This window comes from Phodopus roborovskii, unplaced genomic scaffold, assembly GCF_943737965.1.
Source record: "Phodopus roborovskii unplaced genomic scaffold, PHOROB, whole genome shotgun sequence".
Taxonomy (NCBI): domain Eukaryota; kingdom Metazoa; phylum Chordata; class Mammalia; order Rodentia; family Cricetidae; genus Phodopus; species Phodopus roborovskii.
Window position 1 is genome coordinate 12,309,806 of NW_026126485.1, and position 72,089 is coordinate 12,381,894.

Genomic DNA, 72,089 nt, shown 5'->3' on the forward strand with positions numbered 1-72,089 from the left:
GGGATTGTCTTCTGTGAGAACATTTAAGTCAAATGCTGTTTCAAGGCTGTGGAGCTGCAGCTTGCTAGATCAAAAGGACAGGACACAGCTCAGGACTGTGATGTAGAACCGGAGAAGGGATCTGAGGTGTGATTTTGACAAGAGCAGATTTGGTGTAAAAGACTGGAAGATCTGAGAACATCTGGAATTGGAAGATCTGAAATACAGGGAGTTAATAATAACAGCAACAATAGGCAATCGTAATAAAAGTGATAATGTTTACAGACTACACAGTCTGTTGGTTTGGGGTGGAAGTTATCCTTCACAGCTCTGGCTGGGTTTTACCTCCCACCACCTATCTTGGTAAAATGTCCTAGTTTAGAGCTAAGAAGCAAGAGGCTAAACTAATATGGTACAGAGTCCATGATTAAGAGCTTGGCTGTCAGATGGACTTGGACTAACTCCAGATCTTTCCACTATTAGTTAAATGACCTCCCTGAGACTTCTTGTCCCCTGTGAAACCAATGCAGTAACAATATCATCCTTGACTCACTTCTTTGAGGCGATAGAATTGAGGTACCAGGATAAAAAGTACCAGTAAAAAAAGACAAAGCCAATGCGGGGAAGAGGCTTTTGTTATTTTTTTTTAAGGCAAAATGCACATAGTCCATGTCTGAACACTGTGGCAGGACAATGCTGTCATAATGACCTGATTCTATGGACCTCAGAAAACATTACAGACACTTGAAAAGCTGTGTGAACATATGGTGACAATGTGGGCAGTGGGTGGATTGTGCTTATGACAGGAGAAATCCCAGGAAGAGATACATGTTAAAAACAAATAGATAACTCTTCAAGCCTTCTGTCATTCCTGCCTGGGGTGACATTTTACTCTGAACACTGAAGTCCAATGGAATCACATAATGGTTCAAATGTTAGCGATACCTTCCTGTCAGCAGAGGAAGGGAAATGTGATTAAAAACTAGGCAGGGAGGTGGAGGCTGTGGTGATGGCTCAGCAGCTAATAATATGCACTGCTACTGCACAGGACCCACTTCAGCTGCCAGTAACCCATGGTGGGAGGCTCAGAAGTATCTGTAACTCCAGCTCCAACAGATCCAACACCTCTGCCCTCCATGGACATGTGTACTCACATGTACATACCCCCACCCCGTGTGAGGCTGTGTGTGTGTGTGTGTGTGTGTGTGTGTGTGTGTGTGTGTGTAACTTAAAAAGTAAAAATAACTCTTTAGCAGTCAATAAACAAAGCTGGAAATGCAGGTCAGTGGTAGAGTGCTCACCTAGCATGTGTAAAGCACTTGGGTTCTGCCCCCTGCTTTGAAAATTGAATATGATTATGGAATGGGACATCTTATTACATACCCAGGGGATATTGATGAGATACAATACATACTTGGGATTTGAAATTGGTGCCAATTTAAACATGTTAATTTTTTCCTGTTTCTTTATATTACAAACAATCTTGTTTTACATGTCAGTCACATTTCACTGTCCCTCCCTCCTCCCCTGCCCCACACTAACCCCCTATCTCATCCCCTTTCTGCTCCCAAGGGAGGGTGAGGCCTTTCATGGGAGAGCTTCAAAGTCTGTCACATCATTTGGAGAAGGGCCTAGGCCCTCCCCCATGTGTCTAAGCTGAGAGAGGATCCCTCTATGTGGAATGGGCTCCCAAAGTCCATTCATATACTAGGGATAAATACTGATCCACTACCAGAGGTTCTATAGACTGCCCAGTCCTCCTAACTAACACCCACGTTCACGGGGTCTGGGTCAGTCCTATTCTGGTTTCCCAGCTATCTGTCAGGGGGAGCTCCCCCTTGTTCAGGTCAGCTGATTCTGTGGGTTTCTCCAGCCTGGTCTTGGCCCCTTTGCTCATCACTCCTTCTCTGCAACTGGATTCCAGGAGTTCAACTCAGTGTTTAGATGTGGGTGTCTGCTTCTGCTTCCATCAGCTACTAGATGAAGGCTCTAGAATGGCATATAAGGTAGTCATCAATCTCATAGGGGAAGGTCATTTAGCGTAGCCTCTCCACTATTGCTTAGATTGTTAGTTGGGGCCATACTTGTAGATCTCTAGGGAACATTTCCCTAGTGCCAAATTTATCTTTAGACCTGTAATGGCTCCCTCTATTATGGTACCTCTTTTCTTGCTCTCCTGTATTTTTTCCTCTGACTCAATCTTCCTTCTCCTTCATGTCCTCATCTCCCCTCCTCTTCTCCCTTTATCTTTCTCTTAATTCCCTCTCCCCTAGATTGTTAATTTGGGCCATCCTTGTAGATCTTTGGACATTTTCCTAGTGCAAAATTTATCTTTAGACCTATAATGTTATGGTACCTCTTTTCTTGCTCTCCTGTATTTTTCTCCTGATTCAATCTTTCTGCTCCCTCATGTCCTCCTCTCCTCCCCTCTTCTCTCCTTCTCTTAATTTCCTCTCTGCTCCCTCCCATGCTCCCAATTTGCTCAGGAGATCTTGTCCCTTTCCTGTTCTATGGGGGACCATGTATGTCTCTCTTAGAGACTTCCTGGTTTCCTAGCTTCTCTGGTGATGTGGATTGTAGGCTGGTAATCCTTTGCTCCATGTCCAATATCCATATATGAGTGAGTACACACCATGTTTGTCCTTATTGTGACTGGGTTATTTCATTCATGATGGTTTCTTCTAGTTTCATTCATTTGCCTGCGAATTTCAAAATTCCATTGATATTTTTTTCCACCGAGTAGTACTCCATTGTGTAAATGTACCACATTTTTCTCTATCCAATCTTCAGTTGAGGGGCATCTATGTTGCTTCCAGATCCTGCTATGAACATAGCTGAACAGATTAGATGTCCTTGTTGTGTGAGTGTGCATCCTTTGGGTATATGCCTAAGAGTGGAATTGCTGGATCTTGAAGTAGACCGATTCCCATTTTCCTGAGGAAGCACCATACTGATTTCCAAAGGGGCTGCATGAGTTTGTACTACCACCAACAGTGAAGGAGTATTCCCCTTTCTCACATCCTCTCCAGCATAAACTGCCTTTGGTGGTTTTGATTTTAGCCATTTTGACAGAAGTAAGATGGTATCTCAGAGTTGTTTTGATTTGCATTTCCCTGATGGATAAGGATGTTGAGCACTTTAAGTGCCTTTCAGTCATTTTAGATTCCTCTATTGAGAATCCTCTATTTAGTTCTGTACACCATTTTTTAATTGGATTATTTGGTGTTTTGGTGAATAGCTTCTTGAGTTCTTTGCATATTTTGGAAATCAGCCCTCTGTCAGATATGAGGTTGGTGGATATCTTTTCACACATGTTGATTTTTTAAATATGAAATGATGCTTGGGCAGAGTTTTATTTCTCTCACTAGAGAATTTACCTTTAACTTTTCTATTCCCTCTTTAAAAAAAAAACTGTGTGTGTGTGTGTGTGTGTGTGTGTGTGTGTGCGCGCACACCATAATATGCATTTGAAGGCTAGAGGACAAATTGGGCCCTTCCTCTATCACATGGATCCCAAGGAAGAGCTATCTCACTGGTTCCCTAAATTTTCTATTCTTCAAATGAGTTCCAATCTTGGATTTAAACCAAAATAAAACAAACAAACAAACAAACAAAAAAATCATATTCTTCCCAGATTCTATTAATGGTGCATTTACTGTAGCTCCTTGTTTTCGAAGTTGCATTGCTGAGGCTGAAGTTGCACAGCAGAAATGTGACATTTAACTAAGACACGTGACTCCAAGATTTGGGTGCAGATTTTCATTATGTATAAAAACAGAAACTTAGTCATTAAAATTAAAGACCTTCCCGCAGTGGGGGTGTCTGTTTGTTTGAAGTTTTAATACAGTCATATAACATCAAAATAACTTGCTTACTTTAAACAACAAATATTTGAAAAGGGAAATAGGATTGAAAATCTAAATCAAGGTACAGATTGTTAAGAAAGCAATGTGCAGGGCATAAATCACTTGTTAAAAATTAGCTGTTTCATTACAGAAACTTGCTATCTAAAGCACTTGGGTGAATCCCCCTACAAAACAAATAAAAAATCAGTTAATGAGCAAGTTTCCTGACATATCCTTATTATAGTTTTTCACATCAGTCTTTCTTGAAGGACATGCTAGTAACCATAGCGTAAACTTCTGAACATGTTTCGCTTGCCCTCTGTGGAGCAGAGTTTAGGAAAGCAGCTATCTTGAACAGAACTGAAGCATATGTGTAGTTTAAAAAACATGAAAGTGTGAACTTGGCTAAGAGTCTTTTTTTTTTTTTTTTTTTTATTGTTACAGATGGGGACATTTCGCTACAGATGGCGACAGGGGGTCAGCCTATATCTTCGATGCTAGTATCCTTCATTTTTTTTAAAACCCAGAAGACATGTGCCATGACTTGTCACTTGTGCCTTTATCACCATTCTATTAGACATTCTTGAAGAGCTTTGGATTTGCAGAAAAGCTGCAATACCCCATCCTATATTCTCCAGGGTGACATCTTATGTTATTATAATCCATTCAGCAGGACCTTGTTAGGTGGCTGATTTACTGAGTCCAGACTTTAATTGCAGTTTTTCAGGTCTTTCCAGTGCTTTCTATTCCAAGGTCATCATACTGTGTTAAGCCATCCTGTGTCCTCTGCTTAGTACCTGGTTCTCAGATTCTGTGCTTCTGATGGCCTTGATCATTTGGGGGCATGGCTCATCAAATATTTTGTAGAATATCCTGAGCTTGGATTACTCTGATTTTTCCCCCTTATTTTAGTGGCAATGAGGCTCTGGGATGAGGGGATAGAGACCCTTCCTGTCAAGAGTATGTGCCATTAAAATGATTTGTCCCTGATGACCATTGCCATGAAGCATTGAGTGTCCCAGACCTGATGACCATTGCCATGAAGCATTGAGTGACCCAGAGACTTGCTTAATGGTTTAGTTGGCACTGATACAGGTCACCAGAACATTCCTTGTTTGAAAACTTTAATAACTGACTTCGGTCCTGACAAACAAAACATTTATGATGCAGTTGCTGAGGTGGTTTTGAGTTAGAAAGGTTATAAATTGGTGAGGGAAGGTGACAGAGAATGGGGGGGTTATAAAAACTTTTTATTTGTTTGTTTATTTGTTGTGGTGGGGGGCTATATGGGCCGTCTTCTTATAGAGGAGAGGATATCAGTTCTTAGGACCCACTGTGAGCAGTTCATAACCATGGGTAACAATAGATCTATGTGATCTGACACCCTCTTCTGGCCTCCATAAACATACGTGTACACATAGGCACACATAGATAGACACACATACTTAAAATGTGTATGTAATGCATATGTGTGCATACGTATATATGTGCACATGAGTGTGGGGAAGCATATGCACATGTCCATGTGTGTGCATGCCAGGTAGAGATCAGTGGTCAGTGTCTTTCTCAGTCTTTCTTCATTTGTTTTCTTGAGGCATGGTCTCTTACTGAATCTGGAGCTCACCAATAGTCTAGGCTGCTTAGCTAACAAACTCACAGGATCCTAATGTCTCTGCCTCTGAAGAATGGGGTTACAGGCTTTTAATGCCACACTAGCTTTCAATGTGGGCAACAGAGATCTAGACTCAGGTTCTCACACTTGCACGGTAAGCACTTTACCCACTGAGTGGTCACTCCAGTTCACAATGAGATTTTTCCTCACCAATCATTTTCCTACATACATTGTCATTTTCATTTAATTATTGCCCATTTGACTGATAAAATAAAATATGCAAAACCAAAAAAAAAAAAGAAAGATTTCTTTGACAAGACCTATTGAGTTGCTATGGTTTGACTGTGTGATTCTAGGCCAAATGTCTCTCTGTGATACAGGATCCCACCCATAAGGGGAACAGACCAGGTGAATGCTCTATCCAGAACATTCAGATGATCTATCTAGAACATTCTGTTATTCCATTTCTGCATTTAAGCAATAGATGTTCAGGGTCAGACTCTGTATTGGCCACCAGGAGTAAAGCCATAAAAAATGCACAAAGCCTTGCAGCAAATTTTAATGAGTATTTTTTTTAAATGCATAATTTTTAATTTGTTTTACGTACAAGCCGGTTTCCCCTTCCTCTTCTCCTCTTCGCTCTGCCATCACCTCCCTTCTATCCCCCCACCACTCCTCCTCTATCTCCAATCAGATGGTTTAAGGCTCCCATGGGAATCAACAAAGTATGGTATATTAAGTTGAGGTTGAACTAAGCTCCTCCCTCCTGCATCAAGGTTGAACAAGTCATCCTTCCATAGGGAATAGGTCCCAAAGAGCCAGTTCATGTACCAGGGGCAGGTCCTGGTCCCACCACTAGGGGACCCATGAACAAACCGAGCTACACAACTGTCGCCCAGATGCAGAGGGCCTAGGTTGGTCCCATGCCAACTCCTTAGCTGTCTTCCCAGAGTGTTTAAATCACAACCAACCCAGAGAGTATGACAGTAGTCAGAAAACTGAGGTCCTGAACACAGCAGCAGCTTACAGCTTACAACACCAGCTTTCACTAATGCACCTGATTCCTCCAGCCTTTCTTTCACTTGCAACTTGATTCACATTACAGTACCATTTAATTTCATCTGCCCATTTTCATAGGGATTTATTTTTATTAATGTTTGTGTAATGTCCATGTAGGTGTCCATAGAGGCCAGAAGAGGATGTCAGATCTCTTGGAGCTGGAGTTACAGGGTGTGAGAACAGAATCTGGGTACTACAGAAGAATGGTGAGCATTCTTAACTGCTGAGTCCTCTGTCCAAGGCCTCAATTTGCCCATTTAAATATTTACATGGATGATGCAAGATAACCTCCTGCAGAAATTATATGAAATTCATATACCTGCTTCTTTTCCCCAAATAGAAGAAGCAGAGTGTCGTATTTTCTATTCTTACAAACAGACCAATAAGTCTTTTGCCATTTTCCCACCTACAAACATTTGTATATCACTTGAAAGAATTTATAAAAGTTGGCAGAAGGGTGATGATCAATATATTAACACTCTATGCCCAAACTGGAAATGTCATTTCAATAAGATTGAATAAGAAAAATGAATAGATGTCATAAGATAATAAACTGTGTGTTTGTAGCCAAGAATTTAATGATTGTCATTTGTAAAGACTGCAGTACATTAAAACAGTTGGCTTTTAGTGAGTTACCAAATATGAATCATGTGCCACTGGCTCTTTTTAAAAAATAAATTTCTCAGAATGTGGTGTTTGCTTGTTTTTAGGAATGAGTATGGAACCCAGGACTTGGTAAGCAAGTACTCTAGCACTCAACCATAATTATAAAGAACCAGCATTTTACTGTTTCCTAAGCTAACCTAGAATTTTCTCGGTAGCCTAAGTCAACTTTAAGCTTGCACTGTTCCTGTCTTCACCTCCTGGGATTATAGAAAATCATGATGACTAGCTATTTGGGGGAAGTCTGGTATGAATTCTAAACATATTTTTTCCATGGTATTCCTGTACAGCACTTGTTCTGTATGATCTGGAGAATGATCCATGATTGCCACACTCCTGGTTTTGAATGAGTGAGTTTGTTAAATACAGATCAAGCTAAAGCTGCAGGGCACACATCATGCATCAGATAAACAGCAGAACACCTCCCCCCAAATCAGACATGCAAAAACACCAGGCAGAGACAACTGGAGTAGCTAACAGAGAGAGCCCCCCGTCAAAAAAAAAGGATGGTATCATTAAACCAGGCATCTGCAAACATCCTATAGATTCCACTAGGGATGTTGAAGCAGCTGGCTATAGTTCCCAGAAGACAGCCCCAGGCATAGCATAGTGTCCCCTTAGGCGAGGCTTCCAAGTGAAAGAACATATAGCAGCAGAAAGGTAGTATGAAGCTGGACACATCTGGAAGATATGACCAGGGAGGCTTTGAAAGCTTCATGGAGACCTCTGATCGGGAGGTTTAGAGGCTTCATTCCACAGGGAGCTTCTGTCATCTCTTCCATAGTAGACATTTTTGTATCGTGGGATGAACAATAGCAATCTCCACTGGAAATAATTGACTTTGTAGCTGTTCTCAGGGGCACAGTGTTCTTATTTTTGGGCTGTTTTCTTCTTCCCTCACCCCTCGCAAAGCCAGGAGGACCAGCCTGTTCCCACAAAGGGATCTATGAGGACACCTGAAACAAACATGCCAGAGCCCTCCTCATGCCTTGTCTAGTCTCAACAACCTCAAACCTCATAGGATAATTTGTAAGTTGGAGAAGCCCATATTCTCTCAGCCGAAATTCATGGCAGGGTTGGAGATATTTTCAAGTCAAAGTTGGTAGCTTTCTTTACCTTCCATGGATGGCAATTGAACCCAAGTCCTCACACATGCACATACTACAGCTCTCTACCACTGAGCACATCCTCCGCTATCAACACTTCCTTTGTAGTCTCTGGGAAGGAAAGTAAATTGTGGGGATTTACTCATTCCTTTTAAGTAAAATAATCTCAATATTTCTTTGCTCTGAGGATTGAAGTAAATGGTTTATATGTGAAAAGCATTTTGTAAATAATGAAACATGACACAAACATTTTAAGTTTTCCAAGTACTTCTTGGGAAGAGTAGCCACTTGCCGATGAAGTGCGTATCCTTCTCTGGCACTACAAGTCTATGACCTGTGGGTCATCTTGTTTTTCTGGTTGCTTTTTCAAAAAAATTATATCCAACAAAGGCGTTAGAAATTGCTACAATTAATAAATCAGAACAGAGGTTTGTAAAGAAATCATTGAGTGTCTTCTTAATAAAATTCCATCTCCAGAAGAATACTGTCTTATACCATATTCAGTTATGAGCTTTTCCATGTTGCCACTACTCCCTCCCCCCTGCTCTCCCTCCCTCCCCTCAGCCCTCCTCTCTATCTCTCTTCGTTCTGTCCTCTCTCCTCCTTTCTCCCTCCTTCCCTTTATTCTCACTTTCCTTCTTTCCTTTCTTTATAGCATTCCTTTTTCCTTCTTTCTCTCCCCCTCCCTCATTCCTTTTTCTCCTTTAATTTTCAACATAAATTGAATACAGCACAACATAGGGTACTTAAACCAACTTTTCACTTAATAAGATAATTGGCATCTTTAAAAATAGAAACATAGAGTTTGGCAATGAACCTTCTGTTTCTATTGTGTGGAACAATTTGAGGAGTATTGGTATTAGTTCTTCCTTGAATTTCTGGTAGAATTCTACACTGAAGCCATCTGGCCCTGGGCTTTTTTTGGTTGGAAGGCTTTCGATGACTACTTCCATTTCATTGTGGGTTATAGGTCTATTTAAGTGGTTTGTCTGTTCTTGATTTAATTTTGTTAAGTAATAGTTATGCAGAAATTTGTCCATTTCCTTTGAATGTTCAATTTTTGTAGAATACAGGTTTTCAAAGTATGACCTGAAAATTGGATTTCCTCTGTGTCTGTTGTTATGTTCCCCCTTTCATTTCTGATTTTGTTAATGTGCATGCACTCTCTGCTTTTTCATTAGTTTGGATAAAGGTTTGTCTATCTTGTTGATTTTCTCAAAAAACCAACTCTTTGTTGCATTGATTTTTTTGTATTGTTTTCCTGGTTTCTATTTTGTTGATTTCAGCCCTCAAATTGATTATTTCCTAGCAGCTATTCCTCTGGGGTGAGGAGGAAGGGACAAGACCCCCGGAGCATATGGGAAGTGGGGGGCAGTGAATGAAAAGAGAAGTAGGAGAAACAGAAGGGGAGGAAGATTGACTCAGGGTAGGAATAGAAGACAGAAGAGAAAGAGAGAGAGAGAGAGAGAGAGAGAGAGAGAGAGAGAGAGAGAGGGAGGGAGGGAGAGAGAGAGAGAGAACATAAAAGAGGGAGCCATTACTGGTTTGAAGAGAAAACTGAACTTAAAGAAAGGTCTAGAGACCTACAAGAGTGCCGCCAACTAACAATTTCAGCAACTGTGGAAAGACTACCATAAATGCCCTTCCTGGATAGTGAAATCAACAACTAACTTATCCACCATCATGGAGCCCTCATCTAGTACCTGTTGGAAACAGAAGCAAACACCCATACCTAAACACTGAGTCGAACTAGAATCCAGATGCAGAGGGAGAGGACAAGACCAGGTTGCAGAAACACATAAAGACAGCTGACCTGAACAAGGAGGAGCTAACGGGCCCCCAGACTGATAGCTGGAAATCCAGCATGGGACTGACTCAGGCCTCCCCTGAATATGGGTCTCAGCCAGAAGGACTGAGCAGTCTAAGGGACCTCAGAGAGTGGAACCAGGATGTATTCCTGGTGCACAAAAGGACCTTGCGGACATATCCCCCATGGAGGGGATACTACCTTAACCTAGAGACAGGAGAGAAGTCCCACTGCCTACTTCAAATGACCCTACTTTACATGACCCCACCTGGATGGCATTGCCCTACATGTGAAATTGGGGTGGGGGATGGGAGGGAAGGTAGTCAGGGTGCATGTGAGGGGGCAAAGAAGGTAAGAGGGAGAGAGGGTGGGAGGGAGGGAGAGGGAACTGGGATCGGCATGTAAAATAAAAAATAAATAATAAAGAAAGTAGAAACATAAAGGGGTGGTTCATTGAAGTCCACTCTTTTCCATGGGTGCATTAATTAATTTTCATCAGTGTGACCAAATATCGGGAGAACCACAATGTAAGGAAAGAGACTTGTTCTGCCCCAGGGTTGCAGAGTGCTTTCTCCATGATGGCAGGATGGTGTGTTGGAACAGAATAATACATGTCATGAAATGAGCAATAGTGACTGTTGTGAAGCTTTCTCATTAGCCTTCTTTTATATTATGTGGGTTCCTAGCCAATGAGATGGTTCACCTCACATTCTTGGGTCTTCCCCTACTAGCAAATTAGTTAATTCATTTCACTGAAAACAATATCATAGACATGCAAAGGTATGATCTACTAATTTCCTGGACCCATCAACCCAATCAATTTGACAATCAAGATTAAACATCACAGGCCTGTAAGTGATGGCTCAGCAGGTAAGAGTGCTTGCTTCCAAGCCTGACAACCTGAGTATGAATCTCAGAACCCACAAGGTAGGAGGAGAGTACCGATTCATAGAGATTGTCCTCTGACCTCCACATGTATCCTACAGCATTCACACAGATACACACACACACACACACACACAGAGAGAGAGAGAGAGAGAGACAGATAGACAGACAGACAGACACACACACACACACACAGAGAGAGAGAGAGAGAGAGAGAGAGACAGACAGACAGACAGACAGACAGACACACACACACCTAAAAGGTAAGGTAAAAATTATTAAGCATCACAATGAGTATACTCTATCCTAAAGAGCAAACATATTGCCATTATGTAACATTTAACCTGTTGATGAACATATGGGTTCTCCTCTCTCCCTCCCTCTTTTTTTTCTTTCCTCTCTCCATCCCTCTTTCTTTTCTCTCTGCATCCCTCCATTTCTTCCTCCTTCCTTTCCCCCTTACTCCTTTCTCATCCCTCATCTCATTCCTCTTTACAACAGACTTTCTTGTATCTATACCAAAATGAGGTTTTAATGATTATTTTGAAAGCAAGGGAAAAACCTCAGGATTTTGTGGTAGGAGTCAGCTCTAGCACCTTCACATCAGACTGCACCTAAATTAGAGACAGTGGATGGCTGTATATTAACGTGCATATGGCGGCTATTATTTGAGCAGTGGGATCTCTCCTTTCCAGTATAATGAGATCCTTCAAGACAGGATTTTACTGTTATTATCATTATTACTTGCCTCTTTAAATTGAACCGTATATTTTAAATTTAAGTGTAAATGTGAGGTAGGCAGTGATAAAATTAATTTAGTAATAACTGTAATTATTAATGGTAGCTATTATTCATTGCTAATTATAATCACTTGAAATTTTATCATTCAGATAAATCTACTGTCTATCAGATTTTAGTGCTATCTGTGTTGTGTAAAGGTTTAAAATCAGCTCTATTAACTTCCAGATAACTACGGTTCTTGCCTGCTGAATTGTCACTAAACTGGGACACATGGTCAATTTCATTATGGGAATTTGCTCCAAGTTACACCCAGAAATAGGAGTCATGGATTTGCTAAAATGGGTCTAATTTTATATCATGTTTGAACTTGATGCTCATTACTTTCTCACTGAGTGCATCCTGTGAGTTTGTATGTATACGTGTTGGTGTATGTGTGTACCCATCGATGTAGGTATGAGGGCATGTGTTGGAAGGTTTTTCATGTAGAGATCAGGGATCAGTCTCCAGTGTCTTCTATTACTTTCCATGTTATGTTTTGAAACCTGGAGCTTACCAATTTAGCTTTGCTAGCTCATCAGTGAGCCCCAGGAATTCCCTGTTCTACCTCTCCAGGTCTGGGATTGCATGTGTGTGCTGCCAGGCTTTTTATATAGGTGCATGGGGTTGAACTCAGTTTCTCCTGTCTGAATAGGGAAGCACTTCACAAGCTGAGCTATCTCCTCAACCTGTCCTATGTATTTCCTAGACTGGGGCTTTTCTGTCTGTTGATAAGAGGAACTGAGTTGTTCTTAGAAAGATAAATGATCAAAGGTCACTCACTAGTGGACGTGTCCAGAGATGCAGGAATCTGGGATTTCCCTTTGATTCTTCTGCTTGGACTCTTACAGGAATCGCAAATAACTGGATTGGATGGGCTGAGCATGCCATGATGAGGTAAAGCCCTACACTTCAAATATGACTTGGATAAAATTTGTATTTGCATGTGTTCTTATACCTTGTGACAGGTGAGACCCACAAGATTTATAATTGTCAACATTGATTTTTTTTTCCTGTTGGCTGTTAGTACTGTATCTATGTTTTGCTTTCTTTGCTTCATGCTACTTGTGACGTTCATTCTCTTTGTCTTATAAAACTCAATTCAAATATCATCTCACTCAAGTTGATTCATATACCTGTGTGCTAGCACTGAGTGGCTACTGTGCCCACCAATGGGTACCAGGCTTTGAAGCCAGACAGAGATCATCCTTTCCCTCATGTTTAAACACTTGGATAAACATCACATATACCTCAAGTACCAAGTGCAAAATTATCTCTTATTGTAATTATTTTTGACAGAGTTAAGTATCTGTCTTCAGGATTCCCTACAATTGAGGTTCACCAAGCTAGTCTTTTCCAAAATCATGTGGTGGCACTGGCTGTGGAGTCCAGACATCTGGCATAGGCAGTTCTCCTAGAAATAACCTTAGTCCAGCTTCACTGGTCCATTAATACAAAAGATCCCCCAAAGAATACTTGTACAGTGTATTTCTAAATTAAAATGTACATTTTAATTATTCTTTGGTAATTCTATGCAATTCCCTGAGGGTTCTCTAGGCAATAGCATCATTTTCAGATTAGACAAAAATATCTTTATTCAAAATAAGATAAGTTTGGAAAGAAAATGAGGATGTTTAAATGACCTAGGTTCAATGAAGAACCCCAGGCTAAATCGAAATGAGAAGTTAAAAATCAGGAGTGGAAGAGGCTGCTCAGGTACTAAGGGCACTGGCTACTCCTCCACAGCTATCATCCCAGCATCTATGCTAGGCCTCACAACCTTTACACCCACAGTTCCAAAGAATGTGAAGCCCCATTCTGGCATGTGAAGGCATTGCACACAAGTGATACATACACATATATGCATGTATGCAAAACACCCATAAACATAAAAAATTATATATATATTTATGTCAGGCATTAGTGGGAAGCTCTTGAAGATCTTCTGACCCCAGGCTTAGCATGACTTTGTGATATGACGATCCTCTCCCTCAGCATCTATTGACCCCAGGTTATCAACACTAGAAGCTAGTTTGAAGTATCTGCTTATTTTACAACATCTCCATTTTAACTATCCTAGAAAACAACTATTGTATTTGAGCATACTGAGTCTTTGCTTACTCAAATCATTAATGTATTGTATTAGTCACTGTTTTATTGCTGTGAAAGGACCCCATGACCAAGACAATTCTTATAAAAATAATTCAATTGTGGGCTTGCTCACAGTTTCAGAGGTTTCATCATTATAAGCATGGCAGGGGCATGAGGCACTGGAGTTAGCAGCTGAGAGCAACATCCTGATCCCTATCAGAAGGGTGGGAGGGCTGGGCCTGGTGTAGGCTTTTGAAACCTCAAAGCCCAGCCTGCGGTGACACACTTCCTCCAACAAGGCCACATTTGCTAATCTTTCTAATCCATTCAAACAGCTCCATTCCCTAGTGACTCCGTCTTCAAATGTATGAGCCTATGGGGGCCATTCTTATTCAAACTGCCAAGAGATCTTAAGCAGAAGATGGACTGGGACATTTTGAGATAGGAGGCACAGGGAAGCCAGACAGGACAGTGGAAGAGTCTGGACAGATGAACAAATGTCCTCCAAGCATAGGACATCCACACAAGTCTCAGCCACACATTAACTTCCTCATCACAAAACCACAAAGGCTGAGTAAGGGGTGCAAACACTTCAACTGTATGAAGTCTTTCCTGAGTCTCCCAGGAACCTGTCCCACCGCAACTCAGTTCATTCCATCTGATGTATGTGCTGGGTTTGTTAAATTTAAAAATGGCCTATTTCCCATATTTACTTATTCTAACCTTCCTATTTTCCTAACAATTATCACTCAGTCTTTAGTAGTACAATCTATAACCACAATTGAGTTGCATAAGCTAACTTGCCAAAGAAATACCATCCCCATGGTCTTCCCATTTACCCCGGAGCTCCTGTACTGCTCTATCCAGTTACTGCCTCTCAAATGTCATGTCTTTGGTTTAAACAGAAGAGCAGTCTTCATTCTACCTATGCTATCCTGCTTTAATTTTTTTCATAGCACTTATCAGAATTTTATCCTGGTTTGGGCAGCTTTTGTTTGCTTCTCCTCTCTCTCTCTCTCCCTAGATATATAGAAAGCATCTTAAGACAGTTACAGAGAGGCATTATGGTTTCCAACCTGAGCACATGCTTGACTTCTCAAATGAGTGGAGCTTACATGTTTTTGCTCATGCAGACGGACTGTCCACAGATTAATGTGAGGAATGCTGATTTTCATAACTAGATTGAATCTTGGGAGATGCACTAGAGAGTATTGCTTCATGAGAACTGACAATCTTGTCATCGTGACATTCCTAGACCTTTAAAAATGTTCCTAGGCACATGGTGGACATTCAATATTTACTGAGTGAATGAATCTAGGAAAACTTGGTACCTTCACATTTTTTTATTACATGGAAGATTGTGAGAAATCAATGAAGAGACTTGCCAAACTAATTGTGTTTTCATGTTGTTTCTAAGGGACATTTTGGGAAGCTGTCAGAAGATATCTTCTCGTCTGACTGCATACAAAAAGGCTAAAGAGTGTTTGTCTATGTCATTATAAGCTAAAGAGTGTTTGTGTATGTCATTGTATGCACCCATGCATATGGAAAAGTTTGGTGTGAACACCTTATTTTGTGATACAGGCTCACTCACTTAACTTAATCTCAGCTGTTGGCAGTGAGTTCCAGGAATATGCTTGCCTCTACCTACTTGCTGAGAGGTGGGGTTATAGATGGATGCCAGTACACTCAGCTTCTTATGTGATTGCTGGAGATCTGAACTCAGGTCCTAATACTTGCATAGCAGGAACTTCACCAACTGAAACATCTTCCCAGGTCCCAAGGAAGTTAAGGTTTTGTTTTGTTTTGTTTTTTAACTGAAATAGTTATGATGGAGAGTGGCCTCTAGAGTCTGGATAGTAGGCGTTTTAAGCCTGAGAAAAAGCTTCCTTCTTAAAGGATGTTGACAAGCATGGGACTGTGTATGAGGAGGCACTGGGGGATTCTTTCTGGACAGTGAAATGGCATTTACAAAACAACAATGTGATGAGCTCAGTCCAAATAATTCACAAACATATGGAATCAATTCCCCTTAAAACACACATGGTTTCAACAATTAAACACCAAAGCAATTTCCAGGGAAGAGGATACACAACAGGGATTTGATGGGGTCCATTTGAAAACTGTCCGAGGCCTTCCTTGAACTCCACATGGAGTCACTCCAATGGAACACTTGGAGTGTGAGTTCACCAGCTGTGGGAAACACAAAGCCCCTTTCCCAATTGTAAGCTGTCAGAAACATTCGCAGTAACATTCATGAAGCTCCATGTGGGAGAAATGGCTTTGATCTTAAGGATAATGGGAGGAGTAGAATTACACATTTTTCGACTTAACACTTTCCCTGTTTGTTAGATTGGCAACATACAAAGAGAAATAAAGTGTGTCTATGTGTATGTGCATGTGTGTTATGATGATGCTTCCCAAGAACTTGAATCTCTTCTAATGCCTTCTCATTCACTTTTATGATTAATGCCCAAGAGGAATATGTACTTACTCTACTTCCATGATGAGGGAAGTAAGGTAAAGAACAAATAGAGAAAGGGTCCTTCCTGCATCATACAGCTGGCCATGAATAGCCAGAAGCTATTTCTCCAGTCCGCTGATTCCTGCTTCCAGATCTATTTTGCCTCTAGATTAATAAAGCTGGGTAGAACATTACCATATATTAACTTGAAACTTGTTCTCCTAGAGGGAATACTGTTTTTTTGTTTGTTTGTTTGTTTGTTTGTTTTCCAATGATGCTTTAGCACTCGGCAACTGGTGAAGAAGATGCAATTAATTTTTTCCCTTATGGGTCAAATCATACAGACTACCTCATCATCTCCAGGGCCTCATATAAGACCCTGAGTGATACCTCACCCAAGTTGATCCCATCACCATAAGGCTTCACACCCAGATGAAATCCTTAATCCCATTCTCTCCTGTGCTGTCATCTTGCTAAACCTTAACCCATGTGGAAGTTTCCTAAGCACATATGTGAAGAAGATGTGTCCCTCCCACTTCACTATTTTTGACAATCTAAATATTCCTTGTTTTCTTTAATTTAGGAATAATCTTATTTTACATACCAATCCCAGTTTTCTCTCCCTCCCACCCTCCCATAACCCCCACCTATTCCCTCAACCCATCCCCCATTCACTCCCCCCCCCCCGGGAGGGTGAGGCCTTTCATGAGGGATCATCAAAGTCTGTCACATCATTTGGGACAGGGCCTAGGCCCTCCCCCATGTGTCTAGGCTGAAAGAGTATCCCTCCATAGGGAATTGTCTCCCAAAGTCCATATGTGCACTAGAGATAAATACTGGTTCCACTGTCACAGGTCCTCTGGCCAGGCCTCCTAACTGTCACCTGCATTCAGAGGACTTGGTTTGGTCCAATACTGGTTCCCCCAGCTTTATGACTGGGGTCCTTTTGCTCAACTTGGTCAGGGCAGCTGTGTCTATGGGTTTCTCCAGCCTGGTCTTGACCCCTTTGTTCATCACTCCTCCCCTCTCTACAACTGGATTCCAGGAGTTCAACTCAGTGTTTAGCTGCAGGTGTCTGCTTCTGCTTCTGTCAGCTACTAGATGAAGGCTCTAGGATGGCATTTAAGGTAGTCATCAATCTCGTTATAGGGGAAGGGCATTTAAGGTAGTCTCTCTGCTATCGCTTAGATTCTTAATTGGGGTCATCCTTGTTGCTCTCTGGACATTTTCTTAGTGCTAGATTTCTCTTTAAATGGCTCCATCTGTTAAGGTATCTCTTTTCTTGCTCTCCCTCTATTCTTCCCCGACTCAGTTTTCCTGATCCCTCATGTTCTTCTCCCACCTCGTGATTAAGGGCATTGTTTGCTCTTTCAGAAGATCTGAGTTCAGTTCCCCAGAATCCACACTGTGTTTCACAGCCATGCCTCCCACTTTATTTTAAGAGTATAGTAAATATAAGTCTTTTATACCAACAGTGATTAGTCCATAGGATTTTTCTATAACTATGGTGTGTGTGTATGTTTAAATAAGTCCTCCTCACAGAATGGTTACTTGAACAATTACTTAGTTTGATAAGTTAAACTTCATGGGAGGCCCACACCAATGGACCTCAAACTTGGTTGAGCATTAACTCTGTAAGTGGGGGTATTTAGTTAATGTTTATTTGCTCTTTTGTATACAAAATGGATTCTAATACATATGTACCATTGTGCTGTGTTCATAATTGGTGTGAGGGTAACTTTTAAAGACATAGTATGCCATAACAGCCAATATACCTGTTATTGGTTATTGTTTAGTTATTGCAGTTCAACATTGTATGGTTTGCATATCAAATGTTCAATCACAGTCTGATGTTATTATCTCTGGGAATTAACTAACCCTGGAAAGCACAATCTAAAAGATTCAAAACATCATAAAACATAGACGATTTCCAGAATTGCACAATTCCACCCATCAGAGTACTAAATGAAGATCTTGATAATAAGAATAATATTGAAAAGCTTTTAACTAGAGTTTTCAATTAATGCATGATTTCTGAATCAGAAATTACCTTTTTATCTTCCTAGAGAAGTATGTAATGATAGCAAATAATGATATTATGTTAAGGTAACCAAGGCTGATAGACAGAATTGACTGTTTCCTTACAGCTCAGTTAGGGTTTGAAACTAGACCTGACTGCTCACTTTGTTCTGCTCATGCTGACTCCAAGATATACCAGCCTTATATATTTCTTCTGGTGACTATAGTGCCTAGCAGCCGTAGATGGCTTACAGTACCTAGCAGTTTGTCCCCCATTGTGTGGCTGGTGAAGCTGGCATTTGCTTTGGAGGGCTAGAAACCAGGGCTATGTGCTCTCTGCTTTTCTAGGCAGATCACCCAGTGTCTGGCTGTTTGGGTTAGGTATGCATTTACTTGCCCACTCTTCTCTCTTTCCTTCCTCCCTTTCTTTCTTTTATTAGTGTGTGTGTGTGTGTGTGTGTGTGTGTGTGTGTGTGTGTGTGTGTGTGTGTTATGTGTCTTCCTGTGAGGGGTGCATGTATATGTTGGAGGATGAGCTTACATGTGCATAAATGTGGAAGGCAGATTTCAATATTCAGTCTCATTTCTCAGGAACCACCTGTCTCGTTTTTTGTTTGCTTGTTTTTCTTGTTTGTTTTTGAAACATGGTCTCTCTCACTGGCATGATTTCCAGAATGAATAGACAGGCCAGCCACCATGCCTTACTGAGTCACCTGTCTCTGTCACTCTCCACTGTTAATACTACAGTCAGGTGCCAACACCCCCCCCCAGATTTTGTGTGTGTGTGTGTGTGTGTGTGTGTGTGTGTGTGTTTGTGTGTGTGTGTGTGTGTGTTCTGGGGCTCAATCCCTTGCCCTCGTCCTTGTAAGGCAAACACTTGATTGACTGAGCCATCTTCCCAGATCCCTGTTTTTTCTTAAAGAATGTAATTGAAAAGCATGTGTATATATCACATGTAAACATGGAAGGGCCATGGCCTGGCTGCAGGAAAGGTCATGATAACCACTGTGATGAAAACTTTTATGGACACAGGGACCTACCACCCACAGATGGACTCCAAGCCATGACATTTTTAAAGACATATGTGTGCTTTCATGAGAAGAAAACAAGCTTATGGCCCTGGGTCCTTCCTTCCAGTCCTTGCCTGGTTCTAAACACCTCAAACACCCAGACAGAGGACCTTAAAAGGACTGTAAATCAGCTTCTCAGGGACAGTGAATCAAGTCAGAAAAGGCATTCAATCCAATTCCCCAAAGTTTAGACTCCTTTGTCTGTGTAGAGCCATTCATCAATTGCCTCAGAGTCTGAGTTAGCCTCTCAGCCTCATATGGACCACTTGCCAGAATGGTCCATGGTGGAAGAGCAAGCCACCACACCTTGGGCTCTGTCAGCCCCTAGCTATACTGGCATATCAGGACATGACTGTGACACACCAGAAATGGCCCACCAAAGCTCATTCAAGCTTCTAGGCTCTTCTGTGCCCTCTGCCCATTTTAGAATACCCACTTCTCATGGAATCCAGCTCTGCCTGGCACTACTTAATAAGGAGTTTCTCAGAAGTAGCTGCTGTGGGAATCATTAGAGGCTTTTGACAACCAAAGGATCAACACATTCCCATGGGAAGTTGGCCTCTTCTTTTCATCATCTGAAATATGCAGGTGACCAAATTTTCCTGTTTGTGTCTTGTACATGTTTGTGTATGAGCACAGGTGTGCACACACATGTCAAAGCCAGAAATCAATGTGTGTTCCTATTACAAGATGAATAAAAGATCCAGAAACAGATATTATGGTTCAACCTGAAGATCAGGAAAGCAAAGCAGCCAAGCTACCAGAGATCTCTTACCTCTAACAGGGCAGTGGAATTCCTGTCCTCAATGTGGCTGGAGAATGATTACTTCCTTTGGGTCTTGTATAACTTTTATAAATTATTCCATTTTCTTCTCTAATTCTGTTCCAAGCATTCAAAGCTGCTGCCTGGCATAAATCCAAGAGATTATCATCATACTTGCATTGCCTTCCTAAAGTACCATAATCTCCTTCTCCAAGAATTTGGTCTTGGGAGATATCTGTACCTCTAGCTTTAGCCTTTTGTTCTCTGAACCAGGAAGTCCACTGTAATTGTGGTCCAGGCTCTAGGACAGCTTTAATCAAATTTATATAATCTACAGGGTTGTCCTTGTCGATTAGAGCATATGTTTGTCATCTGCTTCACAAACGGTGAATGGATACCATATGAGACTACAGCTTTCTTGAATTTGGCACTTTTTTTCATTTGGCACTTCCTGTAAGTTTACGGGATATTAAAGATAGTTCTCTTAAGACCTTAGAGTGTTCATTTTTAACCTTAAAATGCAATGCTGACTTTGGTTCTCCATGTAATTTCTCAGTTTGGGTTTGAATATCTCTATAACCTGTTTTAATAAGTTTTACTAAGGCCCACATCTTAGCACTCACACAGTTTCTCATTATCTTATGTTTCGAGCCTGTCTCACTGACTCTAGACCTTGTACATTCATCTAGACTGACTACCAGCAAGTCCTAGAAGATTCCCGCGTCTTAGTTTTCCCTGTGATAAGACAGGGGAATATTGCCACAAGTGGCTATTTTTTTTTCTTTTTTCAATTTAGATTCTAGGAGACTAAAAGCAGGTCTTCTTGCTAGCGCACCCAGTACTTCGCCATCTAAGCCATTTTCCCAGCATAACCAATGCTTCTTCAAGCAATAGCCTAAGAATTGTGGGTTGGTTGTGCAATTGATTTCTTACCAGGAAACCTCAGAAACAGGAAGGACACTCAGAGAACAGCAAGTCATGGTTTTAAAATAATTAACTTCAGAGAAGTAACCAGGACAAAAGTACACTAATGGTGTGAAAAACTCACCCACTTGATGCCAAAGGAAAGACCCAGTTACTGTTCCCACACGAGTGATCTTTGTCCTATGTACAAAAAGGATGAATATGACTCAGCACATGTTTTATCAAGTGGAGACTGAGGACATTCTTATTTTTTGAGCCTTATTAGTCCACAACAATCAGTGTCATTGTATTGCTAATTGCACATATGCTAAGCAACACTGAGTGTTTTCTTTCCTTCTTTCATAAAATGCATGGTTTGTTTTCTTGCAATAGACTGAGTGTTTTCTCATAAATCAGTATTCCCTACAGAAAAGACTCATCTTGATTAATCTTTACAGTGTACTGCTTTCTTTCTACTGATATGTGCTGTCTGTCCTGCTGCTGAGTTCCTGTTGAACTGAAGCAGAGCAATTCTAGAGACAAACACTGGTAGAGCAATTCTAGAGACAAACACTGGGATTAGCCTGTTTCTCTTTGTCCTTTGTGATAAGGGAATAGCATGTTTTAAAGACACCTCAGGGAAACCCTCTATTCTCACAGCAGAATGAAAAACTCTCTCTAAAATAGCCATCTACAGAGGGGTTTTTTCCCCTTCTTGTTTTACATATCGATCCCAGTTCGGGTTTTAAGAAAAGTTGCTGAGTTGCCTTTCTTACAAATATATTACTAGTTATAAAGAGCAAAATGGTGTATTTACAGCCCAAAGAGGTCCACCACATTTGGAAATGCTTACAGGATGGTGGATGTTGCCTTCATTGACTCTAGGGAGGGTCATTTCCAGAATATATCCACATCCTCTTTCTCTGCAAGATACTTTGACTCCCTAAACCGACATTCTCAGACATTTGGCTCTTCAGTAATGCAATGAGCAATTCTAACAACTACCTATGTTCTTTTTAGATACAAACCAGAAAAAGCTGTTACACGTGTGTGTACATCAGTGAGATAAAGATGAGCTTTTGACTCTGGGGTCTTCCTTAGAATCATTGCCTGACTCTCAGGATGACAGCATTTAGACACCCCTATTCATTTCAGACTTTTTGGAAACAAAACATATCGTTGATTACTGAGTGGGAAACATTGCTTATAAATCAATCTGGGGGACACAGCAGTTTTCCACACTATGGCTAATGTGCTGTGAATGAAATGTCTTCTATAAATCTTGGGCATTCAAATGTTTGGTTCCCAGTTGGTGGCTGTTTGGGGAGGATTAGGAGGTGTGGCCTTGTTGCAGGAAGTATGCCACTTGAAGCAGACTTTGGGGGTTGAAAAAGACTCAAGGGCATCTGAGTTAGCTCTCCCAGCTTCCAATCTGTAGACAGAGATGTAAGCTCTCAGCTGCTTCTCCAATAGTAAGCCTGCCTGCCTGCTGCCATACTTACAGCTGTAATGGTGATGAACTCTTAACCCTCTAGAGCCATAGTCCCAAATAAACTCCTCCTCCTAGAAGTTGCCTTGCTCATGATGCTTCATCACAGCAATAGAAAAGTAACTAATACAGCTAAACAAATAAGAAACATGGAATCCAAGTTGTTTTTATACTTTAACTATCTCCTGCTGGCCCCTGGTCACTGTCCCTCAGCTATGTTTTCATAGAAAACCCCTCTCCTCCCTCTTTCTACTAAATAAAAAACAAACAATGGACCCATCGGAGATGGAACATCCTCCTGCTTTGGGGAACTATAAGCAAACATGGAGTTTCCTTGTTATGTGTATGAGTTAGTTTCTTGTCATTGTGACAAAACACCAGAGAGGAACAATTTGAAGAAGAGTACAGTTTCAGATCATGGTTTTGGCAGGTTTGGACTAGGCTTTCATAGCCCCTATTCCTGTGTAAAGTATCATGACTGGAAGGGTGTGCGACATCGAACTGTTATCCTTATGGCTGACAGACAGCAGAAAAAATGAGACCAGAGGGGGTTTTGGAAAGGATATCCCCAATGATCCATCCATGGTGAACTAATTCCTCCAGCTATGCCCAGGCTCCTAAAGTTTGGAGAAGATCTGCAAATAATACTATTAGTTGAGCAATGAGTACTATATTACTCAGGGTTCTCTAGAGAAACAGAATAGAATGAATGTGGTATGTATGTGAATGTATGTATGGGGAGGTGAGATTGGATTTATTAGAATAGAATACAGTCTGTAGTACAGTTAGTCCAACAATGGCTGTCTACCAACTGAAAGTCCAAGAACCAAATAGTTGTTTAGTTTACAAGGACGGATGTCTCAGCTGGCCCTCAGTATGTGCCAAATTCAAAAGAAGTAGGCCCTAATATAAGTGAAGGGATGAATATTCCAGGGAGAGTGAAGGCAAGCAGGTAAAAAGCAAGAGTTTCCTTCTTCTATGTCTTTTATGTAGTCTGCCACTAGAAGGTGTGGCCATATTTAAAGGTGAATCTTTCTACTTCAAAAGATCCGAATTTAGGATGAATCTTCCCACTTCAAGTAATTCAATCAAAAAATCCCTACAGTTGTTTCTAGACACTTGAGTTATAGTTCATTCTAGACATGGTTAAGTTGACAACCAAGAATAGCCATCACAAGTAGCATGACCTCAACATGTGAGCTTTATTAGGGAGGGGGGAGACATCATATCCAAACCATCTAGAATTCTCATCAGAACAACCCACACTCTAGAAAGGTATAATGGAGCAGCTTTCTGTTTCTTAGTCTACACAAAACATAGCAGACAGACATCCTATTCTCACAATTGCTGTACCATTATTAAATAACCAAACACATTTCCTGTGTGCCAAAACATTTTGAGATACACAATATTTTAAAGATATTTTATTGCAACTATTTAGTTTGTGTATGTGTAGGTCAAACACATGACCAAACAACAACTTGCAGGTGTCAGTTCTTTCCTTCTATCATGTGGGTACTAGGGATCGAACACAGCAATCAGGCTTGGAAGTACTTTTACCCACTGAACCAGCCCACTGGCTCTCTGCCATTATATTTTAAGATCCTGTTTTTAGAACACATTCAGTCATTAGCGTGTGTCTATTTGCATGTAATATGGTTAATTCCTATTGAGGTTTCAGGAGCCTTTTGGAATGTATATTAAATCATTTAGCACATTTCTTTGCTTCATAAGTGTGTTTTATTTGGAACGTCTCCTATTACATTATCAGAGATAAACTTTATTGAATACAAAAGATCCTTAATTAGGTTATATTATTAAGCTATAAGTATTATCAATTTAAAACTCATAAGCGTTTTTCTAGTGATTACAACCAATGAAAAATTTCATACAAGCCAGTTACAGTTTCAGTAAACTCGGAAGAAATGGTAAGTGGGAAGAATTCTTTGTGTACTAGAGAAGAAATGGGGATACCCCAGCTACCAAGGACCATCTGCTCCCACAAGAACCATGAGTCTGTACAGCTGTTTCTCAACTTGCCTCCATTGATTTTCTTATCACTTATCTCATTTTAAGGTTAGTAGAACGTTCATCTAACCTTATTGATATAAGTAAATAATGATATTGAGACTGGATGTCTTGTTGTCCTAGTTTCCTCTCTTTTGCCATGATGAAACACTCTAGGCAAAAGCAACTGAGAGGATTCATCTGGCTTATTCATCCAGGTCATAGTACAACATTTAGGGAAGATGTTATAGGAACAGAAGGCAGAAAGTTGAAGTCAACCTGCTGTTCCAGGAAACAATGCCTCTAACCAGAAAACTGACCCCTAGTCAAGAAATACAGTAGAAACGTGGATAAATTCTTCTTTATGGCTCACTTACAGGTTCATGAAGAGCCATACTTCTCATACAGCCCAGGATCACCTGCCTAGGGAATGGTGCTGCCCTTGGTGGGCTAGGTCCTGCTATATCCATCTGACCTGGGTAATACCCCACTTGAGTCTCCCTTCGCAGGTGACTCTAAGCTGTTTCAAGTTGATAGTTAAGGCTAACCAGGATGTGTGCTCTCTTGTGAAATTATAGGCTTCTATCTTAAATCCTGTGTCTCCTTTTCATCCTCTTCCCTTCCTCCTCCCAGTCTTTCTGTCCTTCTTTCTTTGTCTTTCTTTTTCTTTCCCTTTAAAATAAAAAATTGAGAATTAAATTTGATCTAGTTTGATCATATTCACACACATCCCTCAGTTCCTTCTATATCCTACCCTACCTACCCAACATTGTGTCCTCTTTTTTCTGTTTTTCTTTTTTCTTTATTTTTACTAATTAATATCCCCAGTCCCTTCCCCCAAATTTCCCCTTCCCCATCCCATCCCTCCTTCTTTCTCTTTAGAAAAGATCAGGCCTCCCATGTGTATTGCTCAGCTATCATATATCAAGTTGCAGTCAGACTGGGCACCTTCTCTTCTATTAAAGCTGGGTGAGGCAACCCAATTGGAGGAAAGGGTCCTGAAAGCAGGTAACAGTGATGTGGGATGTCCTTCTGTATGCTGCCATTATGTGTTGCTGTTATTGGTTGATAAATAAAGCTCATTTGGCTGATGGCCAGGCAAAATAGAGCCAGGTAGGAAATCCAAACAAAGATATGGAGAGAAAGAAGGCAGAGTCAGGGAGAAGCCATGTAACCACTGGAGAAGCAAGTCATGGAGGTAACAAGTCACAAGCCTTGTGGTAAAATATAAACTATTAAAAATGGGTTAATTTAATTGTGAGAGATAGTCAGTAATATGCCTGAGCCATTGGCCAAGCATTTGTAATTAATATTAAGCCTTAGAGTGGTTATTTGGGAACAGGCAGGCAGAACAAGAAACTACCATATAACAGTCACAGACAGCCCCTATTCCCACTGTTAGGAGTTCCACAAGAAGACCAAGCTACACAACTGTAACATATGTGCAAAAGGCCTAGGACAGTCCCTTTCAAGCTCTCTGGCTAGCAGTTCAGTCTCTGTTATTCCATATGAGCCCAGATTAGACGATTCTGTGGTGTTCTTGTAGTGTCCTTGGCACCTCTGCTTCTCACAATCCTTCCTCCTCTTATATAGGATTCTCCAAGGTTCGCCTAAGAGTCTGTGAACCTGTTTTCATCTGTTGCTGGTTGAAGCCTTTCTGATGACAATTGGGCTAGGCAACAGTCTGTAAGTACAGCAGAATATTGTTAGGAATCATTTCATTGACTTTTTTTTTTTTTTTTTTTTTTTTGCCAGTCCTGTTTGGTTCTATCCTAGATCTCTGGACTGTCTAGCCTCTGGGTTCTGACCCACCAGGCAGTATCAGGGGTGAACTCCCTCTCATGGTATGGGTCTCAAGATGGACTAATCATTGGTTGGCCATTCCCATCATTTCTGTACCACATTTACCTCAGTATATTCCTAGGCAGGGCAAAGAGTAGGTGAAAGGTTATGTGGGTGGATTGGGGTTCCAATCCTCCACTCTAAGTCTTGCTTGGTTGCAGGAAATGGCTCCATATCCCCCACTGCTAGGAATCTTATCTGTAGAGTCACCCTCCTGAGAGTTTCCATTGCACTAGATTCCTAAGTGTCTCTGAGATGCTCCTCTCCCCCCAATCCCGGCACAACTCCACTTGTCTCTCCCAGTTTGTTCTTCCTCTATCCCCCCCCCCCAGCCAGATACCTCCTGTTTCCATTCCCATCCCCCCCATTCAGACTCCTCACTCATCCACCTGTGGTATCTATTTCCCCTTCACAGTGAGATGCCTGTTGCCCCCTAGAACCTTCCTTGTTACTTGGCATTCATTGCCATCTACTAAAAAATGAAGCTTCTCTAATGAGGGCTGAGAACTGCACTGTTCTGTGGGTATAAAAATAAGTCATTAGGAGTCAATTTAACACTATACTTACTTAACAGTTTTATTCAACTGTCACTGAGCAGATATTCATGTCAGATACTGAGCCTGGAACCAGGGATACTGCTGGGAATCTAGATCTTGGCTCTCAATTGATGAATGTTTCACCTGCAAAATGATAACAAGTGAAACAAATGTCATAGGATGACATATGAAACTCATCTCTGTTTCCTCTTCTGAGAGGTTGGATGGAGAACCACATGTGGATAAAATATGTACCACTCAACACTCCAACACAGGAATAACTTAATGCACCAATGGGGATTGATGCATTGGGGACAGAGATTATTGCATTTCTTTGTTCAGAGGAAGCACAATTAGCTTGATCAGTTTGGAAATTATTCATGCCAAATTCACTTTCTAGTCCTAAAATAATGTTGTGCAAATTTTTGGCAAGTTGTTTCATGTTCATGTTTAATGAAAGCAAAAGAAATTCTTTTCTTATACTTAAATGCATATTTAGCTTCATTTGGGCCATTCCTTTTGAAGTAAATGCAAATGAAGGAGGGATATAGCTATTCCATGATCTTTCTTTAATCAAGATTACTACAAAGCACTGGGTGACGGGTGACACAGATCATATTAACTTAATCATGTGTGTTTCACTAAAGGGTTTAATGTTTTTATGAACCAGAATATCCACATGAAGGCTATAGGATCCTCAGTCAAAATGCAGATTTTACAGTCAATGATGTGTTTCCTGTTGACTGAGATGAAGATGAAATGCTCTCTCCCACCTCATGCTGGCCTCATTAATACATGGCTGTCTTTCAATAATTCCTGGGTCTGGAAGAGGCAGTTGGGAACTGACTCCCAAGTATGAAATGGAAACCGAAGCTTATCCAATGTGATCAACTTAAAGTATAATTGTGTCTGTGCTGTTTTTATTGGCATAGATCCATTGATTGTAGAACTGGGTCACATAAGGACATATTCATGCATCTATACAATGTACTTTGAGCATGTTCCACTTCACATTGATCTATTCTTCTTCTCTCTTCTTTCTATTGGTCCTCCTTTGCTCTACTCCAGTTTCACTTCTACATTCATGTGATATACACACGTTTTTGTGTATGTATGTATACTAAAAATATATAGTATACATACATACATACATATGGTCTACAACTGAGGGAAAACATTATATTTGACTTCCTGAGTTTGACTTAATTCACTTAATATGATAATGTCCAGCTGTATCCATTTTTCTGTAAATAATGTAATTTTGTTCTCTTTTGACTGAATAAAATTTTGTTTTAAATACCACATATAGTGACATAGGCACACACACCCACACATGCACATATATGCACATACACATAAGCACATGAACACACACACAATACCATGCACACACACCTACACAGGCACACATACATATACACACATGCTCACACATATACACACACAGAGATAAACATACATATATATATATACATATACATATACATGCACATATATGCACACAAACACCCATAAGCACACTAACAAATGCACACTCATGCACAAACATACCTGCATACATACACATACACATCTACTCACACATGCACACATGCACATTTTGGTTTTATCTTTCCTTCTTTTCTCCCTTACAATCAAAATGCTTCTATGATATCCCAACAGTCCTGATTTTTTTCAACTACACAAACAGGTTTGGCAGTGTACAATCCACCGAAAAATAGCACTCAAATATCTCTTTCTACTTAATGCCATTTACCATCAAAATTTTTGTTTCATTTTATTTCTGTAAGATAACAACCCAAATCTAATATTTCCCTCTGTACAATATTTAAATATTTCTATTCCCTTTCCATATGCAAGCCCAGGAACATTTCTGTAATATTCATGAGTATGTAGAAATTGTCAAGAGAAGAATCTTGCTTCCTGAAGAAAAAAATGTGAATTTTAAAAAAAAAAAAATCTGGGAGAAGAGATTAAGGCCCAAATTTGCAAAGGTTTTAGATATCTAGGTAAGGAAAGGGAATATGCTTTAGTGTGGTGTGAGTGCTTGTGCCTGGATTCAGTCTCAGCACACACAAGAAAATACCCTAACAATGTTTGCATTGATAACAAATAGCGCATTTTGACTGGATTGTCTTCAATTTTGTGCAGTTTATCCTTGATGCTTACTACTGTTAGAAGGGCCCCGAGAACTAGAGACTCTTGGATCATCAAGGACAGCCATCATTATCATACCTGTGTCAAATCTTGTTTAATCTGTCATCTCCTTTTAGTATTGTATTAATGTGTCTCATTTAATATTAAGCTGAAAGTAAGGATAAGACCAATTTTAGTTTCCTTTTCTTGTGGTCTCATCTAATGCTTCTAAATCTCAAATGGATCTTTCTTCTTCCCTCCCTCTTCTCCCTCCTTTAAAATAGTATTAAATATTTATCATGCTGGGTAGTGGTGGTACATGCCTTTAATCCCAGCACTTGGAAGGAAGAGACTGGTGGATCTCTGTGACTTGGAGGCAGTCTGGTCTACAGAGTTAGGACCAGGACAATCAGGGCTACACTGAGAAACCCTGTTTCAAAAGGGAAAAAAAGGGAAGGATGGAAGGAATTCTCTTAAAGGATCATAATGGGGCTGGAGAGATGTCTCTGAGGTTAAGAACACTTGTTCTTGCTAAAAACTAAGTTCAATTCCCAGCACCCACATTATGTCTCACACTGTTTATAGCTTCAGTTCTAGGGCATCTGATGACCTTTTCTGACCTCCAGAAGTACAAGGTACACACATGGCACAGAGATGTGAACAAAATATACATATAATATACACATATAAAAATAATTCTAAAAACATTTTCGAAAGAATCACAGTAGATACATGTAGAGACAACAGCTTATATGACTTATCAACTGATTCTTGTTAAGACTTTCTCAATCCAATATATAGAGGAGTGAATTTCTTAATAAATACTCAGCTCAATTGTTAGTGCTCAAGATTCCAAATATTCAAATTGAAGTCTTTTATTGAGCTGCATCCAGGCTCTAACTTTACTTTTATTTGGAAACAGATGTACTGATTTGCCAACCTGGTCTTGAACTTGTCATCCTCCTATTTGGGAGTATAGGCCTGTGCCACCAGCCTTAGTACCCAAGTTTCAGCTCTAACTACTTCAGCTCTAACTACTTAGCTCTGTGACTTAGGCAGAGGCATTTAGGAATACAGAGTCTCTTGGTTCCTTCAAACACTCAATAACAAACGACAGCAATAATGACTAATGGCTTCAATATTCTCACTACAACATTTTATATCTTATGGACTAATTGTTTCATATTATACTCTGAGTCTGGGGCCAATCTGGTCTACAGAGTGAGTACCAGACCAACCAGGACTACACAGAGAAACAACAACAATAAAAACGGCCCCCAAGGATCTAGTCAAGTCATACTTTGAACTAAAGCATTCAGGACACACTTTCTATGCATGTGTATACATGTTTACAGATGTATGAATGAATGTTTGTGGTGGGTGTATGCATATGAATTGACGGAAGTCAACAACAGGGCTATTCTCTGAGTTTCTACCTTATATATTTATATATATATTTATATATATATATATTTATTGGTTCTCTTACTGGAACACAGAGCTTAGCAATATGACTGACTAGTCATCAACTTGCTCAGGGGATCTCTAAGACCTTCCCTATACTGGGATGACAGGTGGGCCAGCACATTTACCTGGCATTTATGTGGGTGCTAAAGATCTGCGCTGCAGTTCTTCATGCTGGTACATAGTGTTTTACCCACTGTCAGCCCCCCAACCTCCACTTCGTTTTTATATGCAATGGCTTGTATTTCTGTCTTGAAACATCAACAGTGGCCTTGAGATAAATAGGATGGTAAGTGTTAGTGAAGGAGACAGATTTTGCCCCAACCTCCTCCTAGGGAAAAAAAAAACAGTGCATTTTCTCAGCCACAAATGACAAATGGTGAAAAAGAAGGAATGGAAGTCTGACCTGAAAAGATAATCAACCTAGAAATCCAGTAACTGTAAAACCCTGGAGAGGGATTAAGTCTACAGCCAAATCTCTTCTTAATTTTGTTAATCAGGCATTTGTCAGCACACTTTTTGTAAGTGTTGAGAAAATCAAAGCACAAGAAGGGGGCCTGGGACACATCTTATTACATCCTTCATCACTGGGGAACATTTCTCAAGTTGACTTCCTGAAAGGCATTTGAGCTTCTATCTCATGTATGAAGATAATTATTTCTGTCATAATGAATAATTTAACCCAACTCCCACCCTCAGACCACTCATAGCTTTCAAAAAAAGAAGAAGAAGACACTCTGCCAGGTGACATATCAGTTCTTAATTTTGTGAACATGGCAGAAATGTAATAAAAACAAAAGTATTCTCAATCCTACCATGTGAAACTTCCTGGCTGTATCCTTTGCTTTCGCCAATGTAAAATCAGGGAACATTAACAGTGGGTGTTTCTTTAAAGAACTGTAGATGAGAAGAATATGGAGCAGTAGTTAATTTCATCCTGCAGTCAGGGAGCAGAGCTAATAAATACAACAGCAGTTTTAGACCTAGATTTTTTTGTCTCTTGATGAAAGTATTTACTTTCATCTCTCAGCGCCCCACCCCCTGCCCAGAACTGTCACATTGTCATGTATTAAGGTCAATAAAGCAAGTATTGTAGTGGCTCGATGCAGTCACATGCTGGCTTGGTAATTCATATCTTAGAACTCTGTTCATGTATAGATGGGATCTCATAACTTAGGTTTTTTCCCTTTTATTGTGAAACAATCTCGCACTTAACAAAAAAGTTGCAAGTCTATAACAGAGAACTTTCCTGAACCACATAAATGAATTACCTATCTGAAGCCAGTATAGCACTTGTCTTTCTTTCATTTCCTGTTGCTATTACTAAAAGGAGACAAGGTTTAATTGGCTTACAGTTCCAGGGTACAGTCCATCATAGCAGGGAAACTGAGGTGGCAGGAACTTGAAGTAGCTCGTCATTTTACATATACCGTTAAGAGCAGAGATCAATGAATTAATTAATGCATGCCGACTTGTGCTGTGCTCCAAGCCAAATATTTATAGAATGGAGGACCCAAACACAGGGAGTGGTGCTACCCACAGTAGCCAGGTCTTCTCACTTCTTCACCATCAAGACAGTTTCCTGATATGTTTCCTCATAGGCCAATTAGATCTAGAAAAGTTCATATTGAGAGTGAATTCCCTGATGATACTAGATTGTGTCACATTGATAGTTAAAGTTATCCATTACCGTGCTTGACTGTCAGCCACTTTTCTGTTTCTGTGAGAAAGTACCATGATTAAAAGCAACTTAAGACAGAAAGGGTTTGTTTTGGCATATGGTTCCAGAACAAGAGAGTCTGTCATGACAGGGAAGCCATGGCAACAGCATGGTATCAGGCAGACATGGTAGTGTGAACAGAAGGCTGGTTGACCATGTTCTTATCCACACACGGGAAGCTGATAAAAAGAACATATAGTGAGGTGAGCCTATAAGCTCTTAATGCCCACCCAATGACATCTTCCAGCAAGGCTCCACCACCTAAACTTTCATAACCTTCCCAAATAGCTCCATCAATCAGGGACCAAATGTTCAAACAAAGAGTCAATGGGGGAACAGCTGTGCCGATTAAATTGAGAATGGTCCCTATAGGTTCACATATTTGAATGCTTGGTCCCCAGTTAGTGGAACTCTTTGGGAATCACTAGGTGTTGTGGCCTTGTTGGAGAAGGTGTGTCACTGGTGGTGGACTTTGAAATTTCTCAAGTACACACCATTCCCAGTTAACTTTCTCTGTCTCACACTTGTGAATGAGAATTGTAAATTCTTAGCTACTGCCCTAGAAAGAACCACAACTGCCTGCTGCTTGCTGCTAAAATCTTTGCCATGATCATCTTGGACTCACCTCCAGAAACTGTAAATCCCAATCAACTCTTTCTTCTATATGTTGCCTTTATTGTGGTGCCTTGTCACAGAAATAAAAATGTAGCTAAGGCTACATTGATTTTCCAAAATACCTTACTGTATATGTACTCCAAACAGGGACAAAAATCCACAGGACAACCTTCAAAACCGGGACATTTACATATTCACATCTCACTAGATTTTTTTTATTCAGGTCAGATATATATATTATGAGTTGCTTTTACCTGTCTTGTATTTTGAATGCTTACATAAACATTATCAACAGTCTGGGGTAAGTTCCCAGGACTTTCCTTGAAGTTTGACCTTCCTTAACTTCCTTTCAGATAATAGCCAATTATTTCATATAATTGACCTCAGTTAGTGTTTCCCTGGGCATTATTAGTACATTGTTATAGAAGCATCACCACACACAGGTGCCATGGTGGGTGGTGTGCAGTTCTACTGTCCCTTTACTGATGCTATTAATTTTGACATATGATTAAAGTGGTTTCTCTATAGATTCTCTACCCTAATGACATTCTTTGCATAACTGTTAGGTATTCATCAAGAATCTTTTAATTTGTTCATTTGTTTATATCATTTGGATTACTATTTTATTCAATGGTATATAATTATTTCTAACCATCAAATATTTTGGTATTTTACTTTTCTCGGATTTAGTCATACAAAAGCCTTTTTAACTAGGTACTGTATCTTTTTTGAATGACCTCATCTTACTATAAATTCTTCTTTCCTTTTGGGTATAAAAAGACATTCCAGGAAATACTATGAACCATTGTGCCAAAGCATTTTGGAGATTATTAGCAGATTTTTATATAGGAAATTACTTAGAAATATTTAGAAATGCTATTTGACCTCTAGGTGGACCTCACTGTATATACAACTTCATATTTTCATCCATATTTGTTACTATAGCTATCTCTGACAAAATAAGAAACTGGGCTGGAGAGATGGCTAAGTCAACAGAATGCTTAAAACATGAGATTCTAACTTTGATACCCAGAGCCCCATCGGAGGGAAATAGTCATGGTGACATGTGCTGGGGGGGACAGAGACAGGTAGATCCCTGGGGCTCATTGGTCAGTTTGCCTAGACTATGATGAGTTTCAGGCCAGAGAGAGACCCCTGACTCAAAACCAAGGTGGAAAATTACTGGAGTAAAGACACCCAAGGTTGTCCTCTGACTACCATAGACACATGCACAAAGGTGCTCGTACATCCTCATAAAAACCTGCACTCGTGTGAACATACACAATACACAACTCAAACAAACACACAGATATATTAAAAACCCAATATTTACATCAATATTGTAATTTATTCTGCACTATAGCACTTAGTTTCTTAGATTTTTGTTTTGTTTCCTTCTATCCTATATTAGTGGATTTTCCCTTTGATAAGAACAAACCTGGCTTCTGTGATAATGAATATGCTTATGAAACTGATCACTGTCCCTGTGTTATATAGACCTCCCTTGCTACTGACTTTCTGCCAAGATAGCCTTCAATTCCTCTAGGCATCCACATAGTGCCTTGGGCATCTTTCTTAGGTGTATTGCTCTTTCATTCCAGTTCTGACATTTGCAAATGCTCTCTGTTTTCTGGTTGGGTGTAGAAGATACATTGTGTAGGAGAAACTGCCAGCCAGCCTACCCAGGCTGCCCAGACCAGCGTACATGAACATGCAAGGCAGGTACTTCCTCCCTGAGCCAAGCCTGCCTCTACACTCAGAGACTGCTGAAAAAGAAACAGCAGACTAGAGACACCAATGAGGAAAGGACAAAGCAACAGAGTCAACAACCTGAGCCAATAGGACCTTGGAAGGGGTATAAATGCAGGCCTACTTCCTTATTAAAAGACTCTTCAGCAGGCTCTGCTCCTCACTGACAACCAGTGCCTGAGTCACTGGTGCTGCGTCTTCTCACCCCCTCCCCCAAGAGGTGTCACCAGCAACAATACTGTACATAATATATATATGTATACATATATATGTGTAATATATAATATATTGCACTGACTACATGATCTGGATTCCCTCATCACCTTGCTAGGCTTCAAAATTATGGAATACACATCTCCCTCTGTCCCTTCTCAGACTCCTTGATTGCCTGGTAGAAAGTACTTCAGCTGAATTTGCGTGAAAGGTCTTGCCTCATTACCAGTGGCTATAATTTTTTCATAAAAACATGGGAATCAATGAAGATTTTATAAACCATGTAGAATTTCCTCAGAGGTAAGTCACTTGACAGCACCAGGATTTCTGCCTTAAAAGAGCAATACCAACCGTACTGCCTGGGTGTGGCCTGAGAATTGCTGTGACTGCACAGTACCATTCTACTCCTCCAATCACTGTCTCAGAGCCCAAATTCCCAGGCTCACTCACACATCTCCTCTCCTACTCTTTTCTCTGCACCTGTCCACCCACATGTCTCACTCCCAGTCTCTGCCACACTCATCATTTTGCCACTCCCCTTCAGCATAATCCTGACAGGACTTGACAATGGCTTCTTGGAGAATGGTGGGACATACCCAAGTCCAGGATGTTGACTGTGACATCCAAAGTATTGTTCTTGTATACTGTTTTCTATAAAAATACAGTATGTATAACTGATCAAGTAAATTAGCATCTGTATTTACCATTCTCCTGATGGACGACATGGATGCCCATGTTAAGTAGAAATGGTTATGTGAGAAGGTTGCCATGACAAGCCATAAACTAGATGAAATTCGGTGTCTCTAAAGGCTGCTAGATCTTAGATCAAGATGTCAGTAGGATTGATTCCTTCTGAGGCTGAGTGACTGATCTATCATATAGCTCTCTGGATAAACAGAGGGACATCTTATCCTTCTGTCTCCTCATACAGCTTTCTCTCTATGGCTAGCTCTGTATTCGATTTCACCTTCTAAAGAAGATTTCTTTTTATTATGTGTATGTTTATGTCTGTGTGGGGATATGTGCATGCAAGCACAGATGTCACAGAGGGCAACATGGATTCCCCTGGAACTGGAGTTACAGGAAGTTGTGAACTATTTCATGTAGCTGCTGCGTGTCAAATTCAGTCTCTTTGCATAAGCAGTGTATGCCTTTAACCACTGAGCCATCCCTCCAGTCTCTCAATCACTCCTTTTAATATGGACACCAACTATAGAAAGTTAGGGCTAATGAATGCTAAAGATTGCATATCAAGTTCATTGCAACTGTAATGACCCTATTACCAAATGAAGTAACATTGGGAGGCACCTAGATGAGGACATTCACATATGAGCTTGAGGAAAACAAAATACAATCCACAGTATCAGGTCTTCCCTAAAGGTTGAGCCAGAGACCCACACTCCTTCCACCTTGTGACTCCTTCATCTCCAACATAATCTTCCAAGATTTCTATTGTGCCAGCTTACTAGAAGAAAAATAGAGAATATCAAACCATGGTAAGTGCCATGGGCCCAGCCAGGAAATAGCATGGTACTCATTCTATGTTGACCAGAACTCTGTTTCATAGTGAGGGACTTTGGATGGGAAGTGTAAACTAAGGAATTGTTCTGAAAAGTAAGAATTGGTTTCTATGATCACTCAGCTGGGATCTCTGTAGTTTGTATGTGGACAAATATGCCTCTACAGGTGTCCTGATGTACATTCTCCACCTTATTCTTTGAGACAGGTCTCTCACTGAACCTGGAACCAGGCTGGCAAGTAAGCTCTCCACCTTCGCCCCATGCCATCTTCCTGAACCCATGATCAGCTTGGTAGTCTTCGTCCTGCTCTATTCTTTGTCGCTGCTATGTTTTAATGTATTCTTTGCTGAGATAAGTTTTATTTAAAAAGTGAGGCATGTTGTGACTTATACAGCTGAGTACTTCAGAGATTCTGGTCTGCCTCATATCCTGACACATGCCATTTGCATTTCCTGCTGTTTCTTGCTATAGTTTACTTAGATGTGGATTAGAAACTCCAGCATTCTAGGCCAGCAAGATTGCTCAGGGAGTCTGAGTACTTGCCATACAAGCCCAACTTGGTTCCATTCCCAGAATCATGAAAAGGCGGGGAGAGAACCAAGTTCACAAAGCAGTCCTCTCACCTCCTCCAGCCCCTCCCTGGTAAGACTACATAAAGTTTTCACATGGTTAAAAGAACTCCAGAATTCTCTAGGGGAGCCATTCTCTCCTTAGGGCTCTAGTTAGCTCTATTTTATTCTAATGATAACTGCAACTACCAGCCTAGCAGTGCTAAATAAAGAACACTATCTTACAAAACTGAAACTCACTGCTGGGATTTTTTTTTCCTAAACACTGTTCTGCATAACAATATTTTTAATAGGGTGATTTCCTACTAACTGGCTCACAAAATGCTTGTCAGTCTTTAAAAAGCAGAATTAAATAATACTGGGCAGCAGAGTGTGTCAGGCATAGATTACAGATGGCAAGAGGGCAAAGACATTGTGCGGTGAATAAATTACAGCCTTCTAAAGCTAGTACTCAAGGTAGGGGAAGGAAGGCTGAGGCTGCACAAGAGAAGCAGCTTCAGATGACACTGAAATCTTGTCCCTGAGAGCTTAAAGTGCTCCTGAGAGGTAGATGTGTGGCTGACAAGGAGTATCTTGGCCACAAAACATTAAATCGGGGTGTAGGAGTTGGCTCAGTGGGTAATAACACTTGCTGTGCATGAATGAGGACCCACATTTGAGCCTTCAGCACACACATAAAAAAGCTAGGTGGAGCTCATGCTTGTCTGTGACCCTGGCATTGTCAGATTCAGAGACAGGAGGATGGTCAGGACTTGCTGGCTGCTAGGCTGGCTTCAGGCTCATGGAGAGATTCTGCCTCAAAGAACAAGAGGAAGAATGATTGAGTGGGATACCTGTGGGTAGATAGCTAGCTCAAGGGTACATGCCACTTCAGCCTGACAGCTGGAGTTAGATCTTTAGCTCTTATAGCAGAAGGAGAGGGCCAGCTCCCAAACGTTGTCCTCTGACCTCAGCATGCATACTGTGGCATGGGAGTACCTGCACTCATACGCACAATTACGACAAGTTTTACAGAGAACAAAAATAGTATTACCAAGTATTTATAAACACTCAATCTGCCCAAAAAAATGTTAGGAAATTTCTGTCTTGATTAGGATATGATAAAGAGATAGTTTCACACATACTTAGTAAACCAGAAATAAAAAATAAAAAGGAAGAAAAGAAAGGAAACTGGAAAGCGAGACCTTCTAAGAGGGAATATTGTAATACTTAGAACTTGGTAAACATAGCTAAGCCAATTGGATCATAAGAAAAAGTGTTGCTTGAAATTACAGGAAATTACATCTGTTGATCTTGAAATATACTCACAAAATCTTACTATATTTAACAATGCACATATACAGCCGTACAACATGATTCCATTTTCCACTAGTGCTTAGAATAAAACAGTAGGAGACACAGGATGTCACTGCATAATACTGCCTGGATTACAGGGCCCAATGATCTTTTTTCTCCTGTTCTTTGGTTTATCTGCAATTCCTACTTATTGTAAGCGTACATGCAGCTTACTATAATGATAAAAATAGAAGCTGTTTCTATAATGTTCTTTATTAGTGTCTCTGTGTGTGTGTGTGTGTGTGTGTGTGTGTGTGTGTGTGTGTGTGTGTGTGCGCGCGCGTAGGCTGTCATTCTTGAGGCTCCATTCACTTTATTTATTTGGTTGGTTGGTTGTTTGGTTGATGGGTTCCTTGGTTTTGAGTCACTGACTTGGAACTGACTGGCCAGCGAGCCCCAGGGCTCCACTTTTCTCTGCTTCTCAAAGGGAGTTCTAGTATTTACAACGTAAGCATTTTAGTAGCTGAGCCTTCTCTTCAGCTTGTGGTGCTGTTCATACAAAACAAAATAAAGAGTAATGTAGAGAGGTGAAGTGGTATGTCTCAACTGGATGGTAGAAAAATACCTCATTTCCTCAGTCTATATCTGCACACCCAAGCCAAACCCAGGTGCGAGCCCATTGCAGGATCACCCATCCCAGGCTTGTCCATACCAGGCTTGCCCATCACCATCTGACCTCCTCCTTAAATGGTCCTCTGATGTGAATCTTTGTCAATTTCCTCCAACACTTGACTTTGAAGAAACCTGAATTGAGACAGTGACAGCCTCACTGTCGAGATAAGTGTGGGACCGAGTTGTGTGGAACAGTCTCTCTCATGAGGTTAAAAGCCTGATATTTTTGTCAGGTCCCAGACAGTGCTTGGCTGATCTTGACATCTGCCCATAGCAGGAATTTTAAAGCCATTACTATAGAATATCTTTATTGGAAAGTTGAATGGCCTTCCAAATGCCTCATGGCTACATATCCATCAATATCCTTGAAATCATTTAAACAATAGAACTGAGGATTTCCTATATAAATCCTGCCCTACTGCCAACAGTTCTGTGAGGGCTTAAAAGGAAGGGTTAAATTAAAAGAATTGAACTAATTAGCTTAGCCATAAGGAAATTGAGGAGAAATTTAGCATCTATCTTTAGGAATCTAGAAGATCATCATAAATAGATTTTTATAGCTCTTCTCAACATTCAGAGAGAGCAAAAAATTTGATGCAACAAGAAGGAATTGAATAAGACAGTGGCAAACTTTCATATCCGGCACTGAATTAGGCTACCAAGAAAAGGCTTATGTATTTCTGGAAATCTTTCAGAACAGCACAGACAGACTCTGTTCAATTACCTGGCCTCATCCTGGATCAAAGAATCAGACAAATGCCCTCTTGTCTTTCTCTCAGACTTAAGCTCTGTAATTCGAGCTTAACTTCCAGTTCAGGCTCTCAAAGACTGCCAACAACACCCACCAAAATAGCCACTAAATGCTCAGTGTTAATTTTTCTAAATGTCACGTGTCCTAAGATGATGTTCATTGCATTGACAGACTGTTACAGTTACTTGAAATTCTGTAAATGTTGCAGTCAAAGCACTGCTTACTCTGATGACATTTGAAACAAACATAGATGTAAGCAGCCTGGAGAAAGTTTTGAAGCCCCCTACCATTTACCACCAATCATGCAAATACCTAAACTTTTGTCTAATGTCAAGCAATGAGTCCGAAATTGTGCTCTCAACTCTGTGTGTGCAGTCTTTTACATTCCTGTACACAATTAAAATGTGAAAGGAATTCATTTCTTCTCCCCAGAACCAGTTGAAAATGTCATACTTTGTTTAAGGCATTATCAAGACCTAAGGTGGAATTGGGCCACAGTAGCGAATGTTAAACAAGCTACTGAAGCTGGAGAGTGGGGTATTAACCACACCCTGGTGAAATGCATTCAATTAAAACAATCTCCAGTTACTTAAGACTCAGCACATGAAAACACTCCCCCAACGCCTCCGTTCTGAATGGTTTCCCTGTACGGTTTTCTGTCGAGATCCAAGCCTCCCCCTTGGGCCCCAGCTGCTGTGCATAGAGCAAAAGAACTGAGTGGGCAGCTCAGGGGCTGCAGCGTTGCTGTGTGCTTGCTTGCTTGCTTACTTTTCCTCTTTGAAACCCTTTTCAGAAAAGCAAGCTCCTAGCAAACTTCTGTACTTCATTCAAATTCTGGAGTCTCAGGGCGATAATTAACAATTAGCTTTGGCGCCAAAATAAAGCACCAATATCTTTTGGCTGAGAGGCAGAGACAACAGAGGAGGCATTTAGCATTAGTTAATGAATAATTATTAATTAATCAATTCCCCAATAAATAGCCATGTTCAGTTTTGTCAGAGACTGTTGACTTCAAATTGTTCCCTCATTACCAGTAAAAACCAATTTAGGGGCTACATGATGACATCAATTTTTTTTTAATGTCACACTGGAAAGGCAATCATAACTATAGTGGCATACAGCTGCTGGAGGGGCTGTCTATCCTTCTTAAGAATGCAGTTCCAGCAGACTAGAGCCTTCTTCACCTTGAATCTTAGCATTTTAAATATAGAATGGACACAGTTAAGCAGTCATGAACTCGATATCCTTACTTCAATTCTCACTTAAAGCAGAAGGGACTTAGAACTTCTACTTTACAAAGACAGTTGTATGAATCAGCCTTAGTCACCAAACCCCCAGCATTATGCAGTATTGTTATTATAATTTGGAAACTACTCATGTTTCTCTCTGATTTGTGGCTCTCTTTGAAAAACAGGAGACAACCAAGTGTCCCCGACTTGGTCCTGAGTGAAAGGTGAATCACAACCAGATTCAGGATGGTAGCATTGTCTCATCTTATTAAGGAAGCTAGCAGACTGGCTTTCTCAGTATTTTGGTTTTTGTTTTGAAAAACAAAGACTTTAGGAAATAAAAGACCAGCTGAGAGAAAATCAGAGCAGTGGACACAATAAGTAGACAAGCTGCATAGTTATAAAATCGCATGCGCTTTAAAGATAAATGCAAAGAACCATGTTTTTTTACAACTCCTCTAGAAATCCTTAAATGGCAGTTTCCTTGGAGTTCCTGCACACACATGCACACTCATGCTTAAGTGCATTTGTGTGTGGGTGCAGGTTAGAGGACAACTTGTGGGAACCAGTTTTCTCTTCTATTTCTGGGTCCTGGGATAGAACACAGCTTGTCAGGCTTGGCAGCAAGTGCCTTTACCCGCTGAGCCATCTCACCAGCCCCTTCCTTAGGATTCTTATCTAGGTGTTCAAATACTAATGTGTAACTTTATGAACAGTAATATACATGTTGCCCATGAACAAAGGGAGGCCATAGCAGAAAGAGGTTGGACATTATAATCAAACAGACACAAATGCAAGTTCCAGCTATGATTGTGTGGTACATTCTGTGACCCTCATTTTTCATCTAGAAAGTAGGTTCATCAACTGCATTTTCAGGATTAAAATGTGTATTAAAGCACATACAGTATGTAAAACATAAGCTTTATAGTGAGTGGTCTAACAGAGGGGTGGGGAAGATGGCTCGCAGCTAAAACACTTGACTGTCAAGCATGAGGACATGAATTCAACCCCCAGGAAAAAAGTCAGAAATAATCCCAGGATGAGGCATGGTGGAACACTGGGACTCCCTGGCCCACCAACCTAGACTAATGTTAATGGATGAGTCCTGGTCCTCTAAGAGAGCCTATCTCAAAAATATAAGGTGGGCAGTGCCTGAGGTGTGACATTCAAAGTTGTCCTCTAACCTTCAGATGCATGCACGGGAATACATCTACATATATGTGTGTACCTTCACCTACACACATTAGCATGCACATGAATACCACAGATACAAAGATTTTTTTTGTTCACTGTAATAAATCTCATAAGTAAATGGCCTACTATGGCATGGGCAAATGTCTCCCAAAAGCCCATGCATTGAAGGCTTGAGTCCTCATTTGTGGCATGACAGGGAAATGTGGAAAACTTAAGATAGGAAACTGAATAGCAGAAAGTCACACCACCAGGGCTGTGCTCCTGAAGGGGATTCCAGGACTCTAGTTCTTTCTATGCTTGCTTAAATGAACCACTCAGTCCATTGTGTGCTTCATCATAATTTGCCTCAGCATAGGCCCAAAAGTGATGGAAGCAAGTGGCTACGGGCTAAGGCCTTTGCAAGCACGAGTCAAATAAGCCTTTCCTCTCTCTAAGCTGATGGTCTTTATAATGGAAAGTGTAGCTATAAAGGAAACTACAAACATCCACTAGAGATGTTACTCATCATTTCTTAGTCTTTCTTCTCAGAGAGGGATAAATCTTATATTTAGTGCCACATAGAGCAGACTGGAGCTGAGTCCATACTGAAAGCTCATGCATGTTACTTTGGTGGCTAAAGAATAGAGGAGGCAGTGCCTAGTTCATAGTCAACTACTCAGCCTCATAAAGGTGGGAGAAAGCATAGGCACAGAGAAAAAGATATAAGAGGAGAGTAGGCTAACAGAGGAGAGAGGTGCTCACATCTTTTCTGGGCCTAGAGACAGATTTTCTGGAATGTGGGCTCCGCCTCTTTTGACTCATTTCATGGTTCTGTCCGGTCACCATGACAACTTTCCAGCTAATATGCAAATAGAATATGATCGGGTTTGGGATCTCTTAGGGGTCATTCAGATGGCCATCTTGATGCTAGATCTTTTCTAGGAGTCCATTTACACTGAAGATCACCCAGTTCTTTAAAATGAGCCAAGTTAAAGATAGGTAAGAGTTCAAACCAAGCAATACAGTCACTACACCAGGTAATGGAATGGCTAGTATAAGAGATTGATTGTGGCAGGTTTCCCTCCCTATACCCACAGGAGAGGACATCATACGAGGTTCTGAGAAAAACCTGAACAAACAGGCCTCGCCAAGGTTTCCTCTATTCTCTGTCATTGGACCAGCCCCTTAATGTGCACTTGTCTCTCAAAAATTACCCATTTCACCAAACTTAGCAAAACACATAAAGCTTTCTTTCTTCAGATGTTCTGTGTGTGTGTGTGTGTGTGTGTGTGTGTGTGCGTGTGTGTGTGTTTGTAGGTGCATGCATGTGTGAATAGGTGTGAGTATGAAGTCACCCTCAGGCGTTATTTCTCAGGTGCCATTCACCTTATTTTCTTTTTTGTTTTTGTTTTTTCTTTTTCAAGGCAGAATGTCTCTGTTTTGCTTCAAAACCTATCCTAGAACTTGCTCTGTAGATCAGGCTGGCCCCGAACTCCCAGAGATCCACCTCTGCCACCCAAGTGCTGCAATTAAAGGTGTGTGCCACCAATGCACGGCCTCATCTTGTTTTCTAAGACAGGGTCTCTCACTGACCTGAACTCTCCAAGTAAGCTAGACTGGGTTGCTAATGAGTCCAAGGGTTTTGCCTATCTTCACCAAATGAGTCTTAGAATTACGAGAGTGTATCAAACATGTACAGCTTCTTATTTTTAAATGTGGGTTCTAGGATTCAAACTCTTATCCTCATGCTTGCAAGCTAAAAGCACAAATGAGCCCTCTCCTCTGTCACTAAATCAACAATTGTGAAAACTCCATGTCAGGCAATAACTTTGTTAAATAAGCCTATATGTTACTTCCTTGTTAATCTACCATTCCTTACAGGGGCCTAGGCACTGAACCTCCCAGACACTAGCACGTGTCGGAAACACAACACAATACACTTCTGCCTGGAATAAATAAACATCCTGTCAGCCTAGTCTGTTGCTCTCGTCTGTTGCCTTTGGTTATTAGTATATGGGGAAAAATAAAGGCAAAGAAAAACTAGGAAAAAAGGTTTTCTTGTGGAGGGTTTCGGGTCACAGGAGGTGCCATTTGTGTTGTGACTCCTTTAACCATTAGGAAGATCCAAACTGTTCTTTCTTCATTAAGGAAATCTAAGCATGGTCAGAAGAAGCCATAGACTTTGGGAAAATAGGACAAAAGGAAGCCTTTCTCCCATCAAGGAAAAGAAATATTAAGTGGTGGTGATATATTCTAAAACCAAGATAATTCTTAAAATAGCCAGTCGTGTAATATGACAACGATGATGGTGGCGGTGGTGGTTGTACCCAGGCACCACAGAAGTTGGTGACTTTGTATCTAATCTGTATCTCCAGGTAGTGTTGCCATGGAAACCACAGGATTCCCTTCCTCTGAACCACACCCAATCAGTGCCTTGCACCACCTTTCTGTTCTTCTCTGATTGTATAGTCAACTGGAAGAATCCATGTGATTTATTCCTAAGAGGTTGGAAGAACAGTCTTACATGACCTCTTCCTGTCAAAGGGGTCCTTGAAATCACTAGGCGGAAGTAATTCCATGAAGAAAGGAGGTGAAATGATTAGAAAAGACAGGGCAAAGGACAAAATGGAGTGAGTTGATGAGTGGAGACTTGTGGGTGGGTCATCCACACCAGTGTTTCCATTTTCCCATCACTGCTGCCAGGGAGCAACTGCCCCTTTGTTCGTGTAAATGACAGGCTTTTAAGAGATGACCCCAGCCATTAATTTTAAACAAAAACACCTCTTCAGTCTCTCCCCATGGATCAGCTGCTTCCATGGAATAACAAATGAGTTGAACTGGTTTCCCTGGGATGGCAAAACTGTCTTTTCCTTTTCACTGGAGCAGGAAAGAGAAATTTTGCCTTAGAGAAAGAAAAACTGATGAATCTCATCTCTGTGGTCTTCAAAAATGTTAATAAGTAACCTATGCATAGAGTCATCAACAGTTTTCCAGTTTCTTATCTTGGCCTTTTCTCCAAACTCTGACCTCTGACATCTGATGTTCCCTCCCCTTCCCCCATGTACTCACAGCTTTTCTGCAGCTCCTAACCCAGTTCCATTTATGTGCAGCAATGGTTCGGTCAATAAATACCAAGGATTTCCTGCAGGCTCAGTTCCTAAGGCCATTGTCTCTTCTTCCAAGTCAACATGTGTATATTTCCAGTGGTCTCTGAAGAACAAATGAAAGGCAAAGGCTGGCCCTTCATCTGACACCTTCTCTAGCTGGTGACAGGGTCAGGATGTACTATCCCAAAGCATGGCAACTTGGAAACTAGAGAAACTGCAGCAGTATGCCACAAAAATTAGAAATCTTCTCACTCTCTCTTCCTAGAATCAGACTTTAAAGCCCAGAGGAAAACAAACCATTAGATGCCTATTCTGGAGAGGCCTCCCTGACCTCCATATCTCACAAGGAATCACTTTTATCCCTGAAAGTACAGAGACACAGAAGGGAGAAGAATCTCAACAGAGTGGCCTTGCTTCCCTCCTTTGGCCAGCTTCTTATCAGGAGAGCTGAGCCTTTTTGTCCATTCATGTTTTCTCATGACTGAAGATGTAAAGATTTCCTCAGACTAACATAAAAAGGCAAAAAGCAGATGGCTCTTTCTGCTTTTTTTTAGACTTTCATTTCTGAAGGTTCTTGAGTCAAATGAAATACTTCTAGCTAAATCTGCATGATTTCCCCTCAGTAATTTCTTGTCTGTAATTGTGTCTTTAGCCCTGGATCTCAAGACTTATGTCTAGGTAATTGGTCCCCCCCCCAATTCTCGTTGTTGTAATTCTTTTCTCTTTCTTTTTGAAATTATGTAAACCAGGCTTACCCCAAACTAGCAGTCCTCCTGCCTAAGTCATCCAGGTGCTGGCATTATAGGCATGAACCACCATACCCAGCTTCCATGTCTCATTCATCTCTTCCATTACAGAATGATTGGGTTTGTTCCATTCCTGAATGGGTTGCTACTTTAAACTAGAATTCACCTTGAGTTTGTACCTATAGTAAAAGATGACCTGAACCTGGATTCCTGTGCATATACCATGAGGAAGATGACACAAATCATGCTAAGCATAGCGGGGATCAAGGCAAGCCCTTAACACCAACCTCTACAGAGAGCTGGACAAAAGCTAAAGCAAGAGAGACCCACCCTACAAAGAGAAGGTGATCCCAGAAATGGATCAAAGCTCCTTAGTGTCTTGATGACCCCCTACACATCCTTCCTCCAGTATGCTAGCTGCAGATGGTTCGACAAAGACGAATTTGAAAGAAAGCAGTCTGGACAAGATATGCTCACTTCTAATTTTAAAAGTTTGTTTTGCTTTGTGTGTGTGTGTGTGTGTGTGTGTGTGTCCATATGAGTATATGCCAGTATGTGCAGATGCCCACAGAGCCCAGAATGGGGCGTTGGATCCTCTCTCTGCAGCTGGAGTTCAAGGAGTTTATGAGCCATCCCTGTGAGAACAACAAAGACCTTTGTTGAGCCATCTCTCCAGTCCCTCACCTGTAATTTTGAGAATATATAAAGGGGCATTTTAGAACTCTTGAGCATTTATTTTAGAAAGTGAGAAGCTGCCAGTTGCCTCAGATAGAAGCAACACAGCCAATGTCAGCTATGAATCACCCTATAGTGTTCTTTCTCCAAGAACACAGAACTAATCATAAATCCATGTATTGGAGCCAGAGACCTTCATCTGTTTATAATCTCCTTTGCCTCTGGTTGCTGTGACCATTTTCACCTTACTCACAAGTGGACCTGCTTGATGTAGCAGATACTTCTTCCTACCTACTCTGGCTCTCTTAAGGGAAATAAAGTCAGACTCATTAAATCAACTCCATGGGAGAAATGAGAGTGAAAGAGTAGAGTACTCAACAAGCATGACATGCTGGCTATTTGGACTCAGCTCTCGAATTTGCTTTATGTCAGGTCTATCATTTACTGTGTGAGTGTCAGCTGAGGAATTATTCTCCAAGCAATATAACCATTGCCTCAGTTTCCTTCACTGCAAACATAGGACTAGAAAGGAAGATTGCAGAAAGTTGGCCCCCCCCTTCTTTTTTGCACATCGAGAAACTTTTCCACTTACAAAACTAGCTCTCCAGATACAATGCCTTCAAGAAGAATGTTGGTGTCAAAAGAGCCAAATACCAAGCTCTCCTCTGCCCTCACTAAGCAGAGTAAAACCAAAGGCAAACCACATTCATCCTGCTTTTGAGCTATTTCAGCTTTGAGGATTTTGAAAGAAAACAAGGTCTAGGGTGAAAGAAGGCCCATTGTGTCAAGTTGAAGAGGTTCCTTACTTTAGTTCTACTTGGGCTTAGCACAAAGGCAGCTTTTCACATATGAGTAGATGAGAAGTTTTCCCTCTTCACACTATTGGAGTCAGATGATTCTTTGATGCTGGTGGCTATTCTGTGTGTGGTAGGAAATTTAACAGCATCATTGACTTTTACCTACTAGATACAAGAAAGTCATTCTCCCTCTACCAAACTTGTAACAACTTAGGAGGATGTCTCTAGAGATTGCCAAATGTCCCTGAGAACAATACTGTCCCCAGTTAAAAACCACTGGAATAAATAATAGACAGACAGATAGGCAGGAAGGCAGACAGACAGATTGATAGAAAGAGTATATATAGATAATAGATGATGGATAGATGGAAAACAGATGACTAGATGATAAATATAGATGTTGACATATAAAGATATGGGTAAGAATAATTGATAAAAGGATTTCAATGAATAAAAATATTTACTTTCTTCAGTGTTCCATGATAAACCCACACTTACCCTTGAACACACAGACCCACTCATGCCCATTAGATGTTTGCAAGTCTTCATAGAGTCCTTTTTGCTTATTGAATAGAATTCAAACTCTCTAGTATTTCTTGGTATCCTTCACATTTGGTCCCTTTTCACTGCAGATCTGTTTCTCACCATGTCATTCTTCTCTTAACTTTTACACATACAGACGCATAGTACACACACACACACACACACACACACACACACACACACACACACAGGTTTTCCAGAAACTTTTAAACAGATTGCATCTTTTAATCTTAACCTTTCATCATTTGTGCTTAATGTCTTATCTTTATGACAGCCTAATCTATGGAACACACATTCCATTTTCTATGCTAGCCTACATGCAGCCTGTCCTGAAGAGTCTCTTCAATATTCAACATCGTCCTCAGGAGTACTGGATCAGTTACAATCTGCAGTTCTCTGATCCTTCCTTCCAATAGCTCTGATAGCGTTCTTCATTATAGCTTATTGAGGATAGACTTGCCGTCCCTGTAATTAAAGACTGCATTCTGCTCATGGCTGAGCTAACACTGTCCCTGCTGGCTCATAACAGGAATCCTGTGGAGATTTGTTGAGTCTAAGAAGATGCACTTTCTCTTGCTTTAAACTTCAAAGCCCTTCTAATTTTTGGAGTTTCCACAGACACTAATAGAACACCTGCAGTGGACACACCACCACACAGATTCAGGCAAAGGCTGTGTAGCTCAATGGGGATGAGACCAATGTAAGAGTAGGGAAAGGGCCACAGTAGATGGGGAACTAGTGTTTTGAGGGAATTCAAAATGGGGAAGAGGGAACACATTTGCTTGGAAGACCAGGAATGACCACGGGGAAAATATAATCAGGGATTACAGGCAACTCTAAAGAGTTGGGAATGATAGAAAAGTATAGTTCAATCATGGCAAATAGCCAGAGGACCACTCTGCCTGGCACTGGATATTCTGCTTAGCTAAATGACTGAACAAGTTGAAATTACTCCAACCCCTAGTATCTTCCCTTGTTGAATGACAATAGGAATTTTGTTTGTTCATTTTGTTTTGCCATGCTGGGGATTGAACCATAAGCTTTGCACTTGCTAGGAAATTGATTATACCACTAAGCTGCATCCCCAGCTGACAATACTGATTTATGTAGATGGAGATAAAGATGTATATAGACAGATGATAGATTATAGATGATGGGAGATGCCATTATGTATATATGTTTCTCATACTGGTTAATAATAAAGCACTGTTGGCCAATAGGAAAGGAAGCTAGGAGGGACTAGGAGACAAGGAGGAAATAGGAAGTAGTAAGGGGGAGCCAAGATGGAAAGTCGGGAGAAAGAAGTATGCCGGCCAGCTCCCCAGTAAGAGAAATACATAGATCAGCAGAAATGGGTTAATAATTAAGGCAGAGCTAGCCGATAAGAAACAAGTAACCGGTCCAACAGAATTATATCTAATACAGAGTCTCAGTGTGTTATTTGGGGCTGGCGCGGCGGCGGGACAAGACCTGGGGGCAGGAGAAAAACCATACTCGTTACATATAGACAGATAACATACATGAATATATAGATAAATAGTAGGTATAAATGGGCAGATGAATAAGTGGATGATAGATGTACAGATAGTTACAAATAGATTATATATATGCATACCTGTATACATGTATATATATATATATATATACAGGTATGCATATATATATATATGTATATATATATATATTAGTGATAGAATCAATACAGATACATACATACATATGTAAATGGTAGAAGGAAATAGATAAGATAGATGATGGATAGATACAGACAGATCTTGATTGGAGCTGTATAAACTAAGTGAAATAGTGCATAAAAACTCATCACATATAGGACTTGACATGACTATTATTCAATAAATAATAGACATCATCATTATTAGTATCTGTGAGTATAAGTGGGTTTGATTTTATTGGCTCTCACTGCTCATAAAGAGTGTTTAAACTAAGTCCCTTGGTCTATGCTTCCTACTTTCTGTGTCTTTTGTCCAGTATTTTGAGAGTTAAGATCTCATTGCTCAAAAACTATGAAGGGTAAAGTATTGCCTGAAAGCCGAAGCTAGGAGAAATGAATATTGTGGTATAGCATGCTTCAGCCTTTGGCTGTGGTGATACCTTTGTATAAAACACTAAGGCAGGACTAAGTGGTGTCTTGTTTGCAGGATAAGTAGAGCATAGCTGAGGCTGTAAGTTTCTGTGAGGGAGGTGCAAGGAAGGCCTTCAGACCTAATGAAGAAGTGGGAATTCTTGTATCCGCAGAGCTCGTGGACGATACCAGAAACAGAAACAAATAGAATGAAGAAATACATATCTGCATAGTCAGAGGGAGTTTATTAGACTGTTATATACCACTGTAGCTGAGTCATTCAATGATGTTTTGCGTGCTGCAGGGACTGAGACCCTCATAGCTGTTCAGCCTACGAAGCAGGATGTCTCAGCAGCTCAGCAATCTCAGTGTGGTGCTGACAGTCTAGAAGAGTTCCAGTTGAGTAACTGGTATTCAGTCCATGTAGGAAGGCAGAGGAGGCTGGGATTTGGTGCAGGTGGAGAATGGCAGCAGTCAGTAAAGAAGGAGGGACAGACACACTGACTCAGAAGAAGCACAGGCAGGCAAGCTGGGGACGCTTTTTTCTCAGACCTCTCTATATCTGGGTCACCTGTTGGGAAAGTGCCTCTCTCTCTGAAAGGGGAGGATCTTTACCCTGCAGTTAGTCCTTTCTAGAAATGTCCTCACAAACACACAGAGATGTGTCTTCAAGTTATGTCCACATTGTTCAAGTTCACTATCAAGATTAGCCATCACATCATATAAACATATCATAACAGGACTTAGCCGACAAAATTTAGTATATGTCAAAAATACAATGGAATGAAGGCCCTATGCTTGGACTGGGCAAAAGCTCCATTATCAAAATACTCAGTTCAATCCTCCAGAACCCACATTCCAAAGCCTGGCATGGTGATATACAACTGTAATCTTAGTACTATAGAAACAAAGACAGGTGCATCCTTGGGATTTGCTGGCCAAAAAGCCCAGTGCAATCAGAACGCTCCAATGTAAGTGAGAAACTCTGACTCAAGAACATAAGGTAGACAGTGGATACAACCTAGAATTAACTAGGGAAGCGATTCATACTAAGAAATTATCTAAATTGGCTAGGCCTGTTGGGAGTGTCTGTAGGGGTTGTCTTGATTGTTAGTGAATGTTGGAAGATCCAAGATGTGGAATAAAACTGAGGATGTATTTTGCTAACTAAAGAGATGAAAAATGTCAATTGTGTGCTATTGTCATTTTTTTTTTACCTATAATGGATTTTTTTTTCTGTTTTCAAGATGGGGTTTCTCTGTATAATAGCCCTGGCTATCTTGGAGCTCTCTTTGTAGACCAGGCTGGCCTCCAACAATAGATCATTCTTAAACTTTATGTGGTGATTGAGAAGTCAGTGGACCTGGATACAGAAACCTAAGCTCAAGGCTGACCTTAGAAGCACATGGAGACATAGCATATTGACCTTGAAAATGAGGCATGGGTGAAATCATCTTGCAGGTCTTGCCAGCATCCATATGCAAAGTTTTGTTACTGTAACTGCTTCAGATATTAAAATGAAGCAGCAAGGACTTCCTTCTTGTCTCAAATTTATACATATTTCATGTACAGGAGATAAATATATTCTGAGAAATCCCATAGTGTTGCATAAATGCCTACTATGGAATACTTTTAGCACCCATAATATGCTAGACAATAAATTTCTAATTCAAGACTTCCCTGTGTGATTGAAAGGGTACTTTTACTTTGCATTATCTCATGTGGCCTTTTCAAATAGCTGGAATGAAAGTCAACAAAAACAAAAGTACTAGGGGTATTTTACACTGAGAGAGGAAGATACTAGAACTTTAAGAGCCTTGTCTATCATTCTACATCATCTAGCCAATTGGGAGTCCAGATTTGATCTTAGAACTTTTAGACTTGTGGAAATATATCACTAGAACTTTGTATCACGGTCCCTTTGTTCAAGTTTTCAGAGGAACCAATATGAAGTAAATAGAAGCTTCTAGTAGGAGCTGCTGTCAGCTAGAGGAACTCATTTTCTAGTTCATTAAAAAATAAACACAGCTTGGGTCACTGACAAATCATACTAGTCATGTGATTAGATTTGGTCTTTATTGTCTGTTGGAGTGAGAGGCTATTTCAGTGACTGTATTGTGTGTTTTTGCCCTGATTTAATGGAAAGGAATAATACATTAAGCCAAATAAGTAGCAATGTTGGGAGGTGGGACAGGCTGCTCCTTGAAAGCTGAGATAACTCAGAAAGGCAAAGTTGGGAGGAGGGGGTGCAAAGTTTACCAGAAACACCATGCAAGTCGCTGCTTCTTTTCCTGTCTGCTGTTGGGCCATTGGAAAGGGCATTATTTAAAGGTTTCCAGATACTTTCAAAACTGGATTCATCTACTATTTGTGTGGTATATCTGGATCCAGCACCTACTAGTTTTTATTAAACAGTCGAGAACAACTGTTTTAATAAAGGGTAGGATGAGGGCACAAATAAGTAGAAACTAACTATTTCAGCAAGTGAAAGGGGTTATGAAAGAAACAACCAAGGCAAAAAGACAGATAGTGGAGCTAGGAAGGAGCTCTGTATGTAAAGTACTTGTCTTTATGCACATTTATTTAGCATGTACAGAGCCCTGGGTGTAATATTCAGTACCATTAAAGAATACCAAACACAGTGACCAATAGGGATAGGCTGGCAGTTGCTCAGGGAGAAAGAGAGGTGGCAGTGAAGCTAAGTTGGTCCAGGATTACAGAGAAGTCTGTTTTCTGAAGATTGGGGAAAGGAAGGAATGAAGACAAATATAGTTTCAGTTTATGCTGCCGAGGGGCTGAGGGTACCAGCATCCCATAGGGACTAGACTATGGATGTAGGGAGAAATTCGGGAGCTGTATTATAAGAATGTTCAGCTTCATTCTTATAACTGGACACTCCAGTTATACAAATCAGGAGCATTAGGATGAGTTTAACATTAGCAAAACGAGAGTGGAAGCCCATATCCATGGGGCATTTAAGTGACAAGATTCAGACTTTTAAAAGGAAGGTGAAGAGATCTAGATGAGAGCTGTGCTACACACACACACACACACACACACACACACACACACACACACACACACACCACAGACCGATGTAAGTGGCAACAGTTCCTGATATAGGAGGATAACTAGGAGAATGTGATAATGTGGGAGGCACAGCTACCACATAATGCGGAACTGAGATGTTGGGTGTAGCTTTTATCATTGATGTTACTCCAAAGTGTTTAAGTGTTGGTAAGGAAGCTCCAAGGTCAACTGTGTTTAGCGAATACTTCCTGTGAAGGAATGGGTGCTAGCAGGAAGGCAGGAGAAGCCAGCGATTGGGTCTGGCTTTCAGTCCTGCTACTTACTAATTGCTTGGCAGAGAAAACCTGCCTCGACCGACCCCCCCCCAACAAAACAAAACAAGAAAACAAAAATAAAACCCCGAACTGCTTGGCCTGAGACCCTTTGGGGAAGCAACTCCAAAGGCATCATTTTGGGAAATGCTTTACCCCCGCATATTCCTCAGGTTCTCCCTAGAAACCAGTACTGAGAGAGAAAAAAAAAAGAGGACGTGGTTGTTTTAAGGAACTGACTCCCAATAGAAGCTGACAACACTCAAAACCATCAGGAGAGCTGGCCTTCTGCAGACCCTGCCCTAGGTTTAGCTTCAGTCCATCACCAGCTTTAGGCTTGATAGCAAGGCAAAGCTAATGTTTTCCTTTAAATCAAAGACAAGGAAAGCGTATGTTCCAGGCTGTGGGCAGAGGAGTCTGCCTTCCATTAAGAAAATCCGCAGTTAAGGAAACCATCTATGTCCCTGGTCTATTGATTTAAACGTTAGACTCATCTGGAAACAACCCAGACCGGTTGGTTGAATCCTATATAAAACCAGTCACAATACACAGTCTTGATAATGTCTTGTTGGAGATGTTTCAGGAAAGGCTACTAAAGATGTATTTCTTTAAAAGGCCCCTCGGTCAAATCCCCTCCACATAGCAGAATCCAAAGATTGAAGGATCTACCAATTATAAACAAATGGAACAAATACTTTTTCAGAACTAATTTAAACATTATGCCTTTCGTGTTGTAATATCACAGTGAGTGTAAACAGGGGCTAAGCACAGCAGTGTGTAAGCCGGAGATGTGAGCCACTGGTGGGTGGGGTTGCTTTTGTTTTAGGTCCCATTCCCTGTCCCCTATCCCTGTCTCTTCCCACTCTCACCCCCCTCCCCCACACACACACCTCCGCCACGGGTCTGTGAAACATTATCTTTTTTTTTTCACCATTAGGGCAAGGGAAAGAGCTGTACCTCAGGCCTAGAGGAAAGGATCTGCCTCGCCATGCCATGCCCTCTGATTGTCGGCTTCCCTTCCTAAAACTCACCTTTCTTGTCATTTAATTCCTCTGATGTTCGGGTTTTCTCTTCCTCCAGACAAGACACGGATGCAAGTGCTTATTCACACCAATAGGTGGCAGCAGCCTTCTGAAACAGTCGCAGAGGTAGGGCGACCTTTCCTCGAGCGCTTGAGACTTGGGGTGCAGCCCAGGCGAGATGGGGTGTCAGTGTTCACACAAGCTGTGCAAACGGATTCAAAAGCAAGTTGTAATCTTTGTGATTTTGTACGTCTCTCCTCTTTCAGCTGCAAGAATGAAGACAGGACGAGGCATTCTTTCCACTATGACTGTAACCAGTTAAGTACAGATACCCAAGTAGATGTATCGTTCCCTGAACTTTAATTAAAGGTAATTGATGTGGAGAAAATGAGAATGGAGATGTTTGAGTGATTACTTATGACTTCGTCTGGTAGGAATGTGATGTTGCACAGGCCACCCCACATTCAGGTTCTGTAATGTCGCATCAGAATATGCTCTTTCACAATAAAAACAGCTGACCCTGGAGCCCACAAGGAGTCTCAAATGTGAAAGTGCTTGGCTTTAAGCACAAGGACCTGAACTTGGAACCCCAAAACTCACTTTAAAAGTTTCTATAACCCCAGAACTGGGGAGTGGGTGGGAAGAGCCGCAGAACTCATTCACCAGGCAGTCTAGCCAGTAGGTGAGCTCCAGGTTGGGGCTGAGACCTTGTCTTAAAAACTGAGAGGCAGTGATTATGAAAGACACCAGATGCCAACCTCTGGCCAGCACTCATGCACACACTCAAGCACACCCATGCACACATGCACACACTTGAACATATGCACACATACCAAATACACACAAAAAATAGTTGATACAGAGCTAAGGCCTTTGCCTTTCCACTCTTAATATTGCCTTCTTCCTAAATAACTCTACAGGTTGCAGGAACTCATGGAACATTTTAGAAACCTGAGTCTATTCTGTGGAAATAACCAGCAACTGTCCAAGATAATAGTTTCTGTATTCTACTGCCTGGAAAATCCAGAAAATAGGATAAAGTGTTTGCTGCCAGTCAGATTTCAGAAACACACATGCATGCACACACACACACACATACACACACACACACACACGCATTCACATGCACATATGCACACACAAGCATACACACATCTTGGGTACTGATCATCAGCCTCCTTAGTGCCTTTCCTCTGCCACCATTTTGAGAAGCACCAAATCATGGGAGAGAGAAAGAATACAGTAACAAAAGCCATGGCCACTGTTTTCTATGTACTTGCTGAAGATATTTCTTCTAAACATATTCAAACATATGGTTTCAAATGTTTTAATTTTATTAAAAGAAATAAAAGTAAGGGATTCCTTTAAGTGCCTGCTACACATCTGCATGTTCTCGGTATGTCCTTCCAAGGCAGAAATCCTAGCAAATAAAAGGATGTATTTATCCTTATTTTCTGTGTTTTAAACAATGCTGTAAACAATCTTCAGATGCCTCTTTTCAGCATGTGTCAGGTTATCTATGGCATTAATGGCCGGGAGTGTCATTGTTAATCATTTTTATCCTTAGTTATATATCGAAGTTGTTATGACTGAGTCTCGCATATTTGACGTTTATTACTATGCATTTTATCTCTCTTCCTGGAGTCTCACTTCCATCAAGTCTTCTGAAAGTATCAATTTTGATTACTGAATTTATATTTTATTACTTTGATATATTCTTAGGAGTGATTTAAAGATAACTAACAAGTGGCTGATGGCTACTCTTGCCAACTGGACTGGATTTAGAATCACCTAGGAGACATACCTCGAATTGTGTTTGTCATGAAGCTACCAAAGAAGCTTTACTGAGAAGACAGGACCATCCCTGAGTGCAATTAGCGCCATCCCATGGGCAGAAATCCTGGGCTGAACAAGAAGTATAGCCTGCTGGGCACTAGCTCACATCAGATATTTTGTCACAACAGTGATGAAAGGAACTAAACACCGCTTTTCTAGACGTTTCACATTTGTTGTTTTTTACTAATATTATTTTAAACTTCCCTGTCTCTGTTTTGTTTTGCCATTGTGTGTATGTGGCACTGAGGTTTAAACCCAGAACCATGTACATATTATAAGCTCTCTTATGAGCTATGTTTAGCCCTACTCTTTTCTCTTTCTACACATGTGTTGGTATAAAACATATAATTTGTTTTTATATTTATCAGATTTTTAAGTGACATTTTTGAGGCCTTACTCTTTACTGGTTGCATGAAATTAATCTAGATTTCCTACTACAGATTTGCGTCTGCTTGTTTCCTTTGTCTCCTTTGGTCTCTGCCTTGTGAACAGGCAGCATTGTTTAGGATGGAGATGATAGGTTTTCATGAGGTATTCACACATCGGCATTGCAGATTAATTTTCTCAATCATGCTCTTAATGGAATTTCTCCTTGTCTGATGTTAAAGCCTGCATTTCTGTTTTGTTTCTCAGTCCTAGGGATGAACCCAGGCCCTTGAGCATGCTGGGTAAGTGCTTAACCACTGAGACACATCCTGAGATCCCCTTGTTCCCATTAATATTCCATTTTGTTTGCCTCTACATTTCATGAGTATTCATATCTTTGATAACTTTTTAAGTTTGATTTCACTTTTATTGATCATAAAGTTTCATTTAGTTTTTACAAAAACTGACATCTTTGGATTATTAATAGGTAATCCAATATCATTTATAATTATGAATGGTACAGTTATATTTAGTTAGTGAATGTTATGTGAATAGCCTACCAACTATGCCACAAGCACAGCCTACAATGTAGTTCTTAAATCCTAAGACATGAAGATTGAAATTAGACTTTGATCCAAAAGCTACAGAATGAATAATGGTATTAACAAGACTCTTGAGTGACCAGGTACATCCTGAGTAGAAGTCATTTATTTATTTATTTATTTATTTATTTATTTATTTATTTATCTATTTATTTATTATTGTATATGTGTGTGCATTATGATATGGGGGAACACACGCATGCCATGGTATGTGTGTGGTGGTCAGGGTGTGGCTGTGGAATCTGTTCTCTCCTTCTACTTTTACATGGGTTAGGGATTGGACTTGGGCTATAATCCATCTTGCCAGCCCAATGCTGGGCAACATTTTAGGAGACATTTTCTTCTCTAAGCAGCAAAACATTCAGTGAGCCATTTTGAAGCAGGCTTTTTTGTTCCACTTATAGAGAGAAGGCATGGTTGATCGAGTTTTGATGTTTAAAGAGTGAAAGTTTCTAGGAGTGGTAATTGCCTTCAACTTAATGTCCGTAGTTGCAAATAGCCTAAAGTAAGAGTTAGACTCTGCTTTGGAGCACTGAAGTCTGACACTGGCTCCTCTCTAGCTATGGAAGTCCTGGATAGCAGCTTCTTCCAGTAGAAGGCTACTTGATCTACAATGGAAATGTGCCATGGTGAGCAATGATCTTCACCGGTGTCTTTCCGAATCCTTAGACTACCGCAGCCTCTGCATCAGCATCTGCTGTGCTTTGATGCTATGGGCAAGCTGTTATCTCTGAGTTTTATGAGACAACTTCTGCCAGCTTCAGCCTTCTGCTTGATCTCCCCTTACAAACCTCACAGGAATGACAAAAAGAGAGCAACAGTCTTATCTGGGTTAGGCTTTGACTTAATGAGATTTTTATTATTTGCTCTTCTATCCAGTCCACCAGAACTTTCTCCATGTCAGAAAACATGCTGTTTTGCTCTCCGCAACATATACCGTGTCCCCTAGAGTATGGCTTTTAATTTCCTTCTAGAACGTTGCCTATGCATTGACAACGTGAATAGTAGGTAGAGATGGCCTAGCTCCCCAGTTTCAATATCTTCCTTGCTAAGCTTTGTGGTTCTAGTTTTTGAAAGAAAGGGGGAACTGTGTGTTCCATCCCTTCACTTGAATATTGAGAGGTTATTATGAGGTTATTAATTGGTCTGATTTTGGCATTGTGAAAAGAGCTGGTTGGTAACAGTCATAATGCATACTCCCACAAATTAAATTCGTTGTGTTAGGGGCTGGAGAAATGGCCCAGTCATATGTTCGAGAGTGATGACATGAGTTTTAATCATTAGCACCCACCTTGAAGTGGGCTGTGGTGGCATATGTCTGTAATCCAGCACAGCTGGGACAGACACAGGAGGATCCTTAGGAACTACTGACAAGCTAATATAGCTAATAGGTGAGTTCTGTGTTCAGTGAGAGATCCTTTCTTAAATACTAAGATGGAGAACAATTGAGGAGAATATCCAATGTTGCCCTCTGGCCTTCACAGTTACACATATACACTTGCATGCATGTGCGTGTGCACACACACACACTCACACACACACACACACACACACACACACACACACACCAAGTCTGTCTTGCATTGACAAGGTAAATGGTATCCCCAACAGCATATTAGTGACATCAAAGATCACTGATTCCAGATCACCACAACTCATATAATGATATAAAAGGTACATACACCATTGGAAAATTGGTGCAATAGATTTGACATAAATATTTAACTTGTGAACAGTGACTAATCTGAGAAGTGTGCTAAAACCAGCTACCCTTGAGCTGTGTTCATTGGTACCCATTGACTCCTCTCTACTCTCCACATCCCTATTTCAGCTGAAACTATTAGCTCTCTTGCTGCTTAACACAGTACTGTTAACTATGCTAATAATTCTTTTTCTTGGTGTGTGAGTTTTTAATGATTAGATTCCATGTTAACACATATGAAGCTATCAGCAGACCTACTGGCCTTCTCAAGATCCTTTCTTATTCCTCTCAGTGTTCTCGTAGCATAGTGGTAAGCCTCAGCTAGGTGTTTCCCCTTTCCTCCTCCACCCTGCCTCACTGACCCTACCCTTATCTTAATGTTATTTTGCACTTACCCTTTTTTCTGTGATACTGTGAATCTTCTCAGTTGAACATGGTTCATTCTTTTGTTATTACCACAGCACAGGCTGATGAGAGATATGAACTACGTGTGTGTATGGTCAAACTGTTCCTTTTCACTCTACCAGGAGAGTTTGCTGATACAAACCTGTGGCTCACCCTTTCTCTTCTTAGGTGTCTTCTTCTAAGTGTTGCTCTATAGTAATCTGTCATTGAATGTTGCTCCAGAGATGTTTGTATCCACTCCTATTCATGATTTTACTACAGTATGTTTGCCTGGCTTCTTAAATGTTCTTTTTTATTATTATTTTTAAAGTTCAGTTCTCTTACTAGACTGAAGCTTGACATTGGTTGTTTTTTTTGTTTGTTTGTGTTTGTTTTTGATTATTCCCTGGTCTATGATACAACTGCTAGCCGTGCACACTTACATATTTCAACTTAGCTATATTTTGGTTTATTCGTTCTAATCAATTCTTCTTTGAGGATTTCTATTTTATTTACATGAAGTCTATTTTGTTTGTCATTCATATCTATCACTTTCTCTCCAATGATTTTAACCATTTATTACCTTAATTTACTCATTTTTATCTCATTTCTATCCTGGAAATCTGGTTTGTTTGTTTTGTTTTGTTTCATGCTTCTGATTCTTTCTTGTAATTATTTTATTTCCATTTCGATAACAGTTTTGATTTCTCTTCTCTTTCTTCTCCAAATAACTCATGTTGTAGAACCTATAGCTATATCACTATACTTTCTCCAAGTTCTCGCATTTCTGTTTTATGATATTCCTTCTTTGAAGCAACTGCTTCATTAAGACCTCTAAAACAGTACAAACTGTTTGGTCACAATATCTTGCCTGATTACACTGTTGCCATGGTAATAATCTCTATTGGTTAGAAAGCCTTTTTCAGATCATTTCCACATCTGTACTCTGAAGATCTTTTTGAAATTCCTTAGCATTGGAAAGCTGGCTTTCATGATGCAGCTAGGAGCAGAGCAGCCTGTGTTGAAGAAACAGTATTGCTTTCCAAGATTCACAACAAAGGCCACTCCATTCCCATCTTCACACATGATAACTGCCTCCTGTTCCTCTCTGTGAGGCTGTATTTCCCTCTTGAGACTTCTCAGAGCCAGTCTGGCTTCGTCATGGTTCTTTGTCACCAGCTTCCCTTTTTCTAGCTCAACATACCATGTTTCCAAAGAAAGATTCTGTCTTGCATGACCTGACCCTGGTAACAATATTTTCTCATGTCTCCTTGGCATTTTCTCAGGATTTTCTTCACTGCTCTCTAAACGTCTTATTTTCATTGCTTTCCATTGACTTCTGCCTAATTCTGGGTTTCTGAAATTTCTAAAAGGCATTTTGAAGCCTCGGGTTAATCTAATTTCTAAATGTTATGGATAATTGAATTAACAAGGTGGTTTTATTTACTTTTCCAAGAGAAGTATTCATTTAAAGATGGATATGCTCTTACTAAGTTGACATTCATGTTCACACTTAACATTCAGTTTCTTCCAAGAGCCTGTTGAATCTGATCCTATCATCCTACTTTCTCATGTCCTCTTTTATGCCAATTCTCACTCCGCAAACCTTCTTCCTGTCATTTATTATCATGGATAATCTTTCCCATGTCCACTTCTCATTTTTCATGTCTTATTTCTCTCCAACTCTCAGCCTTAGTTTATCATGAAGTATGGAAGTGAATAGTATGTAGATCATGTATTAGCTCGGATATCATTGTAATGATCTATTCATAAGCCTAATAATGATATTTAGGCCACTGATTAATTTCTCAGTAATATCCATGCAACAACACTGAACATATAAATGGTTGATTCCTGATTCTGAGAGGTCCGTGACTCTCTGAAACCACAAGATCCTTTCCAACATCTATTAGTTTACATCAAAGAGTGAGTAAAACATACTAATAGGGTATCTTGAAGTCAGATGACAGCTATAAACCAAATCTGGTGTTGTTTCTACCAAAGCAGGAAGACAGCAGCAGTGTACTGTGCTTTCATCTTCTTCCTGTGGACACTCACAGGAATCACCTTCCTCTGACTCCCTCCTTCTAGTGCTGGAACATGCTAGCAGGGCATCTTTTCCAATTCCCCTGCTGTGTTTGTGTTCCTGGACCCAAGGAGCTGATGTTTAGCACTATACTAGAAAGTCCAGCCCCTATCCCAGCCCATCAGAGAACTGATCAACACCACTTACTCCATATCCCAGGTCTTCTGGGCTGCATATTGAATACCCATAGTGCTGTGTCTGCTTTTGTCATCTGGCTTCATTCTTATGGCTCATGCTGCCTTAAGTCCTCCATGTCTCCATTTCCAGAATAACCTCACAATTGGCTCTAATTTCTGGAGCTTGCTTAAATTCACCTTCCAGATACATCCCAGTTTCCAGAACAGAAGTCTAGCTGAGTGTTCAGCTCTCCCCCCCCCAGGCTTCTCTGTTAACATAGTCCCCTTGTAAGGGTGTCTATGGCCACCTTCCTACACACACATTATGTCTACAAGTCATAGGAAATAGAAACTTGTTTGTTTCATGAATTTGAAATACAGCTCTGAGGTTTCTGTGAGGGGATGTGTACTTAGCCCAGAAAGTACCTACCCACCCCAGATTTTTAGAAAGAGCACTCAATTATTTGCAAATGATAACCCTCCTGGATACAACTCTCTGGAGTTAGACATCGTTCTTGTTCCCTCGAGAAAGGCTTCACAGTTTATCTCCATGACAACCATGGGAGCTGTGTTTTCTCATTTTTATTTTTAACTTCTCATGTAAAATTATCAGTGTTCGAGGTGTACAGATGACTTCACAACTAGGTATTTACTGAGCCCATATTAGGATAAAACTCCCACCTGTTGAGACATGGGCTACTTCCACAATCTAGGATACCTGGGTCTAAGAAATTTGATAACTTTAAAATTGAGCTTGTCATTTATTGGCAGAAATGTTAAGCAAATGAATTTATTGTTTCTTATACTTAAGTTTCTTTTTTAACATTGAAACATTGAAGGCAGTTCTACTGCAAGACCCCATGTTATATGTTACATAATGTGGGAGTTGTTAGCCAATACAGTTGAACAAAACTTAGTATGTGTTTCTATTTATTCTTTTCTTTCATAAAGTAGCAGTCTGTGACTGGCTAAAATACTCACCTCAGCATTTTCCAAAGAGGAAGCATGTCAGCCTCTTGGTAAGGCTCTCTTGTATTGGAGGCAAAGACTCGATGAGTATTACAGGTGGGTTGCCCCACTGAGCCTGTTATTTCTGAAATGCCTTGCTCTCTTTAAAAGCAACCTGCTGCTGTGTGCTGGCCTACAAAAGAGAAATCCATTCTCTCCGCAAGCAGTTGTCAAGCATAATAAAGACAAACTGGCAGAATAATTTGGGTGATTGCCAAGTCCAGGTTAATACTGTGTGAAAGAAAACACATGGAACAACAATATTTTAAGAGCTATAGATATCTCTGTTTTCATGACTGTGGCTCAGCCACCAACACACTTTTGTAGTTTAAAAAAAAATGGAGTGGAGATCATGGAAACCCAGAATTATGGGCAAAACATTCCATGAATAGAAAGCAGAGATACATACTCAAGTGTCTAACTTACTGCCAATTCAACACAGCAGACCCCATCATTTGTTAGTTTCCAAGACAGACAAAGTTTTAATGAGATAGAGATTTGCTACCAAGGCAAATCTGTATCAAATAACACAATGAAAATAACTTTAGTTTCCTCTAAAACTTCCTACATTTTTCTTAGTCATTTCCCCACCATTGTCCACTCCTACCCAAACCCCTGTTTCCTTTGTCTTCCATGTCTGTACAATTTAGTTTTCAAAAATTTTATATCAGTTCTCAGCCCTATTCACTTCCTGTTCTCTCTATTTCTTACATATGAAGAAGCCTATGTACACAATTTCTCATTAAGACTTGTATGTTTTTCCCATATCAATCTGTCTTTTGATAATTCCTAGACCAGCCATAGATCCAAGAGGTGGAGGAAAAGTTTTTCTTCCTCAGTAGAAGGGATGAAGGAAGTTTTTTTTAAAAAGGAAGAGGTGGAAGGAGATGGAAAAAAAGAAGAGAGGAAAGGAAGAGAGGGAGCTAACCTTGACAAACACTATCTACTGGCTTTTGATCATAGACCATCTTAAGCTATGTCTTACAGGGACTGCAGAGAGGGTTCAGTAGAGCCCTTGCTCCTCTTGCAGAGGGTGAGATGTCAGTTCCCAGCATCCACACTTGGTGGCTCCCACTGGTCTATAATCTCAGCTCCAGAGGGGCAGAGGGTCAGAGGGTCAGAAACCTTATCCATGGTTACCCACATATGTACACAACACACACATACACACACAGAGAAAGAGAGAGACAGAGACAGAGAGACTTTGGAGAAGGAGGGAGAGAGCATAGTCAACATAGTATAGTAAAAGCTGAAATTTGAAAGCAGCTAGATTGGGTTCATATGTCAGCTCTTCTATTAGGTTCTGTGATCTTAAAGCTTGCTTTTTTTTTTAGCAACTTTCAAATTGAAGAAGCGATCCTCCCCCATTAGTTTTGGGGGGAGATACATAAATAAATTTGGTAAAGTAAGTATCATCCACATAGAACTGGTTTGGAAGGCATAAACATTGCAAAATTAGGAGATCTTGGAGAGCAACTAAGGTGTTCTTCCTTCTGGTAGGGTTAGAGGGTAACTGATGAAGTCTCAGCTTTGGGAAAAATTTTAAATTCAAATCAGAACAGTTTTCAATATCATATAGTACATAGCAAACACACATACACATATCTTACATAGTTCAGGACTTTCTGTCAAGGAAATGGTGCCGCCGTCAATGAACTGGGTATTCCCACATCAACTAACATCAAGACCGTCTCTTGTAAACACACCCACAGACTAACCTAATCTAGAGAAGTCCTCCAGTGAGGCTTTTTTTGCAAGCGATTCTAGCTTGTGTCAATCTGACAGTTATAACTAACCAGGGTAAGTGGATAGGTGGACTGCCATTTGAGTAGGCTCTACCAACAGCAGGTAGGGAACAGAACTGAAATCTCTGATACAGTCAACAGTTCTTTGCTCGTCATTCCCTTGGTGCACACACCAGGTAAACAGATGGCATGTTCATGGGGGATGTTGCCCTCACTATTTAGAAGTTCTCCTCTTTTTGGATCAAGGTGATAGAGCTTAATGCTTCCCTTAGTCTGGTGTGCCTGACAAGTTCTTGGGCCTGGCTTTCCATGTGCTTTGATAGTGCCAATTTACTTTTATAAATTTATAGGTTGGTGTCTCTTTAATTTTAGGGATAAGTTAATTATCAGTCTGTGTCTCCTGGGTGGAGTCAGACAGATGGTGTTATTTGCTTACCATTGCCCTGTCTCTATATTTGTACTCAAAATGGAGCCAAATGATAGCTCTAAAACAGAATCTCTTGGGCAAGGCTCAGCCTGAAAACAAAACAAAACAAAACAAAGCACTATTTTACCCACGAGAAGGTAACATAGAACAAGGCAATGCCTGATAAGAAGTTGATTCCTAAACTCAGGGGAGCTTCCTAGTAGGTAAATAATTGCTATGTAGGGCAATTGGTGTATCTTGATTCCACGAGAATAAGTGCTCCTGAGCTTGGGATCCATTTAGCCCTATCCATCTGGCTGTGAATATAGATTCCACATGAGAAAATAGCATGTATAAGTATAGTGTCCTTCACATCTGTGAATTGTTCCAACAATTGTCAAACACAGAGAGATATGGAAATTCTAAATCTGTAGTTCAACTGAGCGCAGTAGAGGTGGCTTGGGATGTCTGAAATTTGTGACTGTTTGTGACTGTCATGTGATGTGTCAATAGTCTTCTGAAAGACTTTGCCCCACTATGTGGGTCTTTGTTCAGGTCTTGTCAACACTGAATTGAATTTCAAGAAACTCAGTCAGAGTTAGAGACCTGCTTTCAGAATATGCTTCTAAACAATGGATCCATTGATGTCAAGTTAGCCTCTTACAATCAGTCACAGAACAGTATAACATGGTCAAGGGCAAATGTTTTAAGATAGAGCTCATCCTCCTTGTGGCTCCAAGAGTCGCATGTTCAGCATTTATTGGCACACTACCGTTGTGAAGCAGTGGACTCTATTATTCGGTGCTTTCTATCAAATAGGGGGCACAGTTAAGATGGCCAGAGTCTTAACATATTGGAAACTCATCCCAGAAAATCTAAGACAATGTCCAGTATGAGGTAGGCCAGTCCTCCCTTTCTGCACACTCCCACTATATCTTAAGTGTTATTCAACTCTTACATTGTATTCAGATTCTCAGCAAAAATCTTGTTAGAAGAAAAACAAACCTGGAGCTAGAAAAATGATTCAGTTAATTTACTTACCTCACAAACATGAGGACCTGAATTCAATCCTTGCCCCCATGTCAAGCCTGGGCTTGGGAAGCAGAGACAAGGTCTCTAGAACTCACTGGCCAGCTCAGCCAGTGCTTTCCAGCACCAGTGAGGAACAGTTTCAAGAAATAAGGTGGAAGCTACCTGGTGGTGGTGCATGCCTTTCAGGCCAGCACTCAGGAGGCAGAGACAGGCAGATCTCTGACAGTTCAAGACCAACCTGATCTACAGAGCAAGTTCCAGTACAGGCTCCAAAGCCACACAGAAAAACCTTGTCTCAAGAAACAAACAAACAATCAAACAAACAAACAAACAAAAAATGATGGGGGTTGGTGGGGGTAACAGGAGAGGATGAAAGAGTGCAGGAACTGGGGTTGATATGTAAAACAAGCTTGCTTCAAATTTAAATATATATATTTAAATCTTCATTAAAAAAATGAAGATATTCAAATGTTCATCTCTGACCTAAACACACACATGCATGTATTGAAAATAAAACAAGACAATCTTATGTATTAATAAGTCAGGAGAAACCATCTTGATGTCTTCATGCTAGCTTGTGCCTGCTTTTGCATGATTTTCCCTGTGACCTCTGTAGTTTATGCTGATATTTATTAAGGATCAGGCCTCCTTCACATGTGAGCTTTTGTTGGACTTAAGCCATCTTTTAGGAACTCTGTGAAATCTTCTCCCCCAGTATTCAGGAAACTCACTTGGGTGCTATGAGTACTTCTAGATAATTAATCCAGCACTACAACTCCCAGCCGGAACTCTCCCTTTCCCCAGGATCCACTCTTTTAATTTTCTTCTAATTTGCTTAATATTTCTGCCTCCCTGACTTATAATTCACTTAAGAGCATGAGCACACATTCGTTATCCCAGAGAAGCACTGTTTGAGGACCACCTGACCCTTTTCAAATCCAGTTTTTCAGTGTTCATTTAAAATGGAGACTCGGCTATTTCCCTGCTGGTAGAAGTGAAGATTTAGTTGTATTCTTGTGGGATGCTGTTGAAATTTTTGCAATAAATTTGCAAGAACTGACTCATCCAAAGTAATGAATCACATTAAGAATTTAATTAGAGCATCAAAGGTGAAGACTCAGGAATAAGAGCTGACAGATATGGAGGCTTAAATCCCAGCTTCTCCACCATGCACACACATACACACACACACACACACACACACACACACACACACACACACACACACCAGGTTCATGTATGCATATGTGTACAACAGTATATTATCCTGTTTGCACACTATTGTGTGCAGGCCAGAGGTCAACATCAGCTATCTTCCTTGATTGCTCTGCTACTTGTTTTATTGAGACAGAGTCTCTCACTGAGCCTAGAGCCTGCAGTTTAGCTAGGCTGGCTGGCCGATGAGTTCTAGACTCCTCCTTTCCCTGTCCTCAACTCCAGCACTGAGATCAAAGATATAAGATTCTGGGGTTGGCTTATTAAAAATATGGGTGCTAGAGATTTGAAATCAGGTCTTCATGCTTCCACAGCAGGTACTTTACCAACTAAGCCATCTTCTCAGGAGAACTCTCCAACCTATATCTTTAAATTTTTCTCAATATCCAATGTAGTCTCTACTCTTTATCTTCTCTTTTTGTGAGATGTATGGTCAGACTGCATTATGTCCAATGTCAGGCATCCCTATAACTTTCAACAATGAAGGAAATGCCCCATGTGGTGTGTGTGTGTGTGTGTGTGTGTGTGTGTGTGTGTTGTGCATCAGAGTAGTACATGGGGGAAATTTAGTATATGAAATATGACTAGTGACACAATTTATGATTCTATTCAATACTGATTAACCTATATTTGTTTAAATGTGTAGTTAATAGGTGCTATGTTGGATGGGTCATCTGTTGATAAACAAAAGAGGCAAGATTTGAGAACTGGTACCATGTGTGCTTTTCTAGGAGTAAGGAAACAATATACATAAGACCTTGGTTCATGAGTGGTCATCTTCACCATGTGTCTACACTGACTTCCCTCTGTATGTGCCTGTGTCCATATTCCCTGTTCTTACAAGGACATCAGTCATACTCCATTGGATGCCTGCCCAATGATTGTATTTCCACTTACACCTAAAAATACTTTATATCCAAATTGGTTATTGTATGAGCTTTCTGCCCTGTGGCAAAATATCTGAGAAGACCAATTCAGAGAAGGAAAGATTAGTTTGGCTGCATGGTTTCAGAGGTCCAGTCCACAGCCACTTGGCCATACTGTATCTGCGCCTGTGGTGAGCCAGAACATTAAGTAGAAAGAGAAGAACTTCCTTATACTGTGGCAAACATCAGAAATGTGTGAAGACAGGGACAAAAAGCATATTTCAAGGGAAAAACCCTTCCTCTAGTGAGGTCTACCTTTTTGACATTCGTACAGCATTCCAAGTGCCATCATCTGAAAACCAAGCCTTCAACACATGGATTCTGGGGGATATTTAATAATAATAATAAAAAACCATAGTGGCCACATTCTGGGACACCTGGTGTTCATATCCCAACACAGGAACTTCAGGGACATAGTTCAACATTAGCAGCACCCTCATCAACTCCCAGAGACTTTTCCTAGTCACAACAAAGGTGGGTGTTGTCTGTATCACTGCTTGTGTTGACTTTCCATGCTCAGACTTCATGATGGAGGCATGTTGGTGATGTTAAGACCATTGTGTTAGGCTGTTTCTGCTTTCCCTGTTAAATGTTTTCTCTTTCCACAACTTCACAAGCTTCTCTCTTACCTCTGTCAATCTAGTCACTTTAATTCCTGCTCCAAGCACTTCTAGAGACTTCCTTACTCTTTCATAGCCAGCAAAATACAAAGGACACACAGCTACATCTAGATTTACTGACTTGGTCTGAAGACAGCATCCAGGTGCTTGTGAATGTCTCCCCATTTCATTGGTTTTCATAGTTGAGGATAGTTTATTCATTGTGTACATTGCGACGCATTCAACTTGAGTTCTCTGTTGTTACTGTCTCTGACAAATAACCATCAAGAGTGTTATTTTGTTTACCAGAAATGATGTTAAGCTAATTAGATATGAGAAGATGTATCAGTCATAGGAATGACTGTAGGATCCAGAATCAGATATGCCTACTTATCACTTCCCTGGAGGCACAAAAGAGTTTTAGTGTGACAGCTTATCAAAACAAAAAAGTATGTACGTATGCACACACATACACACTTATGGGCTCAATTGATAGAGTGCTTGAAGTTCAAGGTCTTCCTCAGCTATTTATGTTTTGAGGCTATCCTGAGTTATGCAAGATCTTTTGTCAGAAATAAAACTAAAGAAGAAAGAATTATTAAGTATAACAGTAAAGCATGCTCATTCCTTACTACATTACTTGTCACATAGAACCCTGTCTACACAGTTACTGTAATTTTTACTTGTTCTGGGATCCTCTGTGTTAAATCAATAAGCGGCAAGCAGCTTATCAAAGCTAGATCCACTTGGAGAGAATTGGAAAGGTTACCTGCTAGTGAAGTTCAAGGGAGGGCTGTTGCTAGGCAGATGGCTCGGTGGTTAAAGCACTTGCCCTAAAAGCATGAGGACCACAGTTTGGGTGCTCAGAAGCCACCAAACTGCAGCATGAGTGTGACAGCAGCCTATAATTTCAGAGTAATCCATCTAGTAAAAGTAGCCATATCAATGAGCTCTGAATGTAACTGAGCAAACCTTCATCCTCAGTGAAGAAAGTCCTCCATCAAGAATGATGCTAAACATCATTCTCTGAGCATACATGAGTGCCCACACACATACAAGCATATATACACATGTTTACACAACACATACAAACACACACACATACTCAAAATTAAAATTTTGCAAAGCTCTATAACATGATTTATTTCAAAAATGAGCACAATGGTTTTGCCTCAAGGTTGACTGACTTGGGTTAGACTGTTAACATTGAAAACAATGGCATTTGGAAGAATTGGCATTCCTGGAGCATTTTTAATTTCCAAGTAGTATGCTTTACTAGGAGTACTCTCAAAGCACCTGTGGTATCAAACATTTCTCTTTCAAGAGAGCAGCGTGGTTTCTACAAGGCACATTCTTTTGTATCACACATTGCCACAGTGGTTCTGTCTCTGATCCCAACATGTGTTCTTACATCGTGTTTAATTTAGGAAGATTACAATCAATGATCAGTCCTAGATCCCTCCTGGACTCCTCGTCATCTGTACTGTGTGAGAACGCCTTTGATGTGCTTGTACTTTGAATTTCTGAAAGTACTCTTGATTATCATTTATGCTTCACAGAGGCTGTGACTCCCTCCTGTCCATGAGCTTCCTCTTCTCCTAAATCATCTCTAATGACTTAGGTAAATTATTTTTCAATGTCTGTTTCCCTGATGTCACCTGCGCTATAAAACACAACCCTATTGTGTGGCCTTCCTCTGCCTACCAACAGCAACTCCCATAGTTCCTACCTCATGTGGGAGAGTTGCTCCCAAATTTTTGCTAAATTATTTTGAACTAGTTTACCTACCTCATCAAGTAGAAGTTTTGCCATAAGTTATAGGAATCAGAACCAATCAAACAAGTCTCTTCTTCCTTAGCATATCTTCAATATATCACATCACAGAGGATATTACACTCATGTGCTGCACTGTGACATTTGGTAAATACATATACATATACATATGTATATATATGTATGTATGTGTGTATGCATATACATACATATATATAATATGTATATGTATATGTATATATATGTATATAGTGGCAATGTCTATTGTATTATATATCATTATATTATTACCTAGGGATGTGGTAACCATGTATAAACCCACTCTGTGTGTGCATAATGCTGAAATCCCCTAATGTTGCTTTAGCTGAATGCACTTTGCTCTTAAATAATAACATGTTATCATACTCATAAACACTTTACTCACACACACACACACACACACACACAGACACTATACAGTAGAGAATGCATTGAGAATTTTCAAAGAAGGCAGCTGATGTCTTAGTTTGGAGTTTGAGATTAAGGAGTTCAAAGAACTAAGATGATTCTTTTCTTCATGAAAATCCTGCCCTTGATCATTGCCTCCCTGCCCTACCTCCTTAGAAGAACAGACAAGAACAAAAGAAGAAATGTGTACCTGATTCATACAGGATTGAAAGCTTTCACCCACTTAAAAAGTGAGATGAAATGAAAGCCTCAGAAGAAGGAACTGAGCATCCTGCCCACGTACTGCTGTAGACAGCCACAGGCTGATGGATGTAACCTATAACAGTTAGAACCCATGTGTGTTGCTCACATAAGGGGAATATTTGTAGAAGGTCTTGCTGCTTCTCTCTAAGCATCCCTACAAACAGGAAACTACTCTAACTCCCATTTTACATTTTCAGGGAAGCGTTCATTTTAGCTCTCTCTCTTTCTCTCTCTCTCTCTCTCTCTCTCTCTCTCTCTCTCACACACACACACACACACACACACACACACACATACACACTTGTGTGTATGTGTGTGTGTGTTTGTGTGCTGGAGTAGAGGTCAAAAGTCAAGCATGTTTGAGCTACATTAGCATCTACAGAAGACTTATTCAAATCATCTGAGAGAATGGCTCAGTGGGCAAGGTGCCCACAAGCATGAGTGCAAATCCCCATCACTCACATTAAAACCAGCAGTGATAGGAGTCTGTAACCCTAGTGATGAAGATGGGAAGACAGGAGGGTTAGAGGTGCTCACTATCCATCCAGCCTAGCCATGTCATTATGTCTGGATCCAGTAAGAAACTCTCAAAACTAAAGTCAAGGGCAATTTAAAAGGACACTGGAAAAGATTAGACTCCATATGCCATGAATATACATGTATACCACTGTTCTAAATTCACTTCTATTGCTGTTACAGAATACTTTGCCAAAGCAATTTAGAGAGAAAGGTGTTTATTTTAGTTCACACTTCCAGGTTACAGTTTATTATGGGAAAATCAAGGAAGGAACTTCAAATACACAGAAGGCAGAAAGAAATCATTGCATACATGTTCACTTGTTTGCTTAATTGCTTGCATTCACCTTGATTTCTCCATTCATACATAGTTCAGAACTTTCTGCCTTCAGGATTTTGTCACTGATGGTGAGCTCACTCTGTCTATATGTTAATTAACTTAATACAATCACCCACAGATATGCCCACATGCCAGCCCAATGTAGACAATCCCTCATGAGACTCTCTTTCCTGGTGGTTCCAGGTTAAGTTGAAAATGAAAGCTAGCCATCACACTCACATACCCCCCCTCTCTGTCTGTCTCTCTCTCTCCCACACACACACACACACAGAGTCCACATACTAATAACTTCCACTTTCAAACTTCAACTCCCTTGCCTGCCATTAAAACATTAGAAAATGGACACTTCTTTATAATCAAACTCATTGTCTGTCCATCTGCACAGATAAGTATACCAAGATAACTCTAAAGGATGTCTGGCTTCACACAC